The sequence below is a fragment of the Oncorhynchus mykiss genome, chromosome 10, assembly GCF_057628025.1.
Source record: "Oncorhynchus mykiss isolate SJ-2025 chromosome 10, ASM5762802v1, whole genome shotgun sequence".
NCBI classification, from domain to species: Eukaryota; Metazoa; Chordata; class Actinopteri; order Salmoniformes; family Salmonidae; genus Oncorhynchus; species Oncorhynchus mykiss.
This window is the reverse complement of record NC_143031.1, coordinates 34,536,234-34,605,612: the sequence shown is the minus strand read 5'-3', so window position 1 is coordinate 34,605,612 and position 69,379 is coordinate 34,536,234. Positions and strand designations below refer to the sequence as shown.

Here is a 69,379-nt window from a genome sequence, read left to right as displayed (position 1 = left end):
AGCACAGGATTATTTGCTTATTATGGATTTAAAGGCATCTACATTTAATCTGCACGCTTATTACTGCTGGAAAAGATAATTAAACATAAAAGTCCTACATTGAAACTAATGCAAACAGATAAAACAAAGTGGAAGCATGCCACAATTGGACTAGATAATGAATTTGTAGGTTGGAATGTTGTTGAATAAATTCAATAAAATATTATAATTAGTTAATTTTACACAAAAATAATGTAACAAATCTGTTGATATGGCACTGTGGATGTATTAGACTTCAGAATTGCATTGGGTACTGTCACACCCTGATCAGTTTCACCTGTAATGCTTATTGTCTCCACCCCCTTCAGGTGTCACTTGTTATCCCTGGTGTGTATATCCCTGTGTTTCCTGTCTCTCTGTGTCAGTTAGTCTTGTATGTTCCAAGTCAACCAGCGCGTTTTTCCCGTGTTCCTGTCTTTTCTATTCTGTTTTACTAGTCCTCCCGGTTTTGACCCTTGCCTTGTTTTCTGGACTCTGTACCCGCCTGCCTGACCATTCTGCCTGCCCTGACCATTCTGCCTGCCTCCCACACTGTACTTTCTGGACTCTGAACTGGTTTTGACCTTTTGCCTGTCCACGACCATTCTCTTGCCTACCCCTCTTGGATGTAATAAATATCAAAGACTAAAACCATCTGCCTCCCATGTCTGCATCTGGGTCTCGCCTTGTGCCCTTATAGGTACATTCTTATATTGCAATGTACAGCCTTACCTATGGATCTTGGGTCCATGAAATAGGGTATCAGCCTACTCAGTGCCATATTACAATTGTAAAGAGTTTACACAAATATTAGTGTGCTCTTATTGTGAGGCTTTAACTTTCACCTCACAATTCAGTCTATTGTGCGCAATGTTCAGCCTAATTTATGGATCTTCGGTCCATGAAATGGAGTTCTCAGTGACACTCACAGAGCACAACTGTGAACAGTTTTCACAAATATTAGCATCATAGCTCTTATTGCGCAACTCTGAAAACACTGAAATTAGCAACATTAAGCTCATAAGTCAACCTATGTGTATTAAACATTCATATCGCAATGTACAGCCTGATACCCCCATTTCATGGACCCAAGAGTCATAGCTAAGGCTGTACATTGCAATAGGACTGTCCAAATCGCACACTAGGCTTAATAGTGAGGTGATTTCCCACAGTTAAAGTTCCGCAATAAAAGCTGTAAATATCATTGCGGTAAAGTGAGTAGACACTCGCAAAAAGCAGTCAAGTCATCGGCGCTTCAGTCTCCTGAATTTGGGTACCCGAATACACACCACTTTACGATATCACGTGTTTTCTGGTAGGGAACTCAGTTGGATGCACTCTCATGCACAGATAGAGATGATAGTTACAACTCATTCAAGCAAACAGTTTGAAGCACACTTATTCCATCTTTCACAATAAAATTATACCAAATCGCTTCTTTCATTTTCGTACCTTATCAAAAAGAACTTTATCACGGGTAGAGTGAGGCTGCAGAATCCTAAAGCGGGCGGGTGCTGTTTAGCAAATATGAAATTGTGAAAGCAAGATGTGTGACATATAGTTGAAGTCGGAAGTTTACATACACCTTAGCCAAATACATTTAAACTCAGGTTTTCACAATTCCTGACATTTAATCCAAGTAAAAGTTCCCTGTCTTAGGTCAGTTAGGATCACCACTTTATTTTAAGAATGTGAAATGTCAGAATAATAGTAGAGAGAATGATTTATTTCAGCTTTTATTTCTTTCATCACATTCCCAGTGGGTCAGAAATGTACACACACTCAATTAGTATTTGGGAGCATTGCCTTTAAATTGTTTAACTTGTTTAACCTGAAACTTTAAAGTTTCAGGTAGCCTTCCACAAGTTTCCCACAATAAATTGGGTGACAGCAACAGCCCCAAAACATCACTGCTCTAGAGGAGATCTGCATGGAGGAATGGGCCAAAATACCAGCAACAGTGTGTGAAAACCTTGTGAAGACTTACAGAAAACATTTGACCTCTATCATTGCCAACAAAGGGTATATAACAAAGTATTGAGATAAACTTTTGTTATTGACTAAATACTTATTTTCCACCATAATTTGCAAATAAATTCATTGAAAATCCTACAATGTGATTTTCTGGATTTTTTTCTCCTTTTGTCTGTCATAGTTGAAGTGTACCTATGATGAAAATTACAGGCCTCTCTTATCTTTTTAAGTGGGAGAACTTGCACAATTGGTGGCTGACTAAATACTTTCTTGCCACACTGTATTTTGTGAAGTGCACCAGTCCCTCCTGCAGCAAAGCACCCCCACAACATGATGCTGCCACCCCCGTGCTTCACGGTTGGGATGGTGTTCTTCGGCTTGCAAACCTCCCCCTTTTTCCTCCAAACATAACAATGGTCATTATGGACAAACAGTTCTATTTTTTTTTCATCAGACAAGAGGACATTTCTCCAAAAAGTACGATCTTTGTCCCCATGTGCAGTTACAAACCATAGTCTGGCTTTTGGCGGTTTTGGAGCAGTGGCTTCTTCCTTGCTTTCAGGTTATGTCTATAGAGGACTCGTTTTACTGTGGATATAGATACTTTTATTCCTGTTTCCTCCAGCATCTTCACAAGGTCCTTTGCTGTTGTTCTGAGATTGAATTGCACTTTTCACACCAAAGTAGGTTCATCTCTAGGAGACAGAACGCATCTCCTTCCTGAGCGGTATGACGGCTGCGTGGTCCCATGGTGTTTATAGTTGCGTACTATTGTTTGTACAGATGAACGTGGTACCTTCAGGCGTTTGGAAATTGCTCGCAAGGATGAACCAGACTTGTGGAGGTCTACATTTTTTCTGGTTGATTTCTTTTGATTTTCCCATGATGTCAAGCGAAGAGGCACTGAGTTTGAAGGTAGGCCTTGAAATACATCCACAGGTTCACCTCCAAGTGACTCAAATGATGTCAGTTAGCCTATCAGAAGCTTCTAAAGCCATGACATCATTTTCTGGAATTTTCCAAGCTGTTTAAAGGCACAGTCAACTTAGTGTATGTAAACTTCTGACCCACTGGAATTGTGATGCAGTGAATTATAAGCGAAATAATCTGTCTGTAAACAATTGCTGGAAACATTACTTGTGTCATGCACAAAGTAGATGCCCTAACCGACTTGCCAAAACTATAGTTTGTTAACAAGACATTTGTGGAGTGGTTGAAAAACAAGTTTTAATGACTCCAACCCAAGTGTATGTAAACTTCCGATTTCAACTGTACAAACACAGTATACAGACAGACACAGACAGACATAGTACACTGACACAATACACAGACACCCAGTTTCACAGCCATATCTAAGTGAGCTTGATAGGTTTTCTGTCACGAGTCCGACCGAGGGTGTTTCCCTTTCCCGGGCAGGTGGCGCTCGGCGGTCGTCGTCACCGGCCTATTAGCTGCCACTGATTGTTTTTCCTTCCCCTCCTTGTATGTTGAGTGGTAGCACCTGTGAATGTGTAATTAGTTTGTCTTTATTAGACAGCCGGCCCGCCTGGTTGTTGTGCGGGATTATTTCATTGTAAACCTTCGGCTCTGTGGTATAGGCACGTTGTGTCCCATTTGTACATTTTGATTCCCTGTGTTTTGGGAACGTAACGTTTTTGTGAGCACCCTGTGGTGCATTGGTGCGATTAAAGGACGCGCAGCATTGAACTCTCTGTCTCCTGCATTTGACTCCACACCCACGACACCCGGAGCATTACAGAATCCCGCACCTATCAAATTGATGGAGTCAGCAGGAGCAGCAGCCAACCCTCTCCCATCGATGGAGGAACGGGTTCTCCACCACACCACCGTCCTTCATCGGATCGGATCCGCGATGGATCAAGTGATGGAGAGAATGGACAGATGGGAGAGGAGTGGGCTCCTCTCTCCACCTTCGGCACCCACGGTTCCGGACTCCCCATCTCCCGACTCCAGCACCCTCCGTCTGACGCTACCGAGGGCTTATGATGGAGCGGCGGCGGGTTGCCAGGGGTTTCTGCTCCAGCTGGAGCTATACCTGGCCACCGTCAGACCCACTCCCTCAGGAGAAGAGAGGGTGAGTGTCCTCATCTCCTGCCTCACGGGTCGTGCCCTGGAATGGGCGAACGCGGTCTGGAATGGTCCAGACTCAGCGCGGGAGCACTACCCAGAGTTTTCCCGTCGCTTCCGCGCCGTGTTTGATCACCCTCTAGACGGCCGAGCGGCGGGAGAACGACTATTTCACCTCAGGCAGGAGAGGAGGAGCGCCCAGGATTACGCGCTGGAGTTCCGGACCTTGGCAGCCGGATCTGGGTGGAACGACAGGGCTCTCATGGACCACTACAGGTGTAGTCTCCGAGAGGATGTCCGCCGGGAGTTAGCGTGTCGGGACACCACTCTGTCACTGGATCAGCTGATTGACATGTCCATTCGACTGGATAATCTGCTGGCTGCCCGCGGGCGTTCAGAGAGGGTCCTGTGCGTTCCACCACCCAGCCCCTCCGCTCCCATTCCGATGGAGTTGGGAGGGGCTGCGCCGAGGGGTACCGGAGGAGGAGGCCTTCCCTGCACCAACTGTGGTCGGAGAGGACACACGTCTGATCGGTGCTGGGGGGGTCCGTCTGGGAGTAGAGATGGCAGGCGGAACGCTTCTCGGTCACCCCAGGTGAGTCAGCATCAAACTCACCCAGAACCCCCTGTTGGCCACATGTTTGTCTTAACTTTTTTCCTTCGCTTTTTTCCCTCTTCCCAGCATAGGGCGCTCGTCGATTCAGGCGCAGCTGGGAACTTTATGGATCGCGGACTCGCCCTTAAGTTAGGGGTTCCGCTGGTGCCGATAGATTCTCCTTTCCCCGTGCACTCCCTAGATAGCCGGCCATTAGGGTCAGGGATGGTCAGGGAGACCACGGTCCCACTGGACATGGTGACGCAGGGGAATCATAGGGAGCGTATCAGTTTCTTTATTATTGACTCGCCTGCGTTTCCAGTGGTGCTGGGGACTCCCTGGCTGGCCCGGCACAATCCTAAAATTTCGTGGAAACAGGGGGTTCTCCAGGGGTGATCAGAGGAGTGTTCTGGAAGGTGTTTGGGAGTTTCCATCGGTGCCACGTCGGTGGAGAGTCCAGACCAGGGTTCCACGGTGTGCATTCCCCCCGAGTATGCCGATTTGGCAATCGCTTTCAGTAAAGTGAAAGCGACTAAATTACCACCTTATCGACCGGGAAGGGATTGTACGATAGATCTCCAGGTAGACGCTGCGCTTCCCAAGAGTCACGTGTACCCGCTGTCCCAGGAGGAGACGTTGGCAATGGAGACATATGTCACGGAGGCGCTGGGACAGGGGTACATTCGGTCCTCCATTTCACCCGTCTCCTCAAGTTTATTTTTTGTGAGGAAAAAGGAGGGAGGCTTGCGTCCGTGTATCGATTATAGAGGTCTAAACGCCATCACAGTGGGGTATAGTTACCCTCTACCTCTCATCGCTACAGCGGTGGAATCGTTCCACGGAGCGCAGTTCTTCACAAAACTGGATCTCAGGAGCGCATATAGTTTGGTGCGTATTCGGAAGGGAGACGAGTGGAAAACCGCATTTAGTACTACATCAGGCCACTATGAGTACCTCGTCATGCCGTATGGGTTAAAGAATGCTCCAGCCGTTTTCCAATCCTTTGTAGACGAGATTCTCAGGGACCTGTGCGGGCAGGGAGTGGTGGTTTATATCGATGACATTCTGATCTACTCGGCCACTCACACCGCGCATGTGTCTCTGGTGCGCAAGGTGCTTGGTAGACTGCTGGAGCATGACCTATATGTCAAGGCTGAGAAATGCGTGTTCTCTAAACGAGCCGTCTCTTTTCTGGGATATCGCATTTCCACCTCGGGGGTAGTGATGGAGGGTGACCGCATTAGGGCCGTGCGTAATTGGCCGACTCCGACCACGGTAAAGGAGGTGCAGCGTTTTCTGGGTTTTGCCAACTACTACCGGAGGTTTATCCGGGGTTTTGGCCAGGTAGCGGCTCCCATCACCTCACTGCTGAAGGGGGGCCCGGTGCGTTTGCAGTGGTCAGCAGAGGCGGACGGAGCATTCAACAAGTTGAAGGCGCTGTTTACTGATGCGCCCGTGTTGGCGCATCCGGACCCCTCTCTAGCATTCATAGTGGAGGTGGACGCGTCCGAGGCTGGGGTGGGTGCCGTGCTATCACAGCGCTCGGGTACGCCACCAAAACTCCGACCCTGCGCTTTCTTCTCAAGGAAGCTCAGCCCAGCGGAGCGTAACTATGATGTGGGGGACCGGGAGTTGCTAGCGGTGGTTAGAGCTCTGAAGGTGTGGAGACACTGGCTTGAGGGGGCTAAACACCCCTTTCTCATCTGGACCGACCACCAGAATCTGGAGTATATTCGGGCAGCTAGGAGACTTAACCCACGTCAGGCAAGGTGGGCCATGTTCTTCACCCGGTTCCGATTTACTTTGTCTTATAGACCGGGCTCCCAGAACGTGAAGGCTGACGCACTGTCCCGCCTTTATGACACGGAGGATGGGTCCACCGAACCTACTCCCATCCTTCCCGCATCGAAGCTGGTAGCCCCAGTGGTATGGGAGGTGGACTCGGACATCGAGCGGGCGTTACGGGCTGAACCCGCGCCTTCTCAGTGTCCAGCGGGGTGAAGGTACGTGCCGCTTGGTGTTCGGGACAAACTGATTCGGTGGGCTCACGTTCTACCCTCCTCGGGTCACCCTGGGGTGACGAGGACAGTGGGGAGCCTTCAGGGGAGGTATTGGTGGCCTACGTTGGCTAAGGACGTTAAGGGTTATGTCTCCTCCTGTTCAGTGTGCGCTCAGAGTAAGGCTCCTAGGCACCTTCCTAGAGGGAAGCTACAACCCCTCCCTGTTCCACAGCGGCCATGGTCACATCTGTCCATAGATTTCCTAACCGATCTCCCGCCGTCTCAGGGGAACACCACGGTTCTGGTGATTGTGGATCGGTTCTCTAAGTCCTGCCGTCTCCTCCCGTTGCCCGGTATCCCTACAGCCCTACAGACTGCGGAGGCGTTATTCACCCATGTCTTCCGGCACTACGGGGTGCCGGAGGACATCGTTTCTGATCGGGGCCCCCAATTCACGTCCCGGGTATGGAGAGCGTTCATGGAACGTTTGGGGGTCTCTGTCAGCCTGACCTCCGGTTATCACCCCGAGAGTAATGGGCAGGTGGAGAGAGTGAACCAGGAGGTGGGTAGGTTTCTGCGGTCGTATTGCCAGGGTCGGCCAGGGGAGTGGGCACGATACATTCCCTGGGCTGAAATGGCTCAGAACTCACTACGCCACTCCTCTACTAACGTGTCCCCTTTTCAGTGTGTGTTGGGGTACCAGCCGGTCCTGGCACCATGGCATCCGAGCCAGACCGAGGCTCCTGCGGTGGAGGAATGGGTACAGCGCTCCAAGGAGACCTGGAGGGCCGTCCAGGAATCTCTACGACAAGCGAGTGGACGGCAGAAGAGGAGTGCTGACCGCCACCGCAGTGAGGCCCCCGTGTTTGTACCGGGGGACAGGGTCTGGCTCTCGACCCGAAACCTACCTCTCCGCTTGCCCTGCCGGAAGCTGGGTCCGCAGTGTGTAGGGCCCTTTAAAGTCCTGAGGAGGATAAACGAGGTGTGTTATCGATTACAACTCCCTTCCTATTATCGTATTAACCCCTCGTTTCATGTGTCTCTCCTCAGGCCGGTGGTAGCTGGTCCCCTGCAGGACAGTGAGGTACCGGAGGTCCCTCCCCCCCCGCTGGACATCGAGGGGTCCCCGGCGTACACGATCCGGGCCATTCTGGACTCAAGACGCTGGGTGAGGGGCCTGCAGTACCTCGTGGACTGGGAGGGGTACGGTCCGGAGGAGAGGTGCTGGGTACCGGTGGGGGACATCTTGGATCCCTCCATGTTGAGGGATTTCCATCGCCTCCATCCGGATCGCCCTGCGCCTCGTCCTCCGGGGCGACCTCGAGGCCGGTGTCGGCGCGCTGCGGGAGCCACGCGTCAGGGGGGGGGTACTGTCACGAGTCCGACCGAGGGTGTTTCCCTTTCCCGGGCAGGTGGCGCTCGGCGGTCGTCGTCACCGGCCTATTAGCTGCCACTGATTGTTTTTCCTTCCCCTCCTTGTATGTTGAGTGGTAGCACCTGTGAATGTGTAATTAGTTTGTCTTTATTAGACAGCCGGCCCGCCTGGTTGTTGTGCGGGATTATTTCATTGTAAACCTTCGGCTCTGTGGTATAGGCACGTTGTGTCCCATTTGTACATTTTGATTCCCTGTGTTTTGGGAACCTAACGTTTTTGTGAGCACCCTGTGGTGCATTGGTGCGATTAAAGGACGCGCAGCATTGAACTCTGTCTCCTGCATTTGACTCCACACCCACGACACCCGGAGCATTACATTTTCTTTTGTTTTTATTTGTATATCATGAAAGAGATATTTTTTTTAAAGCGTTGAATAGCAACATTTTACTTGGCCTATCCCCACATTCTTTATCTTTTTAATAATAATTTAAGAAAAGTTGTTATATTACTGTGACCTTTGATGACCCCATGTCAAAAGAAATCCCATAGCTTTTTATCTATGCTGGTTGTTAGCTTGCATAACTGATATTTGTATATTTGTAAGGGACACTTCATGTTTTATGGATAATATTTACATTTACAGAGTGGGTGAGCTCCATTCCTGACAGACTGATCAGATTCAATTTTAGCCTCAGAGCTTGATCACATTCATTCGCATCCTCAGAGGCTGATAAATCAGGATCCTGTCTTGTAGGCTGTTTCATAGGTAAAGCTCCTTGCAGGCAGATTAGCAGTCAGTGCATTATGTATATCATCAAGATTGGGTGCGCTCTATTCCTGGCAGGATGATCAAATTCAATAGTAGCCTCAGAGGCTTATAAGTCAGCCTCCAGTATTTAAGTTATAAGTTATGTCTCAGCTTCCAGTATTTATGCTACAGTAGTTTGTGTCGGGGGGCTAGGGTCAGTTTGTTATATCTGGAGTACTTCTCCTGTCTTATCCGGTGTCTTGTGTGAATTTAAGAATGCTCTCTCTAATTCTCTCTTTCTCTCTTTCTTTCTCTCTCTCGGAGGACCTGAGCCCTAGGACCATGCCTCAGGACTACCTGACATGATGACTCCTTGCTGTCCCCAGTCCACCCGGCCGTGCTGCTGCTCCAGTTTCAACTGTTCTGCCTGTGATTATTATTATTTGACCATGCTGGTCATTTATGAACATTTGAACATCTTGGCCATGTTCTGTTATAATCTCCACCTGGCACAGCCAGAAGAGGACTGGCCACCCCACATAGCCTGGTTCCTCTCTAGGCTTCTTCCTAGGTTTTGGCCTTTCTAGGGAGTTTTTCCTAGCCACCGTGCTTCTACACCTGCATTGCTTGTTGTTTGGGGGTTTTAGGCTGGGTTTCTGTACAGCACTTTGAGATATCAGCTGATGTACGAAGGGCTATATAAATACATTTGATTTGATTTGATTTGATGCTGCCTTGTAGGCTGTTTGTAAGGAACCCTTCCTATGAAACAGCCTACAAGGCTTTTTGCTAACTGGGTGCTCATTGCCTGATTCATCAGCCTCTGAGGCTGCTATTGAATCTGATCAGCTGCCAGGAATAGAGCGCACCCTCTCTGGAGTATATGCACAAGCCTATAAAGCACTGAGAGCTATTCTGCCTGCAAGGAACCTTACCTTTGAAACAGCCTACAAGGCACCCTAGTCAAAAAAAATCCTATAGGATTAGTGATTTTTCCAATAGAATCTCATAGGATTGTCACAATGGGGGTATGGAGGTATGCACAGCATCTAAGGAAAATAAATGTTAAGGTACAGTAACACACAGATATGAACTTTTCTTTCATTTAATATATAATAGTCAGCTATGCATACAATACATGGAATGTTCCCTTTACTCTCTTTATGTTGGGATAGGGAGAGGAAAATAAAAACCTAAAGATAATGAGACCCCCCCCCCAACCAACTCTTTCCTTCCCAGGGTTGTAGAAACCCCCCTCCCTCCCTCCCTCTCTCCCGCCCTCCCTCCCTCCTGGATGTAACTACCAGTGCCCATCTAGTGACCTCTTGGGACACCTGATCCAGGTGTTGTAAAAACAATAAATGTAGACCTGTGTCATTAAGATTACATCAACTTGTTAATATACTATATCTCTATGCTGTTTGGCTGTAATGCCACAGCTTTTTGACACAAATGTAAACAACCTTGCAGACAATCTCAGTAGGTTTAACAGCTATTGTTGTTGCAGTTGGAACAATAACTTTAATGTGTGATGCAGATGCACCAGATGCAAATGTTTACTCACGTTGTGTCACTTGGACCTCGGGGGGGGATGGAGCTGCATGAGATGGCTACTGTGCTAGGGGTTTCACCAAGTGGCAAGGGTGGCAGTTCAATATTGGTCACTTATGATGTTATTACAGTTCACATGTGTCCACTGTCCCACCTTGTTAGGTAATTGTCTAAGAGGTTTGGAGGGTGGGTGCTCCACATGTTAAGCAGCCAAGGTAACTATAGTCTAAAGCCACGTTTTGGGGATAAATCCTTTAAAATGTAATGTAAATATCTATACAATTCCAATCTACAAAATGTATAGAAATTCAATAGGAGAAAAAAAACATTGAAATCCTATAGGATCCTATAGTATTTCAATTCAATGAGCCAATTAGAATCCAATTCGATTCCAATAAAAAAATCATATCAGATTTTGGAAGCAGCCCTATTGGACTCCCATGGGATTATAATCTATGTGATTCATATACAATAATCTAATAGAGAGTTTTTCAGTGTGCAGGAGTCTGGTGCTGGTGCTGGTCTAAGCTCCTGACGCTGGACCTCCTTGATGATGTGTGTTTGATCCCTGGCTCAGCTGACTGTCTGTGCCCTTAACCACTTCCTGTTCTCACATCTGTCCTGTCAATACAAATGATTCTAATCTCACAAAAACATTTGACCTTGACCTAGTCTAAAAATCCTATAAGATTCCAATAAAAAAATCCTATTAGAATCCAAAAGAAAATCCTAGCAGATTTTGGAACCAGTCCCATTTGACTCCTATAATCATATAGGATAGGTTCCAAAATCTGCTAGGATTTTCTTTTGGATTCTAATAGGATAGGATAGGATTTTTAATAGGATTTTTGGACTTGGGCAGAATCCTGATTTATTGGCTTGTCAGGAATGGCACTCACCCACTGTAAATCAAAATATTATCCACAAAACATGAAGTGTTATATACAGTGCCTTGCGAAAGTATTCGGCCCCCTTGAACTTTGCGACCTTTTGCCACATTTCAGGCTTCAAAATTAAAGATATAAAACTGTATTTTTTTGTGAAGAATCAACAACAAGTGGGACACAATCATGAAGTGGAACGACATTTATTGGATATTTCAAACTTTTCTAACAAATCAAAAACTGAAAAATTGGGCGTGCAAAATTATTCAGCCCCCTTAAGTTAATACTTTGTAGCGCCACCTTTTGCTGCGATTACAGCTGTAAGTCGCTTGGGGTATGTCTATCAGTTTTGCACATCGAGAGACTGAAATTTTGTCCCATTCCTCCTTGCAAAACAGCTCGAGCTCAGTGAGGTTGGATGGAGAGCATTTGTGAACAGCAGTTTTCAGTTCTTTCCACAGATTCTCGATTGGATTCAGGTCTGGACTTTGACTTGGCCATTCTAACACCTGGATATGTTTCTTTTTGAACCATTCCATTGTAGATTTTGCTTTATGTTTTGCATCATTGTCTTGTTGGAAGACAAATCTCCATCCCAGTCTCAGGTCTTTTGCAGACTCCATCAGGTTTTCTTCCAGAATGGTCCTGTATTTGGCTCCATCCATCTTCCCATCAATTTTAACCATCTTCCGTGTCCCTGCTGAAGAAAAGCAGGCCCAAACCATGATGCTGCCACCACCATGTTTGACAGTGGGGATGGTGTGTTCAGCTGTGTTGCTTTTACGCCAAACATAACGTTTTGCATTGTTGCCAAAAAGTTACATTTTGGTTTCATCTGACCAGAGCACCTTCTTCCATATGTTTGGTGTGTCTCCCAGGTGGCTTGTGGCAAACTTTAAACGACACTTTTTATGGATATCTTTAAGAAATGGCTTTCTTCTTGCCACTCTTCCATAAAGGCCAGATTTGTGCAATATACGACTGATTGTTGTCCTATGGACAGAGTCTCCCACCTCAGCTGTAGATCTCTGCAGTTCATCCAGAGTGATCATGGGCCTCTTGGCTGCATCTCTGATCAGTCTTCTCCTTGTATGAGCTGAAAGTTTAGAGGGACGGCCAGGTCTTGGTAGATTTGCAGTGGTCTGATACTCCTTCCATTTCAATATTATCGCTTGCACAGTGCTCCTTGGGATGTTTAAAGCTTGGGAAATCTTTTTGTATCCAAATCCGGGCTTTACACTTCTTCACAACAGTATCTCGGACCTGCCTGGTGTGTTCCTTGTTCTTCATGATGCTCTCTGCGCTTTTAACGGACCTCTGAGACTATCACAGTGCAGGTGCATTTATACGGAGACTTGATTACACACAGGTGGATTGTATTTATCATCATTAGTCATTTAGGTCAACATTGGATCATTCAGAGATCCTCACTGAACTTCTGGAGAGAGTTTGCTGCACTGAAAGTAAAGGGGCTGAATAATTTTGCACGCCCAATTTTTCAGTTTTTGATTTGTTAAAAAAGTTTGAAATATCCAATAAATGTCGTTCCACTTCATGATTGTGTCCCACTTGTTGTTGATTCTTCACAAAAAAATACAGTTTTATATCTTTATGTTTGAAGCCTGAAATGTGGCAAAAGGTCACAAAGTTCAAGGGGGCCGAATACTTTCGCAAGGCACTGTACATATCAGTTATGCACGCTAACAACCAGCATAGATAACAAGCAAGCTTGCTTGCTAGCTCACAAGACTAGCCAAGTTAGCTGCTTTATTCTTTGCATGCGATTGTTTGTGGCCTTAGGTTCAGCACCAAGCCAGGAAGACAGGGCTGTCTGTCAGGCATCATTCAGGGCTTAAATGTCCGACGAGTGCATAGTGATCAACGCAGCCACAGGGCTACTTGATGAAGTACATATGAATGAAGGATGCATGGTACTTTTGATTATCTCTTAATCTCCACAAAGAGACCTGTCTTATTCGCGCCCATCTCAGTGAACTAATCGATTGCAGAGGACGAGACTAATTCATTGCGGAAGCCGCAGGGATGGCACAGTCCAGGAAGAAAGGGAGTGTGGCTGCACAATGCACTTCTCTCTCCAGAATGCGCCCTCTCCCGCTAATTTGTGCACGTTCATTGTTTCATAACTTCACTGTGTGAATTGTTTGCGTTTGATTGTTAGTGTCTATCAATTCCGAATTACATAGGCCTATATCACCAGTAGATAACTTACCATTAATTCCTATCATTTCTAATCTACAGTGTTTGTTTGGTTATGGTAATGTCTGTTAATTCATTCAATGTATTATTATTATAGATTTGAACCATTCTCATTGTCGGACTGGACATGTTGTTTGCAGAGCGCACAATCTATGCTACACTTGAGATAAACACGTTTTGGTTTTTATTCCATTTACGAGTTTTGTCAATTTAGTCATTATCTTTTGTTTGGAGCCTCCGGTCAATGTGGAGTAAGGACGTGCACCTGATTATGCATAGAAGTAGGCCTATAGCCTGCCTGGTCTGCGTGCAAATGTAGGCATATAAATGTTCTGATGGTATTTCTGATTGGCTTAATGCACAACCACTAATGAGCTGTGGAGCTTGTGAAAGTAATGTTTACTTCACCTCAAACAGCAAGCAAACAAAGTCTGTTTGTACATCCATTGAGAATGACAATAATTCCTCAATGTATTTGAAAAATCTTCCCAGCTCTTTCCCTTTCAATAACTACTCAGTATGAAAGGGAAAAATGTCATGCTCTGATCCAGTGGAAACATCATAAAATAGGCCTACCTGATTACTTCTTACCCCTTGAACAAATAGCCTACAGCTTTGTCTGTCCAGGGATCCCAATGTTGCAAGCAGCTTTAGGCTGGACCCAAGTTAATAGTTGATATGTTTTAAGTTCATCGCAGACAGGCCATTTATAGACAATGTGATATTTATTTTTATCAGGATATTGTCTACCTGCAGGCTGAAATGTTTTTATTTATTGGCTTTATAGGCTATTTTTTACAAACTGTAGTTGGCAATGGCAGTAGAAGTAACTTTTTTGGTTTGTAGAATTTTCATTTAGATTTGGACAGAATTTTAATTAACCACATGACAATGATTTTGAGTTACGAAGACATTGTTATAAATTAAATTTATCTGTTCCACGAAAATGTGTATATGAAAACCATAACTGGCACACATATTTCGGTAGATATGGTAAGATAAATTGGCATTCCACATGAGAAAGTTTACCGACTCCTTGTGTAGCCTATTACCGGCAACATCAGGAGAGTAATGGCAGAATCTACAAAAGCCAGTAGGACCGGGAGGAGAATGGTCAGGACAGCTTCAGTTCTCCCTCTTCTTGTTATCTTGATCTCTGGCTCCCTCTTGAGTCATTTGCATGTAATTTCATCAAACAGTGAGCTTAAAGCATCAGACAAGCTCAATAGTTTATTTTATTAAATCACATAGGATATTGTCTATATATGGAAAAATAGACGTTCAACATTTGACCAATCAATTGGTTGAAAGAGCAGACGAAGCACTGATGGCTTGACTGCTTTTTGTGAGTGTTGGCTCACTTGACCGTAGTGTAAATATCACAGTAGCCACTAGCCAGTAAGCAAAAACTATTTAATAATCCAAGCAACTTTTCTTCTAAAACATAGCTATTACACAGTTGAATAATGCAGCCAAACCATATTACACTCTTGAATAATACCACAATTCACAAGCATGTGCAGATAATTAAAGGGTTTCTTTTCTCTTCCGTACACATTAGCTGACAATACACAGCTAACTCCTGCTAGTCAAGCAGTCAAGCAAAGAAACATAAAAAATACAGTTGAGATTTAAAGGTACGGTGACAATTTCAGAATGTTACAGGCTGTTATTACAATTTCAGGTAAAAACTCAATAAAACAAGTCTTAACAATAAGGAAAATGTATGTACATGTGAAATTTGTACTGTAAGAGTGTTGGCTCAACAATACAATTATGTTTACACTGTCCTGCTTAGAGGGCGGTAACTGTCAGGCGAGTGTCATGCGCTACTTCCGGAGGTAGTGGTTGAGGCAAAGTCTACTAATTGTGAAGTCCCTCTAAGTTTGTTTCACAAAGCCTATATTTATGGAGTGAGACCAGGCAGCTGGCTGACCCACTTGATTTCAGCAGCCTGCTGCACTCTGCTCTGCCCTGAAACACTCATCTGGATTTATGCAACAGGCAGGCCCCTGGAAGTCCTGGCTGTACTCACCTTATGGCGACCTTAATACAGATACACTGGTTCTGCCCATTTAATCTTGCTGGGAATCAGTATCGACCTCTGATTTACTCTTAACCTTACGAAGAAGTACTGAATCTTTAGATGCCAATTGTGTCCCGATGGTGCCTTGAACATGAATGTAGGTCCCTAGACCCTCATTGTGACCCTTTAACAGTTAAACAATTTCCCTGTAGTTCTACTCCAACATTGCATGTCAGTATATAATTGCATTGCTACTTAATTGTATAATGTTCAACCTACATAATGAATTACGCAAACTCACTCAAACAATCACATGTAGTTTAAGCCTGCTTATTCGTTGTAGAGTCATTCCTCATAAGCTACAGATGCCGTATCTTAATTTGATCATCCTTTTGTTGCAGGAATTTTCCTGCAGCAGGAAATGCAAACTTGCAGTGTATTTCAGCGTTAAAAAAGCTTCAAAGGTTTGTAATTCGATTTGCCCTAACGAAAAATGCATCAACCCTTACAAAAAATGTCCATTCATTATAATCCACATAATAATTCACATTTCCTGTTGAGAAGCTAAATTAGTTGGAAAATGTTGTTTATGTGATCAATGTTTAGCTCCCTCAGAACTCTCTCCTGGCCTTGGTTAGTTATTCCAGAAGCCATCTTATTTATATATTTCTAATAACAACTGGATCTGAACATTTAAAGGAAGACGTAGCATCTTGGTGCCGGGGAGGGTGCAGGTAAAAGTGTCTTGGTCCCGATCGACACAGGGTCTTACTCCTATGACCTTCGCTGGCACTGTAAATAATTGATATCCATTCAGACAGATATGCAGAACGGAAACCCAATACAAACAGGCAGCTGCAGGCTCTACTACTGGAATGTTACTACAACATTGATTTATCAACACTTCGATTTATGTTTATTGACATTTTTCATGAACCCTTTTGTCAAATCCAAAATGTGTGTAAATTGGGTATTTACATCATTGTAAATCTTACAGCAGTAAGAAAAATCCTCATTCATCGTTCTCTGTATGTTTGTGGTGGTATTGATATTTTTGCGTATTTAATGTGTACAAATATAATATCTTACCTGGTTTTCTGGTGTTTTGAAAGATTGTCCTTTGTCACTTTAAAATATACCAGCCTGTTTCTTCCCTCTTGCCTTTGTCCTCGTAGCCAATGAACTCATCAGTAAAACAGTTAGCATACAGTAACAGTAACTTTCTCTCACCTTTCACATTATTATTTTACTCCTCTCCTCCTCCTGCTCTCTCTATCTCTCATCTGGTGCAGGTCAGGCATCCCTGACTCTGTTGCGCAACTATCCTCCTACCTCAGTTTTTCTTCATCCTCATCTCTCCCTCCCTATTCCTCTGTTGTTGTCCTCTCAATCATTAGTGCTGAGCTAGTCAACTGAAGGTCCCACTGGTACACACACGTTTACTCACTCGCACGCAAGCACTTAAACTATAGATTTGAACAAATATTGGAAATATTGTATGGTGTGCTAGCAGCAGCAAAGACAAACACAGTGACAGCACACAACATTGAATAACCTTACAAGGTTTATTGAATGCAAAATTATACGTTTAAAAAAAGTTAAGAATGAATAATACTTCAGAGATTAAAAAGTTCAATGTTACTTCATTGCATTCACCCTTTTCCCATGGCCTTGAATCTGCTATCACAGTTCATTGTTTCATCATACTACAAATACACGATTATTGGAAGTACCACATATAATAATTGCTAGTTAAGACACAAGAGGTAATAAGGCCAGGAGTTTTTCCTGATCATGTGACTTGAAGAGGAAAGACTCTGGGCCAGTAACCTGAACCGGGTGTTTGTCCCTGGTGAGGTCACATGGTCAGGAAAATATCCTGGCCTTATTACCTCTTGTGTCTTAACTAGCAATTATTATATGTGGTACTTCCAATAATCGTGTGTATTTGTAGTATGATGAAACAATGAACTGTGATAGCAGGACAAATACAAGAGGGAAGAAACAGGCTGGTATATTTTAAAATGGCAGACAAATGACAATCTTTCATAGCACCAGAAAACCAGGTAAGATATTATATTCATTATTAATGTCTCAAAAGTACCCTTTTTGGTTTTGCTTATTTTTAGACACATTTATATTATTGTTCAGAATACAAAGAATACATTATAGGTAATTAACCAATCCCAGCCCTACTGTAGGATTGCACATTCAGCAAATCACCAGCAGAAGGAGTTCCCTTTGAATCATAACTTTAAAAGTAACAGAGCCCACTCTGGAAATGTGATGTACTAGTAAAATAGATTGTTTTGAACAATGTCTAAAACTGAACAAAATCAAAAAGGGTACTTTTGAGATAATATTAATAGTTTTAATCTTGAATAAATTAATGTGTAAAATTGTATTTCAGAATGTAATGACAGTCCGTATTTTAGAGCTATTAGGGGTATAATGACACCAAGGTGTTGTCATGCATAGGATTAAAAAGGGCCTAAAATTGCCACTTCCATCATGATACATTTTAAAAATCTGATTTGTGTTACAAATGTAAAAAGCACATCAAACATCCTTCATCCCAATGAAGTTTCTATGTGAGAATTGCCAGAACAATCTGAGAAACACAAAATATTTTCGGGCTATGCTGGCATGGAGTCAATCGACCAATTGCAGCTTTGTAGTTTCCTATGCTGGTGGTAGTTATAGTTATGGCTGCAAACCAGGTATATCATAAAATACATAATGGCAATACCCACAGGCTTATGGGCACTATGCGGACAATTCCCTTACATCAACAACTACACGAGGCTTATATTATACATAATAGAGGATAATTAGCAACAAAGAAACTTCTCTACCAAATTGTTACAGGACAGTTCGCTTTAGCCTGAATATGTAACTCCTTAGCTTGTTTTATACAGGCTATAAGTGGACAATTCCCTTAAATTAGTAAATCAAGGATATTGCAATGCTTACACAATAAAACTTATGCAAAGCGGTATCCCTCATATATGTAAATGATATAACTCATTGAATGTTGGGTTACAATATGGCTGTGAAGGTTCTCCATCTGACACCCCCAAGATAAATAGGACTTTCTTACCACAGGCAAAAGACTATGAGTCAGATATTTCTAGAGATGTTTCAAACAACATCACAAATGGCTTAAAACCCTTTCTGATATTAAATATTTTTGGTTAAGTGCATGCGTAAGTCAAAACAGGTCCTAATACAGTACTCTCTCCACTAATGATGATGAATATTACGCTGGTCAAGATCAGGTGGGGATGATGAAGAGAAAGTTATGACACCGGTCCAAGATGTTGCTCATCAGTTTGCTCATAATCAACATTTCTCCTTTACGAAAAATCATGTTGAGTAGGCTATTATGGCAATACTTCTGACAGTCTCATTGTGGCATATCTGGGCCAAAATCACTTTATCCATCACTCTATCCTGTCCTGGTACCCTGTCCATGGCAGTGGTGATGGTGGTGATGTCACATCCTGTGCACCTGTGGGTCAACATTATGTCAGATCCTGTACATCCAGGAGCATGGCATCCTGTTTGGTCCTCAGCTGGTCCCTTATCAACAGGTGACTCACCAACTCAGAGCTCAGGTCTACAAGAATATAATAGAATATTACTAGTGTTACTACTATTGTCACATGCAAAGCACAACAACAAGGCACAAATACATAGAGCCAAAAATGCACAAACTGTACGGCAAGCACTCACATGCCAGTGCACTCACTAACAAGTTATTACCATGTAATAACCACTTTTTCCCATGTAATGACCAAGATTTCCATGTAGTGACCGCCTACTGACCGTGTACGTCATGGTTGAGTGAGGTCCTGAGGGAACTGAGCTGTTGTATTGAGCAGATCTGCAGGTCACAGCATTCCAGATGCTTCCTCTTAGTGATCACACAGGCGAGGTGCTGAGACACACACACAGGAATTATTCACACATACCAATCTTCACCTCTCAGACAATGCTCAGTGTTTTCCTCTATCTCCACAGTCCACACGTACAGTCTCCCTTCTCCATCCTTCTTACCTCCTTCTCTTTCTGTTCAGCGAGCAGCTTGTTTTTAAGCGCACTCAGTGCGGCCCTCACCTCCAGCTTCAGGCCAGAGGGATGGTAACCATGGCTACCTGCCTCTTTAGAACCCTGACAGTTAACAGGAAACACAAAATGGCATGAGTATGGATGCCAGGGTTGGGGTCAATTCCATTTAAATTCCAGTCAATTCAGAAAGTAAACCAAATTTAAATTCCAAATTTTCATAATTGAAAAGCATTGAAGAGAGTTGGAATTGGAATTTCAGTGTACTTCCTGAATTGACTGGAATTTAAATGTAATTGACCCCAACCCTGATGGATGAATGAATGATACATCACTGTAGAACAGAGTTCTTCACACCTCGTCCTAGAGTGCCGCAATGTGTGTAGGTTTTTGTCCCAGTCTTGAGCTAGACTATAATACAGGAGGGAATCGCTCACCTCTTTGCCAGCCCCTTCCTCCGTATCATCATCCTCGCTCTCACTGTTGTTGGTGTAGCATAACTGTAGATTTCTGTGATTGTGGAATCTGTAATAAGAAAAGGAAAAGGCAACAATTGCATGAACAGAAATAACAGAAATTAGATGGTTTCAGAGAATACAGAATGAAGTTGATAATGAGATTTTTGACATTTGTTACCTAGATGAGAAAACAGTAACTCGACACCTTCCATAGTCCTCCTCCTCCCATTCCTCTCTCCTCCGAAGCCCACCCTGCCTCTCCTCCGCCCAGCCCCCTGACACACTCCTCTGTTCCGACCCACTCGTACTCTGAAAGAGAGGAATAGAGGGAGGGATCAGGGATGGAGAGATTACATGGGAGGAGGGAAGGGGTGGAGACGTGTGGTGGTGGGGTATTTAAGAGTGTATGGGTGTCATTAAACCCATCTCTGCAGTCTTTTTCAAACAGACAAGTTCAGTTTTAATGCCAGGGGTTCTCAGGGTGTTATTCCAATCATCTTATTAACAGAGGTTATTACTGTGATCTTGGGCTCCAGCTTTCAGCCTAATACCAGTAGACGACAGTCACATGTGTAAGGCAAAGAGAGAAGTAGGATGAAGTTACCCCTAGATTCTGATCTAAGGTCAACGTTGTGCTGTTCCCGCTAATTGTTAAGGTCTTGATTTGGGGCAGATAAGCTAATCTCAGATCTGTCGTTAAGGGCAGAGCACAAAAACGTCTACTTCCTCTCTTTATGCCCTCTGACCTTTGCCCTCTCCCTCCTCTCCTCCTCCTGTTTCTCTAGCTCGGCGATACGCAGGCTCAGGTCCTCCCACTGCATGATGGGTAGGTCCTGGTCTTCATCCGAGGACCCTCCGCTCTGGTGAAGTTGCCCTACCCCTTCCTCACCAGACAGCTCTGTGTCATCACCCTCCTTCTCCTCTGCTGTCTCTGTATCTCCCTCCATCCTTCACCCTGTTGTTGTGGGCAGAAGGCCGAGAAAGGGAGGTCAAGGAAGAGGATTTGATTAATTTTAATTTGGCATAAAGTGACTCAGGTGGGTGGTCTCTGATATATACAGTGGGGCAAAAAAGTATTTAGTCAGCCACCAATTGTGCAAGTTCTCCCACTTAAAAAGATGAGAGAGGCCTGTAATTTTCATCATAGGTACACTTCAACTATGATTGACAAAATGAGAAAAAAAATCCAAAAAATCACATTGTAGGATTTTTAATGAATTTATTTGCAAATTATGGTGGTAAATAAGTATTTGGTCAATAACAAAAGTTTATCTCAATACTTTGTTATATACCCTTTGTTGGCAATGACAGAGGTCAAACGTTTTCTGTAAGTCTTCACAAGGTTTTCACACACTGTTGCTGGTATTTTGGCCCATTCCCCCATGCAGATCTCCTCTAGAGCAGTGGTGTTTTGGGGCTGTTGCCCTCATTTTGTCTGTCATAGTAGAAGTGTACCTATGATGAAAATTACAGGCCTCTCTCATCTTTTTAAGTGGGAGAATTTGCACAATTGGTGGCTGACTAAATACTTTTTTTGCCCCACTGTATAAACAACAACAACAATATATATATATATATATAGCATCAAAAATAAGCTGCCAAGATCATTATACAATGTGCACAATCTTGCTACAGGATAAAGCAGAATGTATCAACAATAGGATACCAGGATAGCCTACTCAGGGGGAAAACACAAAGCATTCCTTAGAGAAGTTCGAAAAACACTGACTGAACTGTAGGCGAGACTAGTCTATTTCGTAATAGTGATTTAAAAAAAAATCTTTCCCATTATCTAAACTCGGAAGTACGCATGCACTAGCCTACACCGGAAAATTCCCAATCTGTTTTAAAAGGTTACTTTTCAGACTCACTCTGACTGTAGAACGAGTGCGCTCAGATTTCTTGCCATGAACGTGCTGCCTGGAACGCGCGTACGACACGTTGAATACAAAGTATCTCTTCTCCTTCGATATAACGCACATGTATGCCACACACACCATTAAAGATTTGTTGTTTATAATTTTAATATTGAGGGGGGCTGGTGGCAAGCGGATACTTTGACTTACCTATTCCAGACCGTGTCCTACTCCCGACATCGAGGTCTCCTTCTCTTGTTTATGTCTTATATAATTAGATAACTTTCGGTTTCCCAGTTCTCGGCGGTGTGGGCAATCGTTTTAATAACTCACAATAAGTTATTGACTTCTGATTTAACTCTTCCTTTAAGTTAAGAAAACACCCTGCCTGCCTTTCTACTGTGCCCTTTCCCCATTCCTCCCGCCCCCCTCTTTCCTCTGACCCGTTCCCACAGTTTTTGTTTAACCTCTACCTTCTGCAGCCGGGAAAGATACGCCCGCTTTTCCTACATCCAATGTGCCACTACATCCCTCCGAGCCTATCCCTTTTAAATAGCGATGCTTCGGATTCCTGGAAGTGTTGAAATTACATGCGATATCTATTTAAGATTAAAACAATCGGGTGTGGTCTGGCTCTGGTTCTACATTTCGAACTAGAAACAATTGTAAAGGAGGGTTATAAAGGTTAAGAATGTACTCTTAATTAGTGTCGAATTTCAACATTATGGGATATGACTACTCAAACCAGATGGGAAAACCCGGGAGAGAAAGTCACCCACTATATACTACAGCATTTGGAGAAAAACTGAAACACATACATATCTCAATGTCTTTTAAAATAGCCTGACATGCAGGCCAGATGGCTATTGTTACATTCATGTCATTCGAATTATAAGAGGGAAATCCTAAATAAACTAAAATAGTCATATTAAAAAAAGTGGACAAATTGGTTTTCTAATATTTCCATGGCATTTTTTTATTTCCTTGGAGCTTGGCAATTTTGGCATTGGAAATACACTCCTTAATGACATTTTCAAAATGTATTGATATAAAATATCCTACAAATAATTAAATATTGAAAAATCTGACAGAGATATGACATGTTTTCTGTTTACAATAAGTGAAAGAAAAGCTGGTGAGGTGAATTTGTTATAGGCTAGGCTACTAACATTATCTAAAGGATTGTGGGTGAAATTGCATACATTATAATAAATTATGTAAAAGTAACATTTCAGTGAAAGGCCTACATCATTCTGTCCATTTATCCAAGGATGCTCAGTCATTTCCTCTCCTCCTATCCTATTCCTAACCTCTACTTTCCTCTCCTCCTCATTCACCAGCATGCAGTTCCTGTTCCTCCCACTGTGTGTCACTGACGAGTCGATAGTTCACCTGCCGGTAGTTCTGTGGGTGAACCTGTCTCTGCCTCCATACCTCCTCATACAGGCTCTGTGTGACTGGGGGTAGAGGGGCAAACCTCCCAGTCTGAGCTAAGGTCTGGGCATAACCCCACTGTTCCTTGTCCATCTTCAGCATATGTCTGAGCTGCACCCCCCTCTCCACCTTCCTCGCCATCTCTCCCTGGGCCTCCTCTTCCATCTCAGCCTGTGATGGCAGGGCCACGGAGCCCTCCAGCACTGCCAGGGCAAACTGGACCTGAGAGAAAGAGGGGAAGAGCGAGAGAAATTGATAGAGAGAGAGAAATAACAAAAAAGCAATAAGAGAGAGAATTAACAAGATATAGTGAGGGAGGGATGGGGTAGACAGACATTTTGTTCCACAAAAATAAGATAATCAACATCACCATCAACCTCACCTGGCAGTGGAAGTGGGGGAAGGGGCAGATTATTTTACAGATGCCTATGATGAAGAGTGAGGGGAATGCTGGGGGCATCAGGGACCTGTAGAGCGGGGTTACCAGGTGCTCCTGAACCTCCAGGCCCAATCGGGCTGGCTCCAGGAAAGGGTAGCTGAAGTTGTAGCCCGTGCAAAGCAGCAGGACCTGGGCCTGGGTAATGGACCCATCCTGGAACCGCAGAGACCCATCCTCCTGGATCTCCTCCACAGGGGTGGCCTGGTGGACTCCATAGGGCAGAGGAAAGGGCAGGGTGGGCTTACCGTGGCTCAGAGTCACCTGGGCGTTGGATCGACCCAGTTCTAGTGAGATGTCAAGTCCTGAGGCCCCAGCGCCCAGCACTACCACTGACTGACCTGAGAAGGGCTCTGGGTGGCGGTATGAGTGACTGTGGATCACTTTGCCTAGAGAGATACGGGGGGATGGGATGAGATACAGATTCAGAGAAAGAGGGAGATAAAGAGATGAGATAAAAGCCATGAGTTTTTCCTGAACACCTAACCTGGCCCAGACATTTTCCAGTTCAGGTTGCATGGTCAGGAAAATTCTGGGCATGAGATATTGGTAGAGAAAGAGAGGGATAGGGATTGATGACTGTGGTGTACACCTTTAAATCGCTCTAGCCCAGGGATGGATGGGATGTGGGGGTCAGAGTAGTGCCTACAGGGAAAGGAGACAGGGGTCAAGAGTTAAGGGTTAGGGTGTAAAAGACATTGTAAATATCTAAAGCACATGCACATCTCTTACCCACTGCAGATGAACACGGAATCAAAAGTTTCAGTGTTCTGTGATCCAGACTTGTCACGTGAGGTCACCTCCCACGTCGTCATTGGTCCTTTACCCTCTGTCACCACAGGGCTCACTTCATCCACCACAGCGCTGAACTAACAAAGAATGGGGGAGAGATGGGGTGAGAGGCTTTAGACTCTTGTCCTGTTAAACGAAATTAACATGTTCCTGTTATAACCTGAAATCGATGAGTGTGTACCTTCCTTCTCTACCCCTGACAGAGGACCATGTGTGTGAGTGACGGTACCTACCCTAATATGTGGTGTGATGCAGTGGCTCTGGCAGTATCTCTCAAGATACTTCTGCACTTCCTGGTGTGGCAGGAAGGAGGGCAGCTGGGGGTCAAAGGGGAAGTCAGGGAACATCATGACCTCCTTGGGCAGGTTGGTCCTGCATAGAGTTAAGGGGGTGTAAAATATGAGACAAACAAAATAAGACCTGGTTCATGTCAGAGAGAGAGAGACAGAGAGAGACATGGAGAGAAAGAGAGGGTGGAGTTAGTGTTACTGTACCGGAGGTCTCTGTACATGCTGCTGTGAATGGGCAGCCCGTTGTCATAGCTACCGGTGCGTTCCTCGTAGAACCATGTGCCGCCCACGTGTTCCGTGAGCTCGTAGACGACAGGTGGGGCGAAGTTGTCTGGGCGGGACAAGATGTGACGTGCGGCACACAGACCTGCAGCTCCCGCGCCCACCACCGCAACTCGCAGCTGCTGCATCCTCACGGTCCTGTCCGAGGACATGCCAGACAGACCTGGAATACAATTACACCAAGGACTTATTCAGGAGGGTGTTTATAAAAATACAGCTAGAGAACTGACTAATAACTCTAAAGAAAACAGACCAGCACTGTGAGACAACACTGACACCAAATAGACAAATGACTCTGTCGCTGACATACCTACACAACAGACAAACAATACCCACTGTCTGTCACACACACACTGTCCAACTGGGTAACATTGTATATGATGCCAAACAGATACATCTGAGCTCAAGAGAGAGAATGCACATAATCTAAACATTACAGTGTGTACAGAGCTGTGGGGGTTTGGTGGGAGGGGACTGAGGATGTTTCAAAGTTTACTTACGTGTAAAGCCAAAAACTGCTGTGCATTGAGCAGGGTTAAAACAATAGAAGAAGAAAAGTCATTTCAACAGAAGACAAGAAGGAAAAGTCAAAACACTTAACCTCACAATCCTTCAGCGGTACAGCAGCCTACAGTCTACTTCCGCACAGAATGAAGTGAACATTGATCTTTAAACAAAAAATGGACATTGGGAGAATCTCAATTGTTCCTCCTCGCCTTCTCAAATCCCACTGGAGGAGAAGGTCAGAGGGGCGGGACCTCTGGCTTTCTCCTCCAATGGGTTTTGAGAAGGAGGCGAGGCAACAGGAGGCGAAGAGTACACAATTGAAATCCTACCATTATCTAAACAACATCACGTGACAAAGAGTAGTAATTTTGGGGGATACGTCATAAACCAGAAGCGTGACAGACGCAAAACACACAACCACAATTCTTTGAGTTGAACATTTACCGCGTGTTAATAAACAACCATCCACAAATGTATTGTAATGAAACAGGCAGGAAGCAGGTCTCGAACGCTCGACCTTCGAGCCCGAGGTCCGGCGCGCTATCGACTGTGCCACAAAAGCATGCTCGTGCGGCAGGTTCGATTTCCGCACTTTATAAACCCACTACTCCCTCCTTTCAGCGCTAGTTTGCGACTCCACGTTTTACAGGAACGCGCTCGTGGATGCAAGGTCCGATCACTTCTGACACCAGTGTAATGAAACAGGCAGGGAGCGAGCCCGAGGTCCGGCGCGCTATCAACTGTGCAGCAAAAGCATGCCCAGGGTCGTTACAGTATTTTGGAGCAAATTAGACAGGACAATGAGAAATTCGATTTTTTCAACTTCGCAATAATCCGTGCTGTGCTCTTATCACAGCAGTTTTTGTTCAGTAATCTTCCGAGTTTGTGACAACTCAAAACGTTGGTTATATTTTGCGCCATCTTGGTAAGGGAATACGAAATAGATAAAAAAAAAGTATCCAATTACAGTTATACATTCCAAATGCATCATAATTCAGAAATAATCCATGTTAATTGTGTGCATGTTTAAGTTTGCTAATGTAATAATATTAATTGTACAGAATTGAGAGGTTGTTCACGGTCTTTACCCATAGATTAATACAAGAAGCATCTAGTCATAAAAAGATTGAAAGCTCTAATCCATCTGTAAAATTGAAGTGTTATAGATTCTGCGATAGAAATGTTACGGTACATTCCGATTGAGCCGAAATAAGCACTATTTACCGTGAATGCAGTAGACGCTAAAGTGTGTACATTGCCATAACACTTTTATCACGCTGTAATGCTTAATTTCATGATGTAGAGGCCTGAATCAGGGTGACAATTTGTTTTACATTCACACTTTTACAACAGTCCCATATTTGAATGTGTATTATATTTCTCCATAAGTGTTTTTCACTGCTTATATTGTTATTTTAGCTCTCGTTGCATAATATCCATTACTGACCTTAAGTATCTATCATAGTTTTCTAATACTAACCAAAACTGCTGCCTCACTCTCCCTGAGAAATTAGGAGTAAACAATGCTGCCCATTTCCACCACTGTTCTATTGAGGTCAAACAACACAAAGAAACAGCATTTTAACCAAAAGTTATTTTTATTATACAAAGTCAGAAACATAAATAAGAGCAAAGAGAGACATCGCCATGATCCATATCACACACACATTTCCAGGAGGCTGAATTGACATTTGAGTCCATGTCCATTCAAGTTCAATCATCCTGTTTTTTTATGCCACAGATTCTCTCTCTCTCTCTCTCATTTAGCAGTAGCATTGCCATGAGGCAGCTGTTGCTGCTGTTGTTGCTCTGCCAGAGCCTGCTGCAGACGAGTGCGTTTCCGGGAATAGTGCTGCCAGTGCAGTAATTGCTGCTCATCGATGAACTTGGCACATTGTGCATTCACAAGCTCCTTCCTGAAGTGCTCGTACTGAAGCAGCTCCAGCATGTGCAGGCAGTGGGGGTATCTGCATGACAAGGGAGACACACACAGAGCCTTCAGAAAGTATTCACACCGCTGAACCTTTTCCAGATTCTGTTACAGCCTGAATTTAAAATGGATTCAATTGAGATAAAATGTATCACAGGCCTACATACAATAACCCATAATGTCAAAGTGGAATTGTTTTTCATAAAAATAAATTAATAAAAAAAATGAAAGCTGAAATGTCTTGAGTCAGTAAGTATTAAACTTTGATATCACAAGTAAAGATGTGCTTAACAAGTCACATGGACTCACTGTGTGCAATAATATTGTTATATGATATTTTTTTAAATGACTACCTCTTCTCTGTACCCCACACAAAATTATTTGTAAGGTTCCTCAGTCGAGTAATTAATTCAGATTCAACCAAAGACCAGGGATGTTATCCAATGCCTCGCAAAAAAAAGGACACCTATTGGTAGATGTGTAAAAATAAAAAAAGCAGAAACTGAATATCCATTTGAGCATTGTGAAGTTTTAATTACAATTTAGATGGTTTATCAATACACCCAATTACTACAGTTGAAGTCGGAAGTTTACATAGACTTAGGTTGGAGTCATTAAAACTCGTTTTTCAACCACCACAAATTTCTATAGTTTTGGCAAGTCGGTTAGGACATCTACTTTGTGCATGACAAGTAATTTTTCCAACAATTGTTTACAGACATTATTTCACCTATAATTCACTGTATCACAATTCCAGTTGGGCAGAAGTTTACATGCACTAAGTTGACTGTCTTTAAACAGCATGGACAATTTCTGAAAATTGTGTCATGGCTTTAGAAGCTTCTGATAGGCAAACTGACATCATTTGAGTCAATTGGAGGTGTACCTGTGGATGTCTTTCAGGGCCTACCGTCAAACTCCGTGCCTCTTTGCTTGACAACATGGGAAAATCAAAAGAAATCAGCAAAGATCTCAGATAAAAAAATGTGTAGACCTCCACAAGTCTGGTTCATCCTTGAGAGCAATTTCCAAACACATGAAGGTACCACGTTCATCTGTGCAAACAATAGTACACAAGTATAAACACCATGGGACCACGCAGCAGTCATACCGCTCAGGAAGTTGACGCGTTCTGTCTCCTAGAGATTAACGTACTTTGGTGCGAAAAGTGCAAATCAATCCCAGAACAGCAGCAAAGGACCTTGTGAAGATGCTGGAGGAAATAGGTACCTATATCCACAGTAAAACAAGTCCTATATCGACATAACCTGAAAGGCCGCTCAGCAAGGAAGAAGTCACTACTCCAAAATCGCCATAAAAAATCCAGACTACGGTTTGTAGCTGCACATGGGGACAAAGATGGTACTTTTTGGAGAAATGTCCAGTGGTCTGATGAAACAAAAATAGAACTGTTTGGCCATAATGACCATTGTTATGTTTGAATGAAAAAGGGTAAGGCTTGCAAGCCAAAGAACACCATCCCAACCATGAAGCACGGGGGTGGCATCATCATGTTGTGGGGGTGGCATCATCATGTTGTGGGGGTGCTTTGCTGCAGGAGGGACTGGTGCACTTCACAAAATAGATGGCATCATGAGGGAGGAAGATCGTGGATATATTGAAGCAACATCTCAAGACATCAGTCAGGAAGTCAAAGCTTGGTTGCAAATGGGTCTTCCAAATGGACAATGACCCCAAGCATACTTCCAAAGTTGTGGTAAAATGGCTTAAGGACAACAAAGTCAAGTTATTGGAGTGGCCATTACAAAGCCCTGACCTCAATCCTATAGAACATTTGTGGGCAGAACTGAAAAAGCATGTGCGAGCAAGGAGGCCTACAAACCTGACTCAGTTACACCAGCTCTGTCAGGAGGAATGGGCCAAAATTCACCCAACTTATTGTGGGAAGCTTGTGGAAGGCTACCTGAAACCTTTGACCCAAGTTAAACAATTTAAAGGCAATGCTACCAAATACTAATTGAGTGTATGTCAACTTCTGACCCACTGGGAATGTGATGAAAGAAATAAAAGCTGAAATAAAATCACTTCTATTAATCTGCCATTTCACATTCTTAAAATAAAGTGGTGATCCAAACTGACCTAAGACAGGGATTTTTTACTACGATTAAATGTCAGGAATTGTGAAAAAACAAGTTTAAATGTATTTGGCTAAGGTGTATTTAAACGTCCGACTTCAACTGTAAACAGATACAGGCGTCCTTTCTAACTCAGTTGCTAAAGAAAGGAAACCGCTCAGGGATTTCACCATGAGGCCAATGGTAACTTTAAAAAAGTTAAAGAGTTTAATGGCTGTGATTGTAGAAAACTGGATGGATCAACAACATTGTATACTGAACAAAAATATAAAAACGCCAACATGTTAAGTGTTGGGCCATGTTTCATGAGCTGAAATTAAAGACCCCAGAACATTTCCATACTCACAAAAAGCTTCTCTCAAATTTTGTGCACAAATTTGTTACCATCCCAGTTGGTGAGCATTTCTCCTTTGCCAAGATAATCCATACACCTGACAGGTGTGGCATATCAAGCTGATAAAAACAGCATGATCATTCCACAGGTGCATCTTGTGCTGGGGACAATAAAAGGCCACCAAAATGTGCAGTTTTGTCAAACAACACAATGCCACAGATATTTCAAGTTGAGGGAGCGTGCAATTGGCATACTGACTCCAGAAATGTCCACCAGAGCTGTTGCCAGAGAATTTAAAGTACATTTCTCTACCATAAGCTGCCTCCAACATCATTTTAGAGAATTTGGCCTCACAACCGCAGACCACTTGTAACCACGACAGCCCTGGACCTCCACATCAGGCTTCTTAACCTGCGGGATCATCTGAGACCAGCCACCAGGACAGCTGATGAAACTGAGGAGTATTTATGTCTATAATAATGCCCTTTTGTGGGGAAAAACAAATGTCTGATTGGCTGGGCCCGTCTCCCCAGTAGGTGGGCCTATGCCCTCCCAGGCCCACCAATGGCTACATTAATTTATTTAAATTGACTGATTTCCTTATATGAACTGTAACTCAGTAAAATCGTTGAATTAATATTTTCGTTCAGCAGTTTCTCTACAATACTAACCTAATTGACAGAGTGAAAAGTAGTCTGTACAGAATATACATTTGACAAAACATGCATCCTGTGCTGAACTCTGCATTGGAATAGAGTTCAGCACAGGCAAAATCCTGGATGAAAATCTGGTTCAGTCCAACAGAAACTGGGACACAAATTCACCTTTCAGCAGAACAATAACATAAAACACAGCCAAATATACACTGGAGTTGCTTACATAGATGACATTGAATGTTCCTGAGTTGCCTAGTTACAGTTTTGACTTAAATTGGCTTGAAGATCCATTGCAAGACTTGAAAATGTCTGTCTAGCAATGACCAACAAGCAACTTCACAGAGCTTGAAGAACTAAGAGTAATGCACAAATATTATACAATCCAAGTATGCAAACCTCTTAAGAGATTTACCCAGACTCACTGCTGTAATCACTGCCAAAGGTGATTCTAACATGTATTGACTCAGGAGATTGAATACTTAGCTAATCAAGAGATATGTTTTTTTTATTTTTCATATAGAGTACCAGTCAAAAGTTTGGACACACCTACTCATTCAAGGGTTTTTCTTTATTTGTACTATTTTCTACATTGTAGAATAATAGTGAAGACATCAAAATTATGAAATAACACATATGGAATCATGTAGTAACCAAAAAAAGTGTTCAATATATCAAAATATATTTCTTGAGATTTTTCAAAGTAGCTACCCCTTGCCTTGATGACAGCTTTGCACACTCTTGGCATTCTCTCAACCAGCTTAATGAGGTATTCACCTGGAATGCATTTCAATTAACCGTTGTGCCTTGTTAAGTTAATTTGTGGAATTCCTTTCCTTCTTAATGAGTTTGAGTCAATTAGTTGTGTTGTGACAAGGTATGGTTAGTATACAGAAGATATATTATGGCAAGAAGAGCTCAAATAAGCAAAGAGAAACGACAGCACATCATTACTTTAAGACATGAAGGTCAGTCATTGTGAAACGTTTCAAGAATTTTAAAAGTTTCTTCAACTGCAGTCGCAAAAACCATCAAGTGCTATGATGAAACTGGCTCTCATGTGGACAGCCACAAGAAAGGAAGACCCAGAGTTACCTCTGCTGCAGATGATAAGTTCATCAGAGTTAACAGAGCAAACAGCTGGAGGCAGGGCGTTCTCATATAGGGCTCAATTTTTATGGAATGGTCTGCCTATCCATGTGAGACGCAGACTCGATCTCAAACATTAAGTCTTTATTGAAGACTCATCTCTTCAATAAGTCCTATGATTGAGTCTAGTCTGGCCCAGGAGTGTGAAGGTGAACGGAAAGGCACTGGAGCAACGAACCACCCTTGTCGTCTCTGTCTGGCCAGCTCCCCTCTCTCCACTGGGATTCTCTGCCTCTAACCCTATTACAGGGGCTGAGTCACTGGATTCCTGGTGCTCTTCCATGCTGTCCCTGGGATGGGTGCGTCACTTGAGTGGGTTGAGTCACTGACGTGATCTTCCTGTCCGGGTTGACGCCCCCTTGGGTTGTGCCGTGGCAGAGATCTTTGTGGGCTATACTCGGCTTTGTCTCAGGATGGTAAGTCGGTGGTTGAAGATATCCCTCTAGTGGTGTGGGGGCTGTGCTTGGCAAAGTGGGTGGGGATATATCCTGCCTGTTTGGCCCTGTTCGGGGGTATCGTCGGACGGGGCCACAGTGTCTCCCGACCCCTCCTGTCTCAGCCTCCAGTATTTATGCTGCAGTAGTTTGTGTCGGGGGGCTAGGGTCAGTCTGTTATATCTGGAGTATTTCTCCTGTCTTATCCGGTGTCCTGTGTGAATTTAAGAATGCCCTCTATAATTCTCTCTCTCAGAGGACCTGAGCCCTAGGACCATGCCTCAGGACTACCTGGCCTGATGACTCCTTGCTGTCCAGTCCACCTGGCCCTGCTGCTGCTCCAGTTTCAACTGTTCTGCCTGCGGCTATGGAACCCTGACCTGTTCTTCCACTTTGACAGAGTATTTTGTGTAGCTCATTTACCAAAAAATGACAATTAAATACATTTCAATCCCACTTTGTAACAACATGTGGAAAAAGTAAAGGGGTGTGAATACTTACTGAAGGCACTGTTGTACATACATTATACACATTGTTATACTACTGTGACTGATGTATATGATGCAGAGGGAAAAACAACAGTGAATCTTACTTCAGGAATTTGGCATATTCAGGCTCCTTCCAGTACAGTAGGTACTTCAGGTAGTTCACAAAGGGTTTTTCTCTCAGGTAACCCCTCTGAGCCAGAACTGGAGGGACACAGAGGAACAGAGATGAGTCACAAACAATGCTAGCTATATCTCAAATCAAATGTTATTGGTCACATTGAAATTTTTTCTTGCAGATGTTATTGCAGGTGTAGCAAAATGCTCCAACTGTGCAGTAGTATGTAACAATTCACAACAATACACACAAATGTAAAATAATGGAATTAAGAAATATATAAATATTAGGACGAGCAATGTCGGAGTGGCACTGACTAAAATACAGTATATACATGAGATGAGTAAAGCAGTATGTAAACATTATTAAAGTGACTAGTGTTTCATTTTTAAAGTGGTCAGTGATATCTGCAGGTTATAGTAACACGTGTCTTTGGTTGTACTGAGTGACAGAAAATTGAGGATAAGTTAGCTAGCTGAATAACCCACTCACAGTTCAGATAATTTGGATTGGCCAAGCATTGGATGAACTCCAGCTCTGATTGAAAGCGGTTCCTTGCCTGCTCCTCTGTGAAATTAGCCACACAAAACAAGTTAGAGTAACATAACATTACAATTGACTTTGGGGAAAGCAGTTTGCTAGCCAAAACAGCTGGCTAGGAAACCATGGGTGTGTTCAGTTCATATGATGCATTACAGTTTATATCGAACAACATTTTTCCCCAAAACTGTGTGCACCTTTCTTCAACAGCCTTTGAGGTAAGTTCTATCCAAATATAGGTGCGACTTTATGAAATTGCATAACTCGTACAGCACACCATAATCACAACGTTCTTCATCTGGCCGAGCAGTACAACACCGTTTCCGTTTACTTAAACGTTGCACACCGTTCTGTCGTAATGAACGCGTCCCAGAGATAACTTGTTTTTATTTTTTGTACGCTTTATTTAACTAGGCAAGTCAGTAAAGAACAAATTATTAATTACAATGACGGCCTACCCCGGCCAAACCCAAACGACGCTGGGCCAATTGCGCGCCACCCTATGGGACTCCCAATCACAGCCGGTTGTGATACAGCCTGGAATCGAACCAGGGTCTGTAGTGACGCCTCTAAGACTGAGATGCAGTGCCTTAGACCGCTGCTACAACGTTAGCTCGAGCTACACCAATATATCACATTTAGCTTGCATTATGTGGACATTAGCAGCGACAAAACATCCAGTCCGCTAGCCACTTTATAGTTGTTTGTAGCCTACTTTGTCTAACGAGCTAGTTAGCTAACGTTAGATAGCGAGTTGGTTAGCTATATTACCTGATTCCATGACGCCTGCCATTAAAGATGACTGGGACTGCACGAAAACAACAGGTACCTTAAAACGGAAATGTGTAAGCTGTTTAAACGAATATATTTTTAATTTGCTGAATTAATTGTTGTGGTCTGGTCAGCAACAAAATCAGCCCGATCATGTCGCCATATTTTCCGTAAACTGCAGCAGTATCACATTTTTACGACAATAGTAGACTGCCATTCTCAAGTTAACCACTGGAGGGCAGTATTCTCCCAGTCTTCAAATACAGTATGTCTGTCTGATAGGAGACTTCACAGACTTGTGGAATGTTTTGTTTTACATCCAGTACAATCATTTTCACTAAAGCTTACGTTGGACACGTGCCATCGAAATAAGGCAGGATTTACCACCCTGGAGTCTAGGTTATATGTAGATTTATCTTGATTTGTGATTAATACTATAAGGGCTATCTACATGCAGTGCGTTCAGAAAGTATTCACACACTGATTTTGTAACACACAGCCTGCAATTAAAATGAATACAAGTAGAGATTTTGTGTCACTGGCCTACAGACACCATAATGTGAAGGTGGAAGTATGTTTTTTAGAAACGTTTAGAAATTAATTACAAATGAAAAGCTGAAATGACTTGAGTCAATAAGTATTCAAACATTTTGTTATGGTAAGCCTAAATAAGTTCAGGAGTAATAATTAGTCACATAATAAATTGCAATAAATGTGCAATAATAGTGTTGAACATTATTTTTGAATGACTACCTCATCTCTGTACCCCTCACATACAATTATCTGTAAGGTCCCTCAGTTGAGCAGTGAATTTCAAACACAGATTAATTTACAAAGACCAGGAAGGTTTTCCAATGACTCACAAAGAAGGGCACCTATTGGTAGCTGGCTAAACATTTTAAAAAAGCAGACATTGAATATCCCTTAGAGCATGGTGAAGTTATTAATTACACTTTGGATGACGTATCAATACAGCCAGTCACTACAGAGATACAGGCTTCCTTCCTAACTCCGTTGCTGGAGAGGAAGGAAACAGCTCAGGGATTTCACCATGAGGTCAATGGTAACTTTAAAACAGTTACAGAGTTTAATGGCTGTGATAGGAGAAAACTGAGGATAGATCAACAAAATTGCAGTTACTCCACAATACTAACCGAATTGACAGAGTTAAAAGAAAGAAACTTGTACAGAATACAAATATTCCAAAACAGCATCCTGTTTGAAATGAAGCATTAAAGTAAAACTGCAAACAATGTGACAAAGAAATGAACTTTATGTCCTGAATACAAAGCGTTATGTTTGGGGTAAATCCAACATAACACATCACTCAGTACCACTATTCATATTGTCAAGAATGTAATGTTCCTGAGTGGCCTAGTTAGAGTTTTGACTTGAAAATCTATGGCAAGACTTGAAAATGGGTCTAGCAGTGATCAACCAACTTAACAGAGCTTGAAGAATGAAAAAAAAGAATGTAGTTAAAATATTGTACAATTCAGGTGTGCAAAGCTCTTAGAGACAGCTGTAATCACTGCCAAAGGTGATTCTAACATATATTGACTCAGGGGTGTGAATACTACTGTAAATGAGATATTTATGTATTTCATTTTCAAAACATTTGCTAAAATTTAAAAAAACACTTTGTAATTATGTGGTATTATGTGTAGATGGGTGAGACAAAAATCTGTTGAATTCATTTTGAACTCAGGCTATAACACAACAACATGTGGAATAAGGGGTATGAATAATTTCTGAAGGCACTGTAGCACTTGCCTCATACCCCCTGCTGAGTTGTTTTCACACAGCTCTACCTGCCCCAGACAGACAGGGCCATAGTTCAATACACCCTCCTGTTCTTACAATCCTCTGAATTCTAAAACGTATTTAGAAACTCCTTCAACCAAAGCATCCAATAACTTAACTGGGAGGTGAACGATTAATTATACACTTTTGAAATTCTTTGACTGAATGACTTGAATCCCCTGAGGCTATCAGTATGATATAGATAGAGGGTTTGTTATAGTCAGTCATGTTCTCAGACGTGAGTGAATAGATAAGTCATTTCTCTTTTGGCGTCAGTGGACTTTATCCTGTCCTGCGGCGTGTTGTGTGTGTGTGTTTGTGTGTGTGTTTGTGTGTTGTGTGTGTGTTGTGTGTGTGTGTGTTGTGTGTGTGTGGAGGAATACACTTCTAAACATTTAGGCTGACTGACTACACACCATATCACATTCTGTTTGCTTGATGAGGTAACCCTGAACATTTTTGTGTGTTTGAGAGAGAGAGTGAGAGAGAGAGGGGCAACAACAGGCTTCTGTAGTACTGTGCTTAAGCGTTTGCCTTCAAGACAGTAACTGAATTCTTATCCAAATGATATTTGTGTCTGTTGTAGTACTGCATGGTATATAGTTTGATAGGCTAGTGTGAGAGAATATGTTTTGTGGTCAACAGAAAGAGACCATGTCCCAGGGACCATATCTGCTCAAACAGTAATCAGCACAACCTCAAAAGTACAGACTTTATTCAGCAAAAAAACTAAACAAATACAGTACAATATACAAAACCATAATAGGTTGTTATTGGAATGGAAAAAACAACTCTAAACTCTTACAAAAGTCAATCATTTACATTGATAACTATACAAAATATCTAATTAATTACACTTACTGAAAATAATTTATCCTAATTGATGTAATCTAACAGAGTTCCCCAACTGGCAGCCCGCAGATTATTTTATTTGGCCTCCAAGTTCTGTGCAAAACTTATTATTCTCTTTTTTTGATTGTTGGACATAAAAGACTGAAAATGCCAGAAAATCAGCTCCAAGAGATTTTAATTAGGAAAATCTGTTCCAAATTATTCCCACGGATAATAGAGCGATATGTGTGATCGTATACAAATGTAAGCAAGGTTTGCAATGATTATGTTTTATTCAAATATTATATTTGTTTGGGCAGTCAATTTGTAGTCTCCATGTTGATGATCCCTGTAATATAATACAATTATAGAATATAAATTGATATAACAATATTGTCAGTAATAACAATATAAGTTACAGTATTACAGCATGTCTTGGCTTTGCAAGTTATTTATCATCCCTGTTCCCTAAGGCTCTCTAGTGTCATAACAATATAATATAAGAATAAGTCCCGAACAGTAGAAAATACACTGATAATAAACCGGTACGGTGATGGCACAGCTGGAAACTATCCCAGTGTGTGTGTGCGCGCGCATGTGTTCACCAGACCATAACAGTGCTCTCATGGCCAGCCTTCTGTTGCCCCAGCGAGGCTAGTAGTGTTGTTGGAGAAATTTCTGTGGTCTCTTGGTAATACTCCCCCTTCCTCATCCCCTTTTGGCATCGGTAGCAGTGAAATGGCAGTACAGGGGCGTATGGTGGTATATTTGGGGTCATTTCCCCCCTCCTCCTCCTGTAGTGATGTTCGCGGTGGTGTTGGCCCAGGAGGGGAAGGTGTCCAGGTTGAACATAGCTCTACCCCAGCTGTTAATGGCCAGAGTGATGCACAGGATCCCAATGATGTTCATCACTATACCCATTTTAGCCTGTAGGAGAGAGAGGGGGTTAGAGTTGAGGTGGTGGTAGGTTGAGGGGATGGAGGTTATGGGGGATGAATAAGGTGTGAGGAGGAGATTAAGGTTTCGGATTGGGAGGCAGGGTGAAATATATGTATATCAACTAGGTGGGCTAGTTGAGAACAAATTCTCATTTACAACTGCAACCTGGCCAAGATAAAGCAAAGCAGTGCGATATAAACAACAACACAGAGTTACACATGGAATAAACAAACATAGTCAATAACACAATAGATAAAAAAGGTATATATACAGTGTGTGCAAATGAGGTAAGATAAGGGAGGTAAGGCAATAAATAGTTAACACGGTGTCCAAAGAAGGGCCAGAAGTATACAGAATGGTGTCGTCTGTGCAGAGGTGGATCAGAGAATCACCAGCAGCAAGAGCAACATCATTGATGTATATAGAGAAAAGAGTCGGCCAGAGAATTAAACCCTGTGGCAACCCCATAGAGGCCCTCCGATTTGACTCTGTCTGATAAGTACAGTAGGTACCTATGGTAGCCTATCTCTCACCATGTCTGACACCTTCAGGTATCCATAAGAGAACACGATGGCATTAGGAGGCGTGGCCACAGGCAGCATGAAGGCAAAGGATGCACTAAGAGTGCAGGGTACCATCACATACAGCGGGTTCAACCCTATGGACTGGGACTGCAATAGAACACACACATATTAACCAACACACACATGCATACGAATGCATGCACATGAGCAAACACAGGTACATACACAAGTAATACTATCCTGTAATGTGGATGTGAATAGGATGAATAAGAGTGTGTATGCATGTGGCTCTGTGTGCTGGATCAGTTATCAAAGCTTCTCTTCACTGAATCAACAGATCTGAGAGCTCTACACAGTGCTGCTACAGTCTCACTGTCTGCTCTCTAATGTGACCTATTAGCGAGAGAGTCTCTCTCTCTCTGTGTGTGTGTGTGTGTGTGTGTGTGTGTGTGAACCTCTTAAGTGATAGGCCTGGCTCAGATTCCCTATTGACCAACTCTATTCAGTACATTCCAATTTCATCAAGAGGAAACTTGATCCCAGAATGAGGGCGCAGAGGGAGTGTCTGTGTGAGAGGGAGGGGGAGAAAGAGAGACTGTGTCTGTACCATGGAGGCGAGGATGGGCAGGAAGAGTGTAGCGGTAGCCACGTTGCTGGCACACTCAGTGAAGGTGGCAATGAGGAGACAGAGGATGACAGCGATGGCCCAGGGAGGGACGGAGCAGAGAGGCATCATCTGATCACCCAGCCACCGCGACAGACCAGACACCTAGATGGATACACACACATATTGAAGCTTACACACACACACACACACACACACACACACACACACACACACACACACACACACACACACACACACACACACACACACACACACACACACACACCTCGCTGCCCTTAGCCAGTGCGAAGCCTCCTCCTAGCAACAGTACAATGCTCCAGGGCATCTTCCTCTGGGTCACCTGCCAGGTCAGCAGGGCAGGGGCGGGGCCACGGGTGGGCTGGGGCTCTGACGGGAGGAGGCACACACGCATTGTCAAGCATTGTCTACAGCAGGGTTCACAAACTTTTTGGCCCCAGACCCCATTTTGATATCTGACAATTCTCGCAACCTAAACTCTGTGAAAAAAGAAATATACTTAACAGCCAATGTTTACTTTATTTGCAGCTATGGCAGTCAATTGAATATTAGTCTGACATAATGTATCTTATCCCACCACTAAGGAGATGGGTGTGCTTGATGCATGTTGCGTCAGAGCTTCTCAAAGTCTGGGACGACTGTGCACACCTCATCTCTGCTGTCATATCCAACCTGGATCAATATTTGGTTTTAATGCAGACGAGAGCACTGAATCTGGCTTCACACAGATATAGCCTACCATGTGTTTTTGGTGCTTTCAAGGTCAAATCATGATGTCAGTGATCTTAAGGTTGGAAAGTCAGAGCTCTAAAAAGAGGCCAGAGTTCCCGAGTTGGAATTCCGAGTTGGAGTTTCAAAAAGGTTTTTCACAGTCGGAGCTCATGTCTTTCCGAGTTCCCAGTTGTCTTAAACACACTGAAGTCGGGAAGGTGGAGATTTCCGAGTTTCCAGTTGTTTTGAACACAGCATTAATGCTCAGAGGAAAAATGCAAGGTATTCCCTTTGAGTCAGGAACCAAAACTCCTGTGTTGTGACCCGTGAATGCATTCGGTTACATAACAACTCAATAATTTGTATGATTTCACTTACCGGCATGTCAACTGAGCCAGGATCACAGTCAAACGGATTGGGAAGTCCCAAAGTGCTTTTCCAAGAGTTTGAGGTGAGCAGTCATCACTCTTGTGGGACACTTACTGATGCTGTTTTCTATTACTTTCTTTTCATTAGACGGAAAAATCAACCAAACGCTACCATAAAGGCCTGATTGGTAGAGTACTGCAGAGATGGTTGTCCTCGAAAGTCTCCCATCTCCAAAAGAGGAACTCTGGAGCTCTGTCAGAGTGACCATCGGGTTCTTGGTCACCTCTTTGACCAAGGCCCTTCTCTCCCAATTGCTCAGTTTGCCCGGCTCTAGGAAGAGTCTTGGTGGTTCCAAACTTCTCCCATTTAAGAATGATTGAGGGCACTGTGTTCTTGGGGACCTTCAATGCTGCAGAAATGTTTTGGTACCCTCCCCCAGATATGTGCCTCGACACAATCCTGTCTCTGAGTTTTACGGACAATTCCTTCGACCTCATGGCTTGGTTTTTGCTGTGACATGCACTGTCAACTGTGGGACCTTTTATAGACAGTGCCTTTCCAAATCAAGCCCAATCAATCAAATGTACCACAGGTGGACTCCAATCAAGTTGTAGGAACATCTCAAGGATGATCAATGGAAACAGGATGTACCTGAGTTCAATTTCGAGTCTCATAGCAAAGGGTCTGAATACTTATGTAACTAAGGTATTTCTGTTTTTTGTGTGTATCACCTGTGTCAAATCTCTGTGTTCTCCAGAAGCAGAGGTAGCGGGGGGGCTCAGAGGGCAAGACGAACAGCAGCATGGCAACAAACACCGCCACTGTGGCATCAGTTACAAACCTGGAGAGGGAGAGGTGGAGGGTTTAGGAGAGGATAGTTAGCGGTTAGGTGTTAGACTGTGTGGGGTTAGGGGGCAGCAGTGTAGGGGAATACAGGGGTTAGGAGTTGGGAAAAGGTGCAGAGGGAGGCTGGGGAGGGGCCCTCCAATCCTATTTTGAACACTAACTAATTCTTACCCGATGGCAATGTGATGACAGAGGTGATTGACGTAAAGGACAGAGCATTTTTGATGACCTTAGCCCCAGTTTGATCCAGGATTCTGTTAGAATCAACGCCTGTTTCCATGGTGATGTGCCCATTCATAAATTGACAGACGTCACATATGCCCTATGTGTTAGGCAGGTCACATGACAAGATAAGAGAGAAGGGCATTTCCATGTAAAAGGACCCATGAGCAGCAACATGTAAAGTTCATAGGAGCATGTCACATTGCGTGTCAAATGAAAGCTAAGAGTCTATATTTTTGAGAAATGAAGGCATATAAAAATGTTATACTACCTATCCTGTTCAGCTCATTACATATTTGTTTTATCTTTCTGTCATCTGGTGGTCAAAGCAAGACTATGAAAACAGTCTCGACAACCCCTACCCACTCTCACTCTCTGTTTCTCTGCCGTTCTCTCTCTCTCCAGGCAATGCCACCTCTCCTGGCTCTTACTGACACCTACCATAACACCCTACCACCTACCCTATTTCCATTTACTTTATCAAGCATCCTAACCCACTGAGTACCGACCGACACCAGACGTTCATGGATGTTGAAAAGTGTTGAAATTTGGTCAGTCCTCCCTGTCCGGACCAGATCTGAACCAATTATAGAATTCTAGAGAAAAGTACTGTACACTACAGTAGAGCACACAAGCGTAGAGTACAGTATAATGTACTGTTGGACTCTACTGTGTTGTACTGTGATATCCAAACTTGTGAAACAGACGTTTAGATTGTTTCAAGATTTGGTCTGGTCCAACCAAATGTGGTCTTGTTTGGGGGCGGAGCTCATTACAATCAAAGCCAGTGTGTAGAATAATAGGGAAAGGGGATACCTAGTCACTTGTACAACTGAATGCACTCAACTGAAATGTGTCTTCCTCAATTAACCCAACGCCTCTGAATCAGAGAGGTGCGAAGGGCTGCCATAATTGACATCCACATCTTTGGCGCCCGGGGAACAGTGGGTTAATTGCCTTGCTCAGGGACAGAACGACAGATTTTTACCTAGTCAGCTTGGGGATTCGATCCAGCAGCCTTTCGGTTACTGGCCCAACACTCTAACCACTAGGATAACTATTTTTGTTTTTTTATTTAAACATTTGACCTTTATTTAACTAGGCAAGTCAGTAATACCCAAATTTGCAAAAATGTTATATAATTATATCCATAATTATGAATTCCTGTATAGTACAGATCATGTACCCATGATGTTATTCCGTTACTGAAATTGTCACCTACTGTAGTTCATTAACCATTTTTTTATTTTTTTTAATTCAAGGTGTCATGTCATAGCTGACACCCCATTCTTTTTGCAGAAGTCTTTGAGTCTTAATTCGGAACAGACATTTAAAGGGGCAATATACAGAAATCGCTCCACCATTTCTCAGTTTATTTGACAAAACAAACAATGTCTTGTATAGAGAATCATTGTACCATCTAAACCACTGTGAAATATATTTTCAACATCCAAAAATACTGTATTTTCAGCTTTTTGAAGTTGGTGTACAAAAGCAAACGTAAAAGACAAAAATGTAACTTCAGAACGAGAAGCATAGAAATAGCACACATAGAACAGATCTCTTTGAAAGGAAGTCTAAGAAGCGGTAGAATGACAAATCTATAACTCACATTCTATGTGAATTTGGTGAGGTCGGCCAAAAAGTTTTTGGAAATGGTGGTCGCATAAAACACTGAGGGAGAGTTTACTGTAATTCTGTTACCAAACTGTGCATCTGCACAGGTCTTCCAGTAAATGGGTTTTTGTGAAATTTTCTGTGTAAATTGTACAAAGTAGTCTTTGAAATCAATTATTTTTGTTTGGCATACATTTGAAAGTTAATCTGAGTCAAAGCGTAATTCCGTTACCGTGGAATTGCCCAGAATGAAGTGTGTGCCTCTCCTGCCCATCGATCTGTTTGTCATAAAGAAGTGTGCTTTTGTCTCTCATTCACTAGTGAGATCACGTTTCCCGGACTCTGTGTGCTGGTTACAGCGTATGTGTGTGCAGATGAGAGTGTGTGTACGTGTACACGTGTGTGTTCCTGTGTGTCAAAGTTCAGAACACGTGTATTGATGCAACACAGATGGTTTACTCTCTGAACGACATATTTTGTCCGTCTGTGTTTGTTTTATCCTGTTCCCCGTGTCCTGACATTTGGTCTAATGGAAGGTTCTGGGACTAAAGACAACTCAGGTCACCTATCCTTCAGATCAGATCAGGCTTGTGTTCCTGTGCATGTTTCTGCATATTTCCACTTGCGTGTGTGTGTGTGTCTGTGTGGTTGAGTGTGTATGGTGTGTACAGTATTTCACTGTGGTGTGTGTTACACACGGTGCTTTGGCATTGAAGACGTGGGTTGCCCATCCATCGATGAAGCCTGGGCTTCGTGTGAACCAAAGCACCACCAGCAGGATGAAGAGCCCCAGGACACTCAGCTCTCCATAAGACATGGGCCCCAGACGACGATGCTCCTCACTTATCAAATCATATGCCGCAAGCTCCTTCTCTGACTGCACAGCACCACAGCCCCATGTACGCTTCAGACTGGAGAGGAGGAGTGGGAGACAGGGAGACAGGGAGACAGGGAGACAGGGAGACAGGGGTGAGAGAAATGAGTGGGGGAGGAAAAGAGAAAGGGGTGAGAGAAAGAGAGACTGAGTGAGAGAGAGATGATTTACAATAATAGGTCAGATGAGAAGCAGAGTGAGTGAGAGAGACATTACCCCTATTTGGCTTATGCAAACCTTTACAGATATCATGTCATGGTTGAACTGAGAGGGAGAAGAAACTAGAGCTAAAATAATGCACTGTGATGCTCTGGCCAGGTCACTCACTTGAAGCCGATGAAGACGAGCTGGAGCCAGAGCCAGGCCAGCGTCAGCATCAGCAGCATGGTGGGGAAGGCAAAGGCGAACCATGAGGCAAAGTTAATGACGTCACCGTTCTGAGGGAAGAGTCTGACAGTGGGCTTCTATTAACAACATAACTTCTCAGAAATGTAAAACATCAAATGTCAGTTGATCAACATGATATGTTCTGACCCCCATATCTATGTTTATAGCGACGGGATATACTGTACATGCACTAACATATGTGAGGTGTGTGTCTGTGAGAGGTACATATGTGTGTGTGTCTGTGTGTGTGTGTGTGTGTGTGTGTGGTACATACTGGCTCATCTGCCCTGTGAGGACAAGGTTGGGTCCGGTGCCAGTTAGAGTGGCAGTGCCGCCGATGCTGGCAGCGTAACACACACACAACGTCAGGCCTTTACACATCTTCATCCTCTCCTTCTCCTCCTCTTCCTCCCCAACCTGCTCCTCTGCTTCAGTCCCTTCCTTCAAGACCATGGACACCATCACTGTATACAGAGAGGAAGGAGGAGAAAATAGCACTATACTGTATATTAGAGATGTTTGGGAATCAGGACTACCAAGAGGTCACGGACAAACTAGGCAGAATATAGTTTTCCTGTTGCCTACAGACATTTAGCCTATGTCTATAATTGTCTGAAATCGCCATTTAACTGTGTTATGGTGTGTTGGTGAAAAAGCAGTGCTCCAGCCTCACCCAGACCCCAGACCCCTGCCCTGGCCTCTGCCCCCAGCCCAGTGCCCTGCACCTCACCTGGCTTCCCATCAGTCAGAGAGTTGTCCTGAGGAACTGGTTTGTCTGGGGAGTCCAGTTTATCTTCTGAGGCTAGTTTCTCCAGTGGGATGCGATTGTCCTGGATCATAAGTGTGTCCTGTGGGGTCGAACTGTTCTCCAGATTTTCCTCAGGAGTCGTACCATTCTCCTGGCTCTGAGGGGTGGGCAGGGGGTTCTCCCCCTTTCGTGGGCCGTTGAGCTGCTCCAGGACGGCCTGGACAATGGGGACCATCATAGCTGTGGTGGCTGTGTTACTGATCCACATAGACAGGAAGGCTGTCACACCCATGAACCCTAGCATCAGACTGGTGGGGACAGCGGAGGAGGGGAGGGTGTTTCAGAGTCAGAAAAGAAAATAGGAAGTGGAGAAGGAGGAAAGCATGCTAGGCTTTAGCTCAGTGGGCTGACAATCTTTATTTGATACTTGAACAACTGATAGACAGACACCTGTGATTTGCTACTCACAGGGCAGGCCGCATCCCCACAACGAGTAGAACTCTGAGGGCGATGCGCTTGTGAAGATTCCACTTCTCCACGGCAACAGCCATCATTAGCCCGCCAACAAACAGCATGTTGGTGTCCTTCAGGTACTGCATACACACCTGATACACACACGTGAGAGATTGTCTTTGAGTGTGAGCATGTGTGTTTGTGCGTGTGTGAGGGAAGCGTACCTGCTTGGACTCCATGATGCCAAACAAAGGGAAGAGGACAACGGGCAGGAGAGCAGTCACAGCCAGCGGCAGTACCTCAGTACACCAGTACACTGCCATCAGGGCTATCACATAGGCACAGCCTGCCTCCTGCAGCACACACATTTACAATACATGATTTAGATGCATATAGATGTACAGAGAACCCAAATATCCAAGAGGTCAAAAGGACAAACACCCACACACCCATGAAAACACGGTGTTCTGTGTGTCTGATAGTGCCATTGTATCAATATTGATCTGTGATGTGAATTTGTGAATCTCAAGTAATGTAAACTTGAACTTCAACACCCTATGGTGTGATGAGGAAATGTTTCCTTAGTCTTCAATGCCTTGGCACTGAAACACTGAGCTTACAAGAATATAAGACCTCCTGGGGCAGGTCAGGCTTTATGTCACTCTCACAAGAGTAGATTACTAAGTGGGAGTAATACCTACAATTGGTCTACGGTCTGTCAGCACAGCAGGAAAAAGCATGGTCAGGTGTCAATAACACACTCTCTCCGAAACCAAAAGTCTTTGCTATGTGTATTTTTCTGGTATATTAATATTTATATTTAAAGGGTCCAGCTGGGCCTTCTACTTTAGTTACATAGGGATGGCACATGCTGTGGAGACCCATGAGATCCAGTTGCCAGGGTTACCTGGTCAATCAGTGTGGCATCTGGGATGTTTTTTCAGATTCTACATATCTCAATGGATACTTCTGGGAATCACCGACTATATCAACACTGACGGATAGTTATCATGGTTCATCAGCACTGGGTACAGAAATGGTCAGATTAATACTGCAATTGAGAAAATTCTATACAAATTGAGACATGACCTCTTTCAAGGTCAGTCTCGCAAAAAGAAACATTCTTGCGTTCTAACTACCCGCTAATCAAAGTGCTCTGAACAAATGAAGGGAATCGTTCACAAACATTGGCACATTCTAAGATCCGATGATAGTATCGGTAATGTGTTTTCGGAACTTCCCTTGGTCGTATTCTCGCGGGGCAGAAACCTCAGAGATCAATTGGTAAACTCTGATTTACCACCCCATGATATCCCTGCACAACGTGTATTTGCGCCCCTATTGGATGGAAACTACAAGTGTAATGGCTGTGCTCAATGCAATGGCACTTATACATGTAGATCCTTCACACCCAAACAGGGAAACAGATCCCAATCAAAGGTGTTATAACGTGCTCCACTAAAGCAGTTATTTATCTTATAACTTGTCCTTGTGGTAAAAATTATGTGGGTAAAACAAAGCATGAATTAAAAGTACGCATCTCGGAGCTTTGTAGCACCATTAAGTGCAAAAACTTACCCAGTTGCGGCCCACTTTTTGGAAGCAAATAACTCTATTTCGTCTCTACGTTATATTGGCATCGAACATGTCACCCTCCCTGGGAGAGGGGGTGACCTCGACAATGTATTGTTAAAACGAGAGGCTGCTTGGATCTTTAATTTAAAGACCCTTGCTCCCTTCGGTCTCAACGTAGACTTTGATCTGAAGCCATTCTTGTGATTCTTGTGATTTTGCTGTTGTAAATGTTTGTAGGCTTATGTAGCCAAATTGTATCTATGATCAGACTATCCATTTATGTTTTTTGTAAGCTATTTTAATATATGAGAATTAACCAATGATATCAGGCCACACCCGGACATGATTACAGACACCTGTGTGTGTCTTGACACTATATAAATGAGTCACCCCGCAGTGTTTGTCATTATACCCTGATGAAGACAGTGTGTCTGTTGAAACGTTAGACATCACATTTTTCCATCTGAGCTCCTAGAGTGTATGGCTCTCCTTAATGTTTTTAAGCATTCCACTCCGCTAGCAAGCACCTCGCCTAAATAGGTGTGCGTGTCTTTCGCGTCTAGATTTTAGTATTTTAACCTGTGTCATGTCTGGTGGGGATAGACAAAAATCAATATGCGCATGAGGAGGCACACAGACGCAAGCGCGGAGCCAGTTGGGTCAGCATGTTAAAGAGCGGAATTTCCATTTTCGGAATTTCCAGAATACAACGACGTTCATCTCGTACAAGACCGAGTCAATGGCTATGGAGAAGCCGCAATCAGACGGCGGTGATGGCGAGGCGCCGGTGAAACACCTTGAATGGAGAGAACTGTGCTGCCTGCCACTGGAGGACCTGGTCATCTTCCCTTGTTGACAAACCCCCTCCCTCTGCTCAAGCTATGTGGATCCCTCTTGACGGTTTCCCCATCTTTTGGAGGCTTGAAACACCCAAAACGTTCAACTCTAGGTGACAATTGTTGTAGTCCAGACCTACTCTCTGTTCTGTAACTACATCTTTCATTTGATGATTGTTTATTTTTATTTTCAAGACTTTGAGATTATTTCTGTAATGAAAAGCACTATAGAAGCTGAATAAATTATAATTGTCTGAGAGAAAATGTTTGCAGTTAAAGCAAATTAATTAATTAAAAATACATATTTTTTTTGACGTGTTCATATGCTATCGGGGCCCGACCTCCAAGGGGGACCCCAATGTCCCCCACCCCTTGGGTGCTACGCCAGTGTGTGCGTGGGGAAATTAGAACTATAGCAATACATGTTTATGCCAAAATCAGCATGCGTCAGGTGCACAAAATAATTCTGATTTAATTTATGAAATATCTAACAAGACGATAGACTACTAGTAGGCTGCAAGTGAAATATTTGAAATCATCATTCAGATAGCCTACTCTTTGTATAGAAAGAGTAGTTCTAGATGAGGTCAAAAGGAGGTAGGGACCCCTGGAATAAGTCTATTCGACAACTTTGGCGCATACCGTGGTTCCGATCAGCAGAGGTAGTGGGAGGAGGAGGAACGGTGTGCAGAACAGAATCACCCCATCCTTGAACATCCACATCGCCTGGAGCGAGGACACCATCCTCTCCCGGTCAGAGAATACAGAGAATTACAGTTGCGCACGTCTGGACTCACTCCGGAAAGAAAGCAAAAATGATGAGGGAAAGGGTGAGCGAACTCTGATACCTCCAGCTTTACACTGGGTACAGGACTGCACATGACATCTTTCTCGCTCTCTCTCTTTCTCTCTCTCTCTGTGTTTGTGTGTGTGAGACAGAGAGTCAACACTTGTGTGGCATTCATACTTAAATATTAACTTTTTTAATGCGTTTACTCACACACTGTAGTCCTGGTGCAAGTTTATCTTAAACTCTTGGATTTTTTTTTTTTTTTAAGTCATATTGTGCACTTAACATTTTTAAACTTCATTTAGATTTTTAAAGATTGAATTTGAATCTGTTCATTGTTGCAGCTTTGTTAGGATTTATCACAATTGGTGAATTACTCACAAGAAAGTGACGTATTAAGACTAGCAGGCAGTGATTTGACATTATCAGCAGGCAGTGATATGTTCTGGACACCCATGTAATTCAAATCCTGTCATACCACATTGGCGTTTGGATGGCGGTGTGAGAGAGAGAGCGAGAGAAGGTATAAACTGAGATCGACATAAGGGGACAGATAGTTGGAATTTCCTTGGAACAGCAGTGAGTGCTGGCAAACCAACCTTTCTTTGGGAGTAAAGTTACATCCCCTTTAACACACACACACACACACACACACACAGAGTGTGCTACAGCTGCACCATTGACAGCATCTTGACTGGTTGCATCACCACCTGGTATGGCAACTGCTGGGCATCCAACTGCAAGGTGGTGTCAGAGGAAGGCCCTAAGACTGCAGCCAGCCAAGTCATAGACTGTTCTCTCTGCTACTGCATGGCAAGCGGTACCAGTGCACCAGGTCTGGAACCAACAGGACCCTGAACAGCTTCTACCGCCAAGCTATAAGACTGCTTAATATTTAACTAAATAGCTATCTATCTGCATTTACCAGCTGCATTTACCAACTTTTTTGACGCGTCACATAAGCTGCTGTTACTACTTATCTATCCTGTTGCCTAGTCACTTTACCCCTACATATCTACCTACCCTGCACATCGACTCGGTACTGGTAACTCCTGTATATATCCAAGTTATTGTTACTCACTGTGTATTTTTTCCTTGTTATTATTTTTCTATTTTCTCTCTGTATTGTTGGGTAGGGCCTGTAAGTAAGCATTACACTGTTAGTCTACACCTGTTGTTTACGAAGCATGTGACAAATACAATTTGATTGATTTATTGACACACATCAGACCGGAGTTCAAATGTGTATTTGATTGTTTTTTTAAAGTAGGTCCCGTATCAAATAATATCCTACAAATAGCTTACTATTTGAAAGTATTTTTAAATACTTATTTCAATTACTATTTTCAAATACCTGGGTTAATACCTGAGTCAGTATAATTTAGTATTTTGAAATACATGCCAATACTTTATCAGTGTATTTCCAAATACATTCCAATATTCAACATTTAAATTATCTGAATTCTTACTTCGAAATGCATATGAAAGTAATTGAGATATTTTAAATATAATTTCAACTCCGGTCTGACACACACACACACACACACACACACACACACAAACAATTTGACTTCAGATCCTACACTGCCACCGTATGGCAATTTTTTTGTTTACTTACACTCAGTCCTTAACATGATCCCTCCCTTCAAATAGCCCAGATGTTCTGAGAAATTAGAGTTAAAACACAGAAATGCACAAATATGAAATCGGATTATTTTGCTTAAATTTGATTGGAACATGGAGGACCACTTGCAGGTAATTCTTTATACAAAATATGTGGGGGCCAATCATCTTCCTTTCCCGTGTTTCAGGACCAGGGTTTACATGTGGAAAAGGCTACATCCAGGCTACTTGTTCTGATTGCAAGTAAAGGTCAAAAATCAGTTATGTAGACAGTCTATGCTTCTCCTACCTGTATACATAACACAATGCATCAGCTCGTGAGGTAAGGTGGGGGCTGTGAATGGGGTCCTTTTATGCTTCCCTAATGGGAGGCAGTAAACAAACAGCCACCGCAAAACACCCCAAAGGGGCTGAGTAGGTGATGCCCTGATTCACAGGTGCATTGTGGGTTTGCAATGTTAGTGCCAAGTTCTTGCATCGGCGTAGGGCTGGAATTGGGGCAGTCCATGCAAGAAAAACTATCTCCCACCGCCTACTCTATTTTACCTAAAGGGCTAGAGACAGAGGACTAGAATTATGCCCAAAATCATGTTATATCAACTCTAATTCATATGGAAACGTTCTACAGTGCTTATTCTGGGTTTCCTCCATTAGGGCCAATAGAGGGAGCCACAGTGCTGTAATGCTAAAGGTCATACGTGTTAATGTTGTAACATATCAGCTGTCATGGTCACAGCCACTTCAGTGGGCAGACATTTGAAAGTTGACACTATCGTAGAGCTATCTGTGAGGGTTTCCAAACTCTTTCTAGGAAAATCTGTTTGTAGGGCAGCAAAAAATAATATCACAATCCAAACGGCAACCCCCATCCTCCTCTGAAAAAAATAGAAAAACATAGAGGTCCTTACTAGACGGTAGATATTAAAATTCTGATAGACATTTAAAAAATGCATATTTCATCCTCCCTAAGGGATACCACTGATCTGATGAGAGCAGAAAGGTGAACATATTGTGCTACTGGCAACTTTGACATTTATTACACCTGTTAAATGTTTGAGATGAGTGACATTTCTATGGAATGAGGGGAGGAAGGCTCTTATGAAGGCAGATTTGACCTGTGGGTCACATATCTACATATTTACGTTTTCTGGTTGTGTAGTGGCTCTGCTGAATCAATTCAGAGTTGAACATTAACTGAGCAATGAGGGGGCTGACAGTAGAGTACTGGGCACTACAGGATCCAGCTAGGGGAACACTCACCGTGCCTGTCTGACTCTCTATCTGTCTATATCCTAATCCTGTTTGCCTATATCACCTATCCCCTGACCAAACATCGGCTGGGTAAGTTTTCTCCATCTCGATTCACTTGGAAGGGATAGTATCTGATGTTGGGGAGTCAGTAGGTTTTTTGACACAGTGCATGAAACCATATAATTCTAGTATAGTAAGTGCTCTTTATTTAAAGCTATTTGGAACATGATTTAGATGTATGGCTGTCGCCATTAGTTTACTAGTGATATAACAATAGCACAAACTGTTTAAAGTCAATTTGAATCTTTAAAAAAATACTAAAGAGCCCTTTGTACACTCAAATCACCAATCAAGACATCACTACTACCACTATTTCTACTACGTCTATGAATGCTAATGATTCTAAGCAGAGTCACATACATATGTATATATATATATAAACACGAATACTACCATTGCATCCATAGAGAACCCATTGCAGTCGTGAGGCCAGTGTTTGCTGTTTGTGGACTTTAGCAGTGAAACAGAAACCTTTGGCCCTCTGACAAACAGTTGATCCCAGAGCAAAACACCACACATCTCTGAAGTGTAGAACCAGGCCTAAAGCAATGCCACACTGACCACTAGCCAAGCAATCATGCTTTTGATTGGCTCTCATTTCCTCTCAACCTATCAGTGTTCGCTGGTGTTGCCATGTCCAGCAGCAATATGTACTCTTTTATTTGTTCTGTAAAAGTGAGGGGTTCAGTAATTCTTATGCATTGATAATCACTGTTATTGAATCTTAATTATTTAAGTTATTGGTTGTGTTCTAGAGTATCAAAACCATAATGTATCATGGGCAAATTGTGACTGACTGACTGATCTACAAATAATAACAAGTAGTTATTTATGATGCAAGGTTTTTTGTCGGCAGTCGCTTGTACTGTCGAAGGCAATGACGAACAAGCCCATAGTGACAGGGTAGGAACCATAGTTTCGGTCCATGTTTCCCAGGGGACTCTAATTGGTGTTAAACATGTGAAATGTATAAAAGCAGAGATACTGTACAGTATATGATGACGAGACGGTCTTGTCTCCGCCCTAACAATGGGCGTGTTTGTCCCAAAGGTTGGAAGGCATATGGTCTGCATATCGCTGTATTCCCAAGTACACAGATTTTAACGGGAGTGGACCATCTCGCTTCGCCTCTTCCTCTCTGATAAAAGCACCCCATAGTCCTTTTCAGGGGTGTATTTATTACAGAAACCCTTTACCGTTTAAAAACCAAACAAAAGCAAACAGGGCAAACGGAACAAAACGGGGAGGGACCTACCTATATTTGTCCAATAGAAAATCCTGTTTTTGTTGCAAAACATTTTCCCTTTAGAGTAAATCGTTTCTGTTGCAAAATGTTTTGCAACAGACTAAACGCTTTGCATCAGAATCCATTGGGAGAATTCCAATTGGATTGCTCGCCTCCTCTCCTCCAGCTGGCGAGAGGAAACAAATGCGTTTTTATTAAATGAGACGCCCCATTTCTACTCTTTCGCATCACCATGCAAATTATATTTACAGGGGTGGAATCCTAAAATAAATGTGTAAAGTGATCAAAACGAATTTAGCTTTGAAAGATAAAAGGATAAGTAGCATATTGTTTTCTAAAAGTGTGCAGGCTTTACTCCTTTGAGAAGAAAACATCTGATTCAAAGGAGCGTGGTGCATTTTAAAACACTTCCATGCTACCTGCTGTGAGGATATTCCTGTAAATCCTCTGTCGAAGTAGGTGATCGAAGAGGGGAGCAGACACTTGTTTTTGCCTACTAAAGAATTAAAAAAGGACAGACTTTTGCCCAATTGACAATCTCCCAGAGTGTGTGCACAGGCTGTGCAGCGTCATTGCTGTCTAGCTTTATTTCTATGAGGAACCATTTTGTGAACATGCTCATGCTGTCTGTGAAGAAATATTTGGGGTGTGGTCCATTGTTCTGAAAAGTTGTTTCCAGTTGATTTGTGTTGGGAGAGGCTTTGCTCACTTCTGGGTCCAAGCACTGTTGCTAGCGCCCTCCCTTACGGAAAGTATTGGTTGTCACTGTTTTTTGGTCACTGTGTGTAGCCTAACTAGGTCAATTTAGTCCTGTGAAATCCCTGTTGCACTTTAGAAGGAACTGAGATCTAACAAGCCTTTTGTGTTCATGTCAAAATATTTTGTATGTGTATCTATTTCTATACAAACAAACCTTAGTCATTTAATAAACCTTTTACATCTGCCTCAGACTATTTCCCTTAAATGGTCCTAGATAGAACCTGTATCTTTGAATATATGTTATATTATTGTACAGGTTTCTTTGTTCTGTATTGCAGGCTAGCTGTTGGGATATGAAGCTGCATCTGCCTGTACTCTTGCTGCTCTGCCTCTGTTGGCTGGGACTGACTGTAAGAGGGCCAACCATAACCTCACCCCAAAACAAATCAACCTTCCTTAAATTAGAAAAGTATTGACTACAAGACTTTTAAAGCACCCTAACCTAGTTTCTCAGTCTAACCCCTAGTCTCTCTCTCTCTCTCTCTCTCTCTCTCTCTCTCTCTCTCTCTCTCTCTCTCTCTCTCTCTCTCTTTCTCTCTCTCTCTCTCTCTCTCTCTCTCTCAGGATGAGACTGGTACGGTAGCTACTGAGTACCACTCTTGCGGGGAGCAGGTGCTCAGCCAGGAGGCCCGGTGGTCAGTAGGGGGTGCTGTAGAGAGACTGGGCAGGCAGCTACTGGACAGCCTGCAGACAGGGTCAGAGCAGCCCAACGTCATCATATCACCCCTCAGCGTGGCCCTTGCACTAGCACAGCTCACACTGGGTGAGGCACGTGTGTGTGTGAGAGAGAGAGAGAGACATGTATAATGTCAAGAGTGAATATGTATCTGTGAGATTGTAAGTGTATGTCTGTGTCTGCTTATGACTGTTATTAACTTTTGTCTCAAATAATTAATGTAATCAAAACATGGTCATTGCCTCCTTGTGATGCCCCTATCAGGAGCTCGTAACGAGACACAGAAGTTGCTGCTAAGTTCTCTACACGCCCACACTGTGCCCTGCTACCATGAATCCCTGGGCAGCCTGCTCCAACACCTCACCAACACCTCCCTACAGGTGGCTACACGCATGTACCTGCGCCCAGGTGAGTGTGTGTGTGTGTGTGTGTGTGTGTGTTTATGTGTATATTTCAGTGTTGCAGCTCTGTGCCAGAAAATGGCAGTCTACTGACATAATTATCAAGCACATCCATTCAGCTGCCTTTGGTAATGCAGTAAAGGTCTGACAATGTTTTGGATTCTTTTGGTGTATATTTATGTGTTCATATAGTTGTTTCTCTCTTTCTCTCTCAGAGTTTGAGGTGTACCAGTCCTTTGTTGCAGAATCCATGCGTAGCTACAAATCAGAGCCTGTCCCCTTGATCTCAGTGGAAGATGTCAACCAATGGGTGGAAGACACCACCAAAGGTCACATGACCAATTTCCTGACCAGTATTCCGCATGATGTGGTGCTCATGCTGATCAATGCTGTGCATTTCAAAGGTAAGCCCTTTCACTCCTTGTTTAAAATAACGTCTTTGACAAAGTGTCTACTTTTTACAATTGTGTGGCTTGTTCTCCTGTTGTCACTGGTAGGTGAGTGGGAGGCTCGCTTCGACCCTCAGCTCACACAGAAGGATGTCTTCTACCTGGACAATAAGAACTTTGTCCATGTAGACATGATGCGGTCAGCCAAGTATCCACTGAGCCTGTTAGAAGATGGGGAGCTTGGGGCTCAGGTGAGCTGGGCTAGCTGTATGTGTTCTGTCGTCTGCTTCTGTCTCCATCCTCCCTTTCTATCTTTTCACACACCAGTTTCTACTCGAGGCTTGTTTTGAAAAGTCCTTGCTGTTGAAACGTAGACAGTAAAACGTATTGTTTTCTCCACCACTCTCTCACCTCCATTCTCTTTCTCTCAATCTCTCTACAGTGCAGTTGGTGCAGTCTCCCTCTCTAAAATGTTTCTCTCCACACCCCTTCTGTGTTTGCAGGTTGCACGTTTTCCATTTAAGGGAAACACCAGCTTTCTGGTAGTGATGCCGTTGCCAGGAAGAGGAAACGTGTCATCGCTGGTGGCCAAGCTGAATATCTCTGACCTGTACAGACGTCTACCTCAGGAGAGGACCATGCAGGTCCAACTGCCCAAGTTCACCCTGCAGTACCGCCAAGAGCTACAGGAGGCGCTGACCAGCATGGGTGAGAACAGAAGTAGTGTCAGAAATGACCAAGGGCAACAGCACTAGGTCTGGTTCTCTTGGCCAATTCTGAGAAGGTGCTTTTCGAGACAGACAACTCTTCCAACAAATCACTTGTTTTGGTAGGTGGGGTTTAAAAATAATCCCCTCAGAAATATGACGGACACACACAATGTGGATGCAGATAGCTAGGGTAATTTTAGCCACAGCCATCAGGGGTTTTAAGCTTGTAATGCTAACGTCATGGCGCTTGCAAACTACTCACTTGTGAAAAACACTAATTGAAAATATCCTCCTCCAGCTCCATCTCGCTAGCTACACTCTTTCCTCTCTGCCAAACTGACGTTGGTCCTAGTACAGACTTGTATGCTGGAACATTGGTACGTTCTGGGAGGCAACCCATCTGTCTAGAAACTAGCACAGAAAGTTAAATAGTTTTGGCCAGGAGTTTTTCCTCTGTCAGGTCACGTGGTCTGGAAAAACTTGAGTCGTAGTTTAAGCCCTAGTCGTAGTTTAAGCCCTAGTCATAGTTTAAGTGAGATATAAACGGACAGGCAGGGCCAGCCCTAGCCTTTTGGGGGCCCTAAGCATTAGCTATCTAGTGTCTGCTTGCTGGCTGAACCAGTCTGAAACCATTCCAGATGAAACGAAAGGCAGGGATGCTACCGTATGGCCAAACAAGCTTGGACTAGGCTGCTCGCTGGAACAAGTTCGCTCAGGTGGTCGAGCATGGTTTGCCATAGTAGCCAGTAGCTAACGAGAGCAGAATGATTTTCCGAATTAGGCACTAGTGTTAGGTGGATGGGCAAAATCTAGATTTTTAGAGATGAGTTCCACGCCATCTACAAGAGAGATCGGTTGAGGGACGTACATCACGTAGGAGTGAAGCCTTCTGATGTGAGACAATGGGGCCCCCCTCCCTCGCGGGCAAAACATTATAGTGGTCCCCTTCTTGACGGTGAAGAGAACATTTTTAGGTTTAAAGTACAATTTCAGCAATTCCACACATCTGTATTTTGTCCTGGGGTGGAGAGAAAATGTTACAATTTTGTAACAAATTTCATGCAATTTTACTCGTTTTGCCATGTGGCTGAGAGACATTTGTGCAGTTTAAAGCAAATTTCCTGTAATTCTACACATTTTTATTTATTCCATGTTAATATGATATCTGATTGAGAGTGACTAACAAAATCAATGGGGTCCCCCTGGAGTTCGGGGCCCTGGGCATGTGCCCTGTCGGTATACAGCAATGATTACTACAAGTTTAGATAGCTGACTAATTTACCAACCTAAAAATGATTAGCTGACATGTCTAATTGAGTGACTGTCAGTGACTGACCTATCAAGCAAAAAACTGCTGAGGCACAACTAAATTTAGAAATAGCATGTTGTGTATTCTACTATTCTGTCAATCAAAATCTCTCTCGTGTCTCTCTCTCTCAGGTCTGGGCTCTTTGTTCTCTAGTCCTAATCTGTCCGGTGTCTCAGCGGTTCCTCTGCAGGTGTCCAGCATGCGTCACGCCTGCGGGGTGGAGTTGAGTGAGGAGGGGGCCGAAGCATCTGCAGCCACCTCCATCACCATCATGCGCTCTGTTCCCATCTTTTCTGTAAACTACCCCTTCCTGTTCGCCCTGGTAGACCACGCCTCCCTCGCTCCAATCTTCCTGGGCACCGTCACTAACCCAGCCCCTGATGCCAGCCCCATGCAGATCGACAGTCCCCTCGGCGATGATCCCAATGGCAACAGGACCCAAAGTGACAGTTCTCATAGCAACAGCAATGTACAGAACGATGGTCCCCATAGTAACAACAACGTACAGAGCGACAGTCCCCATAGCAGTAACAACGTACAGAGTGACCAGCCACAAAGTGAGAGAATGCAGTGTGGCGTCCCTGTCGGGGGGGAGGAGCAACAACAGCCCCTGAATGAAGTAGAGGGAAACCCCAACGCCCAAGTGGAGGGGCAAGGATCCAGTTCCTGTGCCAATCCCTCTCATACAGTTCCTTCCTAAACCAACACTGATGCCCAGCTTGCCCTAACCCATCTCTCACTGTTCTGTCCTGAGCAACACTGATGCCCAGCTTGCCCCAACCCATCTCTCAATGTTCTGTCCTGTCCTGAGCAACACTGATGCCCAGCTTTCCCCAAACCATCTCTCACTGTTCTGTCCTGAGCAACACTGCCTGACCAGCTGGTCCCATATGGAGCCCAGCCCTCACATAGCAAAACCCTATCCCAATCTATTGGCTCAGTTCCCAGTCCAGAATCAACAACAGCCCCTACCCCTAGACACCTGACAACTTCTCACAGTCCCTCCCCTCCCCAGTGAATGCCCCTGATTACAACCCAATGATTTAGGAGAGACCATGGACCTGTCCCATACTACACTGTGTGTGCAGATTAACACTCAAATGTGTTTTTTTACACTTGGCTGTGCACTGTCTGTCTTACAGTATTTGTGTTTTGTTTTGATGTCTTACTTTTTGATGATTCCCACCTCTGGTATTGATTAAAGAAATGAAGTCTCAATGTTTTAGTGAATGGTGGATGTGATCATGTGAATGAGCAGGACTGGATTTTTTATATAACAACAGGGGAGTCTATTTCATTTTCAATGGATTTAGATTTAGGCTTATACCTCACAACCTATAATTTAACTATTTTCTCCAGCACGTTCATGCAATTAAAAACAGACTTATTTAAGATTTGTTATAACATTTCAGGTCAAATGCTTGCGCGTCAAATTTAACATACCACCGTTAATTTGGGGCAGTGAGGGAGGACCTGTTGCCTTGCGCTCAAAACAGCCGTCCAGATTCTTGCCCAACCCAACAGGCTACGTCAGAGAAGGGCGGGTAAAAGTTGGCTTCACGGCTGTGTGCATCGTCCTGGTACATTCAGCACTCCACTGGAGACACGACTGCTAGAGACATACGTACGGGCGACGTGGACCATAACCGCTTGGAAAGGTCAGTACTTTTATGCATCATATGCAGAGTTGGGGAGTAATGTATTACAAAAAAACTAACTGTAATCCGTTTCGTTACCAGCAGTAACATTGTAATCAGATTTACAGATACTTTTGAAAATCTATATGAAAACTTCTGGGATTACTTTTAAATTTATAAAGGATGTTTGTGCTAAAAAAATATCAGACACCTTTCTCTTTTCTCAATGACATTCAAATCAGCATTGAAAAAAGGCACAAGTTTAAGTTTGCTATGCCTGAGCCAGTCTGACCACAGATCAGCACCCCCTGACAAATTACTACTCCCTGTCGTAGCGACTGATATAGCCATCTGTAACGCAGGCAAAAACACATATTCAGCACTGTAGATTACTTTCTAAAATGTAATCCGTTACAGTTAATAGTTACCTGTCAAATTGTAATCAGTAATGTAATTTTAGGATTACCCAAACTCTGTAATGTAATTTGATTACTTTCAGATTACTTTCCCCTTAACAGGTGCAGGCTAGCATTTTTTCATCATGAATCTTGTTCTGGGGGCAGCTCTACAGAGTGATCATTAGCTGGCACAGCCACAAAGTCATTCAAACTAATCCTAATCTTAACCCTAACATTAACCACACTGATAACCCCTAATGCCTAACCCTAACCTTAAATTAAGACCAAAAAGCTATTTTCTTTCACACATTTTTACAATACAGACAATTTTGACTCTGCAGCTGGCCCATCTAGCGGAAATCGCTCAGTTCTGCCTCAAGGACAAGACTCATCCCAATAAACATCAACCTTCTTAAGAAGACAATAATTCATATTATCAATTGAACATATATTGCAGGATAAATCAATATTAAAGTTTACATAGATGGCCATCATTGGATGTTCCATTTTAATTTATGGGTTGGTTATGTAGGCTTCTTCTAACCCATTTCTTTCTACAACAGATAATAATACAGTTAGGCTGTCTTTACATTATTACCCAACATCTGTCACATTTACTGTCATTACAATTCATTTAATACCCCTTGATCTTCAATAATAGGACATGGAAATATAGATTAGCCGAACTGTTTTACCTGAGCATAACCCAAAAACTAAGGACTTGTTAGCGTGCTCTGTTGTTTCTGATTTTGTTGCCATAGAGGACAGATTGGGGCTCATTGCTTTGAGTTGAAAAATAAATGCTGCTCTCAGAATGGCATGCTTTGAGTACTACTGAAAAACGCTTGTGTCCCATATGCTGCATTTGATAGAGGCCTGTTGTTCATATTTTTGTTGGTGACATCTTTATAATTTTCAACTGTTTAAGTCTATCAGAAGTGTGTGAGTTGTGTTCGTAAGGCCTATGTGGTCTTCTTAAGTGAAACTTGTTTTGACAGTATGTAGCACAATACCAAGGGTGAGTTTCGAAGGAACTCCCTCAAACTTTTATTCCATAGGCTGGGATCCACACTATGTGTTGCAAGAGTGTTTTATACTGGCTGTCCACTGGGGCATATTCATTATGCCTATTCTGTTGCAAAATGTTTCTTAAACGGAAGCAAGTGGAACGAACCGTGGAGGGACCTACCTGAATTTGTCTTATAGAAACTCTCGTTTTGCTCTGTATGCTTCTGTTTGGTTCTTAAACGGTAAACGGTTTCCTTAATGAATACACCCCTGGCCGCAAAAACATTGATTGACAGGCAACTTAAACTTCTTCAATTCAACCATTATTTGGTTAAAATACACATATACATTTGTGAACAGCCATCCACATTCACATCATCCACAATCCGAAAATAGTTAAATGAGAGAGCAGCAGGCGTTATGCAGCCTACATATCAATAATCAGTGATATCCGTTTCCCGTAGACTACACCACTGCTGTCATCCTTACCTCCACGCGTTTATTCAAGTTGGATAATCTTTGGATGCCGACGTCAGTCGCTTCATTGGAAGACACCTTGGACTGTAGCCTACAAAAACTTATTCCTGCTCTTTTCCTGCGATCCATCAAACGCATTTGGTGTGTCCTCATTGTGGTCTCTGATTGTGGTCAGACTCTCTGATTGTGGCTTTTTTTTATGCTGATTTAAATGTCATTAAGAAAATAGAAAGGTGTCATGTTTTTTTCATAAACATCCTTTCTGAATTTAAAAGTAATCCTAGAAGTAATCATCTGTATTTGTTTAAGTATCTGGAATCTGATTACAATATTCTTGCTGGTTAAGTATCTGATTACATGAGTTTTTTTGTAACCCGTTACGGATTAGCCTACATGTAATCCGTTACTCACCAACCCTTTAAATGGGATAATTTGATCAGGATTGACATTTTAATACTTTAATACTCTGTAGAACAGAGTTACATAGTGTGACTATACATTTTTTTTCCCTTTCTTTCCGAGCACTTTATTGACTGGTTCATCTGCCGGCCTTTGGGCTACCTCAGGATGTGCAAGCAACTCTAAAACACTATATATTTTCAGAAATGTTGGTATATGAGCTTTTATTGGTGCATTCTTTTCACTATCTAATCATCGCATGGGTTTGTTCAATAACAGACATGTATTTGTTTAAAATATCACTTAATGGTTTCATTTCAAAGAGACAAATAATCATGTTTTTTTTTGCAATATGCTACATATCTGACGCACTCTCAGAGAAATAAGTAATAGGCTACTGCTAGGTTTTAAACTGTAAAATGTAAGAAAATAACTACATCTGTTTATAAATAAATGTACAGGTTATACATTATTTGCATCAATATTGATTAAAAAAATATATATAATAATTAAATACAGTAATACTGTATATAAAACATTTACATTTGACATTTTAATCATTTAGCAGATGCTCTTATCCAGAGCGACTTTCAGGAAAGTGCGTTCATCTTAAGTTAGCTAGGTGAGACAACGACATGTCACAGTCGAATCAACAGGGTACGTACATTAGATTCCAGCTAATACAGCATTTTGCAAAAAATATCTAAAATCTATTAATAAAAAAAACAAGATAACGACAATATTTTACACACACATGAAGGTACCCATAAGCAATAATTTCTGATGAAAAAACACAAATGTGAAGAAGTGGTCGATATAGCGTTTTGGAAATACTCTTAATTTGTGGGTTAAAAATGTGTGTAGATCAAGAGGACTGTGTGACCTACAGCCAATATCTACTGTACCATTTTCCATTTTATTTTGGCTTAAATTCATCATGCTTGTGATTGTGAATGGTAGAGGACGGCCTCTGCAGAGAGAAGGAAGATCTCTCAGTGTGGGTTTGACTGGCTGCTTTGGGTTGGAACTCAGAGACCAAGTGTCTGGTTTAACCATCAGGCCTGCAGAGAGAGAGAGGAGAGGGGGAGGTGAAGATGAAAGGAATTGAGAGGAGAAGTGTGTGGTCTGAGGTCAGTTATGGATGTTTTTTTCATCCGGGAAACCAGGAGAACCTTAATGACAACCAGATGTGCAGGGAACAAGAGCGTATGTGTGTGTGTGGGTAAAATAGAAAGAACGTGAGAGAGAGGGAGAAAGAAAGAGGGAAAGAAACCTCTGATCTCCACCTCCTGTGAACCTTCAGCTTCTCCCTGCTCTGTCTGCTCACCTCTCTGTATGACTCTATTCACTCCACTAAGCTCATTACCAATACTAGCTGTGCTAGTGTGGCTAGCTAGTAAACAGGTGTGAACTTCACAGCAGCCTGCTTGTATTGTGTGTTAGCTACACTATGTGTGTGAGTGGAGAGCCAGAAGTTTAGGATATATTATATAGTCTTTACTCAGTAAGAGGATGTAATGGAGCTCAGTCTGAACACACAATGGTCCACACATCTCCAACTAGTAGAGCAAGAAGAGAAGAGGGAGAAGAGAGATGCTGACAGAGAGAGAGAGCGATAGAGAGACAGACAGAGAGACCTTATTGAGAACTCATTGCTCCACACCCTGCTGAGCAGGTGAGATGGAGGGACTTACTCTAAGTTAAAACCACATTTTCCCACGAGCCCTGGCCTGCAGGGAATCACCCTCACAAACTGAAAGTCTGACTCACACTCTATGGGCCAGTTTCCCAGACACAGATTAAGCCTAGTTCTGGATGTATGTTTGTATAATAATGTGTGTATAATTGATTGTGTGTTTGTGTTGCAGGATGATGTGGACGACCCTATTGCTGTGGCTGGGGGCCCTCCTCTCCCTCTCTTATGCTCAGTTGGTGAGACCACTCCACATCTCTGTTTTCATACTCCTTTCTTTTTCTCATACTTTCATGCCTCTTCATATGCGCTTCATCCCTTTGGCTTTCTTATGCAGAGAGATGACATGTAGAATCTCTCTCCTCATCCTCTAGTAGTTTATCTCTCTATTTTTCTCATTCTTCATGAACTAGCCATGCCATTAACCCTCCTCTCTTTCTTCCTGTGTCTTTGGATCAACCAATCCTGTGCAGTCGGAGACAGAGGGGACGGGAGGGGAAGAGGAAGCTGTGGAGCTCTTTACCACGCCCAGAGCCAAGATGGCTGCCGCCACCTCTGACTTCGGCTACAACCTTTTCCGGGCCCTGGCGGGTCGCGACCCCAAGGCCAACGTATTCCTGGCCCCCATCAGCATCTCTGCAGTGCTCACTCAGCTCTCCATGGGTTAGTTAGCCTCAGCACTGTTATACTCTATCATTGTTTGGTATTTATCTGGTATTTACCCCCCCCCCCCCCCTCTCACTCAGGAGCGTCTCCGGATCGTTCAGAGAGGTGGTTGTACAGAGCTCTAAGGTATCACACCCTGCAGGACCCTCAGCTCCACGACACTCTCAGGGACCTACTGGCCTCACTCAGAGCACCTGGCAAAGGCATCAGCATCGCTGCACGCATCTACCTGGCCCGCAGTGAGTGTGTGTATAAGCATACATGCGTCTCTGTGATACTTTGAACAGTCTGTGTGTATTTTGATTGTGTGTATGTTTGTTGACCTGTGTGTGTATGTGTGTGTATTTGTGTGTGTGTGTGTAACTCTCTAGGACTGCGTCTGAAACCGGAATATTTTGAAGTGGTGGAAAAGCAGTATGGGGTGCGGCCCAAGGCTCTGATGGGCGGGGCTAAAGATGTGAATGAGATCAATGATTGGGTCAAACAGCAGACGGGTGGCAAGGTCGACCGCTTCATGTCCAAGCCCTTGGGACGGAACTCTGGTGTGGTTCCTCTCGGTGCTGCCTACTTCAAAGGTAAGGACAGTGTCTGCGGTTCAATTCTCTACCTTTATCCCCAAAGTGTGCATTCGTTTATGGGGTGTAGTTTGTAAAATGCTGTGTTTGTGTGTAGGGAAGTGGATAACTCGGTTCAGTCAGAGTGGATTGATGGAGGACTTCCAGCTTGATGGAGAGGTTCCCGCCCGCATTCCCATGATGCAACAGGACAATTACCCAGTGAAGATGGGAGTTGACCCAGACCTGGGCTGCACAGTGAGTACACATGCAGAAATTGAACTTTTTTCAATGGTTATTACTTTCTTAAACAGCCAGTTATGAAGGTTTGCCTCAGGGAAAACATCTATTGAGCCCCTCCTTCCCTCTCCCTTTCTCTCCAGATTGCTCAGATCCAGATGCAGGATGATGTCAGCATGTTTGTGTTCCTTCCTGATGATGTCACTCAGAACATGACCCTGGTGGAAGAGAGCCTGACGGCTGAGTTTGTTCAGGACCTCTCCATGACCCTTCACCCCGTGCATGCGGCCCTTACACTACCTGTCCTAAAATTCAGCTACTCCACTGACCTCTTGCCACTGCTCCCTGACCTAGGTGAGTGCTTGTACCTCTCTCCCTCTCTCTTCATCTTGCTCTCCTCTGTCTTCACGTCTCTCACATCCTCTCTCTCCATCTCTCCAGGTCTTGCCGAATTTCTGGCAGACACAGACCTGACTAAGATCACGGCTCAGACGGTGAAGCTTGGCAGCCTCAATCATAAGGTTGTTATGGAGATGGCACCAGAGGGCACCCAGTATGCCAGCTCCAGCCAAGTTCACACGCCCCTGTCGTACCGCGTGGACCGCCCCTTCCTGTTCCTGGTGAGGGATGAGGCCTCGGGGGCACTGCTCTTCATCGGCAGGGTGGTGAACCCACGCAAACTGAGGATTTAAGCGCGCACACACACGTTTGTTTTACTATTATTGTGGGGACCAAACAGTTGATTACCATTAAAAATCCTGTGGATCAGATAATACAGTTGGTTAATCCTGTAGGAATACCATGTATACTATTTAGGCCAATAGTCTAAACACTCACTGATATTCCTTGAATTCTCAAGTTGTTTTCAGGAAAAGGAATTTGAAAAATAAAGCAAACTGGAATATGGGGAAAAATGCACCAAATTATTTTTTAACCTTCAACATAGAAATGCTACCAAAAATAATTGTAATTTCTTACAATGTTGAAACCAAATAGCCAAATCATGTTAATCTTACTGACATGCTTCTAAGAGGCACAGGTAATACTTTATGCTTTAACCAAAGAAAATACTCTTCACATTATTGTGTATTGCGATGCAAGAAATAAACATTTAAGTTTTAAGTCTGTCTGACTGTCTGTGTCTGTCTGACTTCGGTGAGGGAGATGGATAACTTTATCCAGTTGACATAGTGTAGCTGTTTTCAGTAAAGGGTTGGGTTGATTTGGCAAGAAATTGGACTCTTGGCTATTCTTTCTTTAGCTATTGTGCTGGGAAATTAAATTACAGTACTGACACATACTTTTCTCATTCTTCTATGCACTTCAGTCTCTTTCAAATTAAACATAGCTGAGCAGTGTGTGCCTGTGTTTAGTTTGTTTGTGTCGAGTCAAGACTGTAGTTTGAAACTATTTTGATGAATTTTCCACATTTGGGAAGTGATTCCTGTGGCCATGGAAACCCTCCCAGAACAACACAACCAAAGTAATGCCTGGAAAATCTCTCTCTTTCTCAATTCAAGCTGCTTTATTGGCATGAAAAATATTGCGTAATATTGCTATAGCAACAATGTGTACAATATACATTGTAATAAAATAATAAATAATTGCAAATAATAATAATACAATTTATAATAAAATAGGTCAATAGTAGAAATATAATAAATATAAAAGGTTAAACATAAAAAATGAAACTATAACTAACTTACTGTCATCCTCACCTTTACATCAGTACTACAACTACCATCATTATTACTACTACTACTACTGCTACCATCACTAAACTGCTATCATTACCATCACTCCTACTACCCATACCACTACTATTTCGAATAATAATCACAACAATAATAATAACAATAAGTAACTTACTGGTTTACTATGCAGATGTATCTTTCTCTCTCTCAATTCAATTTCAATGTAAGGGCTTTATTGGCATGGGAAACATATGTTAACATTGCCAAAGCAAGTGAAGTAGATAATAAACAAAAGTGAAATAAACAATACAAATTAACAGTAAACATTACACTCACAATAGTTCCAAAATAATAAATACATTTCAAATGTCATATGTGCAAATAGTTAAAGAACAAAAGGACTCCCCTACGACTTGACAATGGTTAATTAAATCTCTCAATTTTTGCCAGTTTTTGCTAAATGTTCCATGTCTTCTCATACAGCTGCGACTGTATATGCATTCATAAATCAAGTCCCTTCTTGAGTTGGGCTCTGGGTTGGAACAACTGTTGAGCATCTGAGTTTATGGTTGTTTGTGGGGGAAAGGGGTTGTGTGTGTGTGTGTGTGTGTGTGTGTGTGAACTACCTACATTATTGCAAATATGATTGGTTGATTATGGAAATTAAGATAAGCAGGATTTAAAGAAAATACATGAAATACATGAAATACAGTGCCTTGCGAAAGTATTCGGCCCCCTTGAACTTTGCAACCTTTTGCCACATTTCAGGCTTCAAACATAAAGATATAAAACTGTATTTTTTTGTGAAGAATGTCAGGTGCGTGAATGAGGACCCAAAAGCGAATTAACAAAACAGAGTTTCTTTAATGACGAAACACACGTAGGCTCAGATGGACAGGCAGATTCCGACAGGACAGGACAAGGTTAGATGAACAGGCAGATTCCGACAGGACAGGACAAGGTTGCAGCAAACACGACGATAGTCTGGTTCAGGCATGAGTAACACAAACGAGAATCCGACAAAGACAGAAGCAGAAACAGAGAGAGATATAGAGACCTAATCAGAGGGAAAAAGGGAACAGGTGGGAAAAGGGGTGAACGAGGTAGTTAGAGAAGACAAGGAACAGCTGGGGGAAAGAGGGGAAGAAAAGGTAACCTAATACGACCAGCAGAGGGAGACAGGGTGAAGAGAAAGAACAGGAACAGGACACAACATGACAATACATGACAGTACCCCCCCACCCACCGAGCGCCTCCTGGCGCACTCGAGGAGGAAACCTGGCGGCAACGGAGGAAATCATCGATCAGCGAATGGTCCAGCACGTCCCGAGAGGGAACCCAACTCCTTTCCTCAGGACCGTACCCCTCCCAATCCACTAGGTACTGGTGACCACGGCCCCGAGGACGCATGTCCAAAATCTTACGGACCCTGTAGATAGGTGCGCCCTCGACAAGGATGGGGGGGGGGGGGGGAAGACGAGCGGGGGCGCGAAGAACGGGCTTAACACAGGAGACATGGAAGACCGGGTGGACGCGACGAAGATATCGCGGAAGAAGAAGTCGCACTGCGACAGGATTAATGATCTGAGAAATACGGAACGGACCAATGAACCGCGGGGTCAACTTGCGAGAAGCTGTCTTAAGGGGAAGGTTCTGAGTGGAGAGCCAAACTCTCTGACCGCGACAATATCTAGGACTCTTAGTTCTACGCTTATTAGCAGCTCTCACAGTCTGCGCCCTATAACGGCAAAGTGCAGACCTGACCCTCTTCCAGGTGCGCTCGCAACGTTGGACAAAAGCCTGAGCGGAGGGGACGCTGGACTCGGCGAACTGAGATGAGAACAGCGGAGGCTGGTACCCGAGGCTACTCTGAAAAGGAGAGAGCCCGGTCGCAGACGAAGGAAGCGAGTTGTGGGCGTATTCTGCCCAGGGGAGCTGTTCTGACCAAGACGCAGGGTTGCGAAAAGAAAGACTGCGTAAGATGCGACCAATAGTCTGATTGGCCCGTTCTGCTTGACCGTTAGACTGGGGGTGAAAGCCGGAAGAGAGACTGACGGAAGCCCCAATCAAACGGCAAAACTCCCTCCAAAATTGAGACGTGAATTGCGGACCTCTGTCCGAAACGACGTCTGACGGAAGGCCATGAATTCTGAAAACATTCTCGATGATGATTTGTGCCGTCTCTTTAGCAGAAGGAAGCTTAGCAAGGGGAATAAAATGAGCCGCCTTAGAGAACCTATCGACAACCGTAAGAATAACAGTCTTCCCCGCTGACGAAGGCAGTCCGGTGACAAAATCTAAGGCGATGTGAGACCACGGTCGAGAGGGAATGGGAAGCGGCCTGAGACGGCCGGCAGGAGGGGAGTTACCGGACTTAGTCTGCGCGCAGACCGAACAAGCAGCCACGAAACGACGCGTGTCATGCTCCCGGGTGGGCCACCAAAAACGCTGGCGAATGGAAGCAAGCGTACCCCGAACGCCAGGGTGGCCGGCTAACTTGGCAGAGTGAGCCCACTGAAGAACGGCCAGACGAGTAGGAACGGGAACGAAAAGAAGGTTCCTAGGACAAGCGCGCGGCGACGGAGTGTGAGTGAGTGCTTGCTTTACCTGCCTCTCAATTCCCCAGACAGTCAACCCGACAACACGCCCCTCAGGGAGAATCCCCTCGGGGTCAGTGGAGGCTACTGAAGAACTGAAGAGACGAGATAAAGCATCAGGCTTGGTGTTCTTAGAGCCCGGACGATAAGAAATCACGAACTCGAAACGAGCGAAAAACAGCGCCCAGCGCGCCTGACGCGCATTAAGTCGTTTGGCAGAACGGATGTACTCAAGGTTCCTATGGTCGGTCCAAACGACAAAAGGAACGGTCGCCCCCTCCAACCACTGTCGCCATTCGCCTAGGGCTAAGCGGATGGCGAGCAGTTCGCGGTTTCCCACATCATAGTTACGTTCCGACGGCGACAGGCGATGAGAAAAATACGCGCAAGGGTGGACCTTGTCGTCAGAGAGGGAGCGCTGAGAAAGAATGGCTCCCACGCCCACCTCTGACGCGTCAACCTCGACAACAAACTGTCTAGAGACGTCAGGTGTAACAAGGATAGGTGCGGATGTAAAACGATTCTTGAGGAGATCAAAAGCTCCCTGGGCGGAAACGGACCACTTAAAGCACGTCTTGACAGAAGTAAGGGCTGTGAGAGGAGCTGCCACCTGACCGAAATTACGGATGAAACGACGATAGAAGTTCGCGAAGCCGAGAAAGCGCTGCAGCTCGACGCGTGACTTAGGGACGGGCCAATCAATGACAGCTTGGACCTTAGCGGGATCCATCTTAATGCCTTCAGCGGAAATAACAGAACCGAGAAATGTGACGGAGGAGGCATGAAAAGTGCACTTCTCAGCCTTCACAAAAAGACAATTCTCTAAAAGGCGCTGGAGGACACGTCGAACGTGCTGAACATGAATCTGGAGTGACGGAGAAAAAATCAGGATATCGTCAAGGTAAACGAAAACAAAGATGTTCAGCATGTCTCTCAGGACATCATTGACTAATGCCTGAAAGACAGCTGGAGCGTTAGCGAGGCCGAAAGGAAGAACCCGGTATTCAAAGTGCCCTAACGGAGTGTTAAACGCCGTCTTCCACTCGTCCCCCTCCCTGATGCGCACGAGATGGTAAGCGTTACGAAGGTCCAACTTAGTGAAAAACCTGGCTCCCTGCAGGATCTCGAAGGCTGAAGACATAAGAGGAAGCGGATAACGATTCTTCACTGTTATGTCATTCAGCCCTCGATAATCTATGCAGGGGCGCAGGGACCCGTCCTTCTTCTTAACAAAAAAAACCCCCGCTCCGGCGGGAGAGGAGGAGGGGACTATGGTACCGGCGGCAAGAGCTACAGACAAATAATCTTCGAG

The 69,379-nt window shown here is 43.5% G+C and overlaps 6 protein-coding genes across 14 annotated transcripts; 2 read left to right on the top strand and 4 right to left on the bottom strand.

Annotated features, from left to right (window-relative positions):
- Nucleotides 1-17,027: 17,027 nt before the first annotated feature.
- On the bottom strand, nt 17,028-22,412 carry LOC110533701 (uncharacterized). Of its 2 annotated transcripts, none has more exons than XM_021618163.3 (7): nt 22,069-22,412; nt 20,749-20,957; nt 20,181-20,311; nt 19,982-20,069; nt 19,536-19,649; nt 19,305-19,416; nt 17,028-19,095 (listed from the first exon to the last, which is right to left on the bottom strand). In XM_021618163.3, exons 2-7 carry the CDS (start codon nt 20,947-20,949, stop codon nt 19,001-19,003), a joined length of 741 nt encoding a protein of 246 aa, XP_021473838.3. In that variant the 5' UTR covers nt 20,950-20,957; nt 22,069-22,412; the 3' UTR covers nt 17,028-19,000. The 2 variants fall into 2 exon arrangements, with proteins under 2 accessions (XP_021473838.3, XP_090042543.1); XM_090186417.1 differs by lacking the exon at nt 22,069-22,412 and adding an exon at nt 21,874-21,959.
- A 396-nt stretch (nt 22,413-22,808) lies between these two features.
- Nucleotides 22,809-26,530, bottom strand: unm_sa30652 (un-named sa30652). Of its 3 annotated transcripts, none has more exons than XM_021618162.3 (7): nt 26,044-26,530; nt 25,015-25,255; nt 24,754-24,892; nt 24,461-24,597; nt 24,321-24,373; nt 23,675-24,117; nt 22,809-23,514 (listed from the first exon to the last, which is right to left on the bottom strand). In XM_021618162.3, the coding sequence occupies exons 2-7, from the start codon at nt 25,242-25,244 to the stop codon at nt 23,188-23,190; spliced, it is 1,329 nt and encodes a 442-aa protein (XP_021473837.1). In that variant the 5' UTR covers nt 25,245-25,255; nt 26,044-26,530; the 3' UTR covers nt 22,809-23,187. The 3 variants fall into 3 exon arrangements, with proteins under 3 accessions (XP_021473837.1, XP_021473835.1, XP_021473836.1); XM_021618160.3 differs by having other exon boundaries at nt 25,593-26,470; XM_021618161.3 differs by having other exon boundaries at nt 25,694-26,258.
- A 648-nt stretch (nt 26,531-27,178) lies between these two features.
- Nucleotides 27,179-34,327, bottom strand: med31 (mediator complex subunit 31). Of its 2 annotated transcripts, NM_001160598.1 has the most exon segments (7): nt 27,185-27,566; nt 27,883-27,981; nt 27,983-27,995; nt 28,416-28,461; nt 32,788-32,884; nt 33,291-33,365; nt 34,110-34,286. In NM_001160598.1, coding segments are annotated over 6 exon segments (300 nt in total). In that variant the 5' UTR covers nt 34,132-34,286; the 3' UTR covers nt 27,185-27,566; nt 27,883-27,934.
- A 2,283-nt stretch (nt 34,328-36,610) lies between these two features.
- LOC110533696 (Na(+)/citrate cotransporter) lies at nt 36,611-48,422 on the bottom strand. 3 transcript variants are annotated; one of them, XM_021618154.3, is made up of 12 exons: nt 48,133-48,422; nt 45,304-45,432; nt 45,095-45,231; nt 44,609-44,934; nt 44,153-44,342; nt 43,819-43,941; nt 43,316-43,528; nt 40,664-40,773; nt 39,100-39,221; nt 38,814-38,975; nt 38,216-38,353; nt 36,611-37,670 (listed from the first exon to the last, which is right to left on the bottom strand). In XM_021618154.3, the coding sequence occupies exons 1-12, from the start codon at nt 48,232-48,234 to the stop codon at nt 37,518-37,520; spliced, it is 1,905 nt and encodes a 634-aa protein (XP_021473829.3). In that variant the 5' UTR covers nt 48,235-48,422; the 3' UTR covers nt 36,611-37,517. The 3 variants fall into 3 exon arrangements, with proteins under 3 accessions (XP_021473829.3, XP_021473830.2, XP_021473828.3); XM_021618155.3 differs by lacking the exon at nt 45,304-45,432; XM_021618153.3 differs by having other exon boundaries at nt 45,095-45,432; nt 48,133-48,408.
- Nucleotides 48,423-50,641: 2,219 nt separating this feature from the next.
- LOC110533697 (alpha-2-antiplasmin) lies at nt 50,642-57,922 on the top strand. Of its 2 annotated transcripts, none has more exons than XM_021618157.3 (8): nt 50,642-51,244; nt 53,498-53,569; nt 53,784-53,982; nt 54,160-54,303; nt 54,512-54,700; nt 54,794-54,936; nt 55,189-55,393; nt 56,836-57,922. In XM_021618157.3, exons 2-8 carry the CDS (start codon nt 53,513-53,515, stop codon nt 57,402-57,404), a joined length of 1,506 nt encoding a protein of 501 aa, XP_021473832.1. In that variant the 5' UTR covers nt 50,642-51,244; nt 53,498-53,512; the 3' UTR covers nt 57,405-57,922. The 2 variants fall into 2 exon arrangements, with proteins under 2 accessions (XP_021473832.1, XP_021473833.1); XM_021618158.3 differs by having other exon boundaries at nt 51,089-51,244; nt 53,476-53,569.
- A 364-nt stretch (nt 57,923-58,286) lies between these two features.
- On the top strand, nt 58,287-64,898 carry serpinf1 (serpin peptidase inhibitor, clade F (alpha-2 antiplasmin, pigment epithelium derived factor), member 1). Of its 2 annotated transcripts, none has more exons than XM_036990101.2 (8): nt 58,287-58,362; nt 62,492-62,555; nt 62,790-62,979; nt 63,063-63,221; nt 63,354-63,557; nt 63,655-63,794; nt 63,920-64,130; nt 64,218-64,898. In XM_036990101.2, exons 2-8 carry the CDS (start codon nt 62,493-62,495, stop codon nt 64,466-64,468), a joined length of 1,218 nt encoding a protein of 405 aa, XP_036845996.2. In that variant the 5' UTR covers nt 58,287-58,362; nt 62,492; the 3' UTR covers nt 64,469-64,898. The 2 variants fall into 2 exon arrangements, with proteins under 2 accessions (XP_036845996.2, XP_090042539.1); XM_090186413.1 differs by having other exon boundaries at nt 61,189-62,555.
- Nucleotides 64,899-69,379: the final 4,481 nt, after the last annotated feature.

Coding starts and splice junctions, on each gene's coding strand:
- LOC110533701 (XM_021618163.3), bottom strand. CDS start 20,949: ATGGAGGGAGATACAGAGACAGCAGAGGAGAAGGAGGGTGATGACACA. Junction 20,312..20,748: donor AGAGGAGGGAGAGGGCAAAG/GTCAGAGGGCAT, acceptor CCTCTCTTTCAG/AGTACGAGTGGGTCGGAACA. Junction 19,650..19,981: donor AGGAAGGGGCTGGCAAAGAG/GTGAGCGATTCC, acceptor GTTAACTGTCAG/GGTTCTAAAGAGGCAGGTAG.
- unm_sa30652 (XM_021618162.3), bottom strand. CDS start 25,244: ATGTCCTCGGACAGGACCGTGAGGATGCAGCAGCTGCGAGTTGCGGTG. Junction 24,893..25,014: donor AGCATGTACAGAGACCTCCG/GTACAGTAACAC, acceptor AACTCTATGCAG/GACCAACCTGCCCAAGGAGG. Junction 24,118..24,320: donor TGGGCTAGAGCGATTTAAAG/GTGTACACCACA, acceptor GTATCTCTCTAG/GCAAAGTGATCCACAGTCAC.
- med31 (XM_021617187.3), bottom strand. CDS start 34,131: ATGGCAGGCGTCATGGAATCAG. Junction 33,366..34,109: donor GGCAGGCGTCATGGAATCAG/GTAATATAGCTA, acceptor CTAATTTCACAG/AGGAGCAGGCAAGGAACCGC. Junction 27,567..32,787: donor GAATATGCCAAATTCCTGAA/GTAAGATTCACT, acceptor CTTGTCATGCAG/ATACCCCCACTGCCTGCACA.
- LOC110533696 (XM_021618153.3), bottom strand. CDS start 48,234: ATGGTGTCCTCGCTCCAGGCGATGTGGATGTTCAAGGATGGGGTGATT. Junction 44,935..45,094: donor GTGGGGATGCGGCCTGCCCT/GTGAGTAGCAAA, acceptor TGTCCCCACCAG/TCTGATGCTAGGGTTCATGG. Junction 37,671..38,215: donor ACCTGAAGGTGTCAGACATG/GTGAGAGATAGG, acceptor TCTCTCCTACAG/GCTAAAATGGGTATAGTGAT.
- LOC110533697 (XM_021618157.3), top strand. CDS start 53,513: ATGAAGCTGCATCTGCCTGTACTCTTGCTGCTCTGCCTCTGTTGGCTG. Junction 53,983..54,159: donor ACTAGCACAGCTCACACTGG/GTGAGGCACGTG, acceptor TGCCCCTATCAG/GAGCTCGTAACGAGACACAG. Junction 54,304..54,511: donor ACGCATGTACCTGCGCCCAG/GTGAGTGTGTGT, acceptor TTTCTCTCTCAG/AGTTTGAGGTGTACCAGTCC.
- serpinf1 (XM_036990101.2), top strand. CDS start 62,493: ATGATGTGGACGACCCTATTGCTGTGGCTGGGGGCCCTCCTCTCCCTC. Junction 62,556..62,789: donor CCCTCTCTTATGCTCAGTTG/GTGAGACCACTC, acceptor AATCCTGTGCAG/TCGGAGACAGAGGGGACGGG. Junction 64,131..64,217: donor GCCACTGCTCCCTGACCTAG/GTGAGTGCTTGT, acceptor CCATCTCTCCAG/GTCTTGCCGAATTTCTGGCA.